This window comes from Trichomycterus rosablanca, chromosome 19 (assembly GCF_030014385.1).
Source record: "Trichomycterus rosablanca isolate fTriRos1 chromosome 19, fTriRos1.hap1, whole genome shotgun sequence".
Taxonomy (NCBI): Eukaryota; Metazoa; Chordata; class Actinopteri; order Siluriformes; family Trichomycteridae; genus Trichomycterus; species Trichomycterus rosablanca.
In genome coordinates, this window is record NC_086006.1 from 24,077,504 (window position 1) to 24,138,451 (window position 60,948).

At 39.1% G+C, this 60,948-nt stretch overlaps 2 protein-coding genes across 5 annotated transcripts; one reads left to right on the forward strand and one right to left on the reverse strand.

Annotated features, from left to right (window-relative positions):
• The first annotated feature begins 3,769 nt into the window (after positions 1–3,769).
• zmp:0000001174 (retinoic acid-induced protein 2) lies at positions 3,770–22,676 on the forward strand. 2 transcript variants are annotated; one of them, XM_063015933.1, is made up of 2 exons: positions 3,770–3,995; positions 20,737–22,676. In XM_063015933.1, the coding sequence occupies exon 2, from the start codon at positions 20,831–20,833 to the stop codon at positions 22,541–22,543; it is 1,713 nt and encodes a 570-aa protein (XP_062872003.1). In that variant the 5' UTR covers positions 3,770–3,995; positions 20,737–20,830; the 3' UTR covers positions 22,544–22,676. The 2 variants fall into 2 exon arrangements, with proteins under 2 accessions (XP_062872003.1, XP_062872004.1); XM_063015934.1 differs by lacking the exon at positions 3,770–3,995 and adding an exon at positions 16,604–16,674.
• A 3,871-nt stretch (positions 22,677–26,547) lies between these two features.
• On the reverse strand, positions 26,548–59,361 carry LOC134333098 (sex comb on midleg-like protein 2). 3 transcript variants are annotated; one of them, XM_063014935.1, is made up of 15 exons: positions 59,292–59,361; positions 52,825–52,916; positions 51,806–51,871; positions 51,585–51,661; positions 48,520–48,754; positions 48,270–48,358; positions 46,976–47,219; positions 40,008–40,339; positions 38,614–38,740; positions 37,246–37,449; positions 36,118–36,279; positions 35,848–35,973; positions 34,695–34,904; positions 32,592–32,755; positions 26,548–31,264 (listed from the first exon to the last, which is right to left on the reverse strand). In XM_063014935.1, exons 2-15 carry the CDS (start codon positions 52,853–52,855, stop codon positions 31,139–31,141), a joined length of 2,193 nt encoding a protein of 730 aa, XP_062871005.1. In that variant the 5' UTR covers positions 52,856–52,916; positions 59,292–59,361; the 3' UTR covers positions 26,548–31,138. The 3 variants fall into 3 exon arrangements, with proteins under 3 accessions (XP_062871005.1, XP_062871004.1, XP_062871003.1); XM_063014934.1 differs by having other exon boundaries at positions 32,592–32,758; XM_063014933.1 differs by having other exon boundaries at positions 32,592–32,761.
• Positions 59,362–60,948: the final 1,587 nt, after the last annotated feature.

Consider the following 60,948-nt stretch of genomic DNA (forward strand, 5'->3'; position numbering starts at 1 on the left):
TATTTTCCCCATCACATTAAATTGCATTAAATGCTTATTTTCTGCAAATGTTGTATGTTTTTGACACCACAATACACAAGCACATGTAATTAGATTCTCCTCTGCTGTATTCTAGTATTTTATTATTGTTTTAATTGTACAAAAATGCAAAAGCTCTATAACTTTTAGCTAATTTTATTTAAAGCTTTACACAGTGACCCACGTGTGCCAACCTGTTACAGCAGCAAAGCTATTTAAAGAATTTAATTCCCTACTGTCCTGAACAAAATGTAAATACCTGTACATTTTAAAATGTAGAATAAAACACATTTTCTGAACCAACTAAACAGCTTGTTGAAATCATTTTAACAATAAAATAGCCTTGCTAAAATAACAATTGACTTCCCAGGAAAAGACAGACTGTAGGGACTGAGATTACCCCAGATCAGAGTTTTTTTCTCACAGTAGATGGTAAAAGACCAAAATTATTTGCAATCTTGCATTGAGAAATGTTCTTTTTAACCGTTTATTATCATGGTGAACCACAACCCATCTTAGCTCACAAAAACCAAGCCTTTGGTGGATCCTCCTTCTATACCCATGCATTTGGGTTCTGTACTGATTTGGTGACCTCTGCTGGATCACAGTGTACTCACCATGATCAGTGTCTGAAAGAAACTTGAATCTAATCACAATATCGTCCAACAATAATAATGATTATAAGAAAGGTTATGTATAAATTACATGCTCATTAAAGTTTAATGTGTCGTTTTTAAACAAAAGTCAAACCTAAATGAAAATGATCTGTTCTCTCCGTTTAGACATTCTGCGTTCATTCTTCTCGGTGATTACATTTACAGGTCGGTATATTTACCGAAATGTCAATAAGCCATTAGCTTTAATTTACAAGCTACTGATGGTTAGAATCACTTCAACATTCATTATTTATCTGCCAATCACAAAAGCTGTGAACTAGAATAAACCAAAGTCCCAAAAAGCCTAATACTGAAATTAAAACCTAATAAAAAAGTGAAATAATAAAAGTAAAAACGAAATGATATGAAAATAGTCTATTAAACACTAATTAAAAACTAAAGTCTATTAAAACTGTATTTTGGACACGCAGCAGCACACAATCATTTCTACATGTGTACGTTTATCATCTACTAATTTCTCTAAATAATCAACCTGTGAGTTTATTATTATTATTACATTATTATTGTTATTATTATTATTATTATTATTACTATTGTTATTATTACTATTATTATTATTATTATTATTATTAATAGTAGTAGTAGGACAATTATTAAAGTTCTGTCTCTCGCTCTGTGTCTAAGAATTGCATTAAAACTTAATCATTTGTCGGCTTCAGTTTCAGAGACTATAATTGTTATTATTATTCTTATTATTATTGTTGTTGTTGTTGTTGTATTATTGCTGTTTAGATTTTTATTTATTCTCACTACGAAAGTTTTGGTATTTAAACTTATATAAGGCAACATTTCTAAATAAGTTCTAATCCCAATTTTTTGTTATTATATTAAATAATTCTAAAATGTGCATGTAAAATATCTCCTATAAAAAAATTTACTAAAATGTTATGTTAAATTGAGTTTTATTATGAAAAAGGTAAATTTATTACCTTTCATTTTTAATTAAAAACAAATTTACAGTCACTTCAATGTAAAAGTTTGTGTAATGTAACAATCAAAAAGCTTTGGTTAGAGATAATCAACTTTGACACAGGTAAATAAATATTAAGTTTTAATTAATATTAAGTTTAGCTAAAATGCTTAAAAAAAATAGATACGCAATATCAATACGAAATTCAAAGAAATAAAATGTAAAAAAAAAAAATTTTGCATATGCAAAACTGTGTTCCCTTCCTGTAGCAGATGGATTACCTACTGTTGTTATTACCAAATAGCTCCATATTTAAAGAGGAACATGTTGTCGCGATTAAAAAGTACGAAGGGGCACGAAAGCGTACGAAGAATCACGAAGGTCTACGAAGATGCACGAAGATACACGAAGGCTAGCGAGAAGACACGAATGTAAACGAAGATTCACAAACTTGCACGAAGGCACACAGAAGCGCACGAACAGATACAGCCAATCATGTGTGTAGACGCTCGGCCGGCAGATAGCACCACTGAGTTCCAAACCCAAGTCTCAGCAGACATTATTTTGATAACATCTATTCTTAATAAGCTAAATAGCACAGCAATAGATTTTGTAGTTGGGATTTAATCAGGTCAAAGTGAAGCTCCTTTTTTTATTTGCTATTTCTGATATTTTGTCCACCCATATACACAGACAAAATGCAAATGGCAGTGTGGTGCTAATACACAGGAGACCTGCTGTTCATTGTGATTCACTCAGTCTTCTGCCTCAGTGGAACTGAAGATGCTGCAGGTTCGGCCTTATAACAATAAATCTCTCGGGAACAGCCTTTTTATTCCCACAGCCTCAGACAAATGCATTTTTTTTTTCAAGTACTAGTGCAGGAAGAGATTTCTTAATCAGGTCTGAACACAGACATCATGATATGGTCTGACATCAGCTGCAGTTCTGTAGGATTGTTCATGAATAATTTCTTTTTTTAACTTTTTTATGTGATTAAGAAAATGCAAATAGACAATTAAAGTTAATAATTTAGCCACACTGTTTTTATAATGATTTGTGTTTAACTGAGTAATGCTGATATGTATAGAACTATTGATTACATGTAACTAGTGTCAACAGATTGTGTATTTTTGTTGTAAAATTACAAATCTAGAAAACAAAATACTGTTTATATGATAACCACTGCAGATCTGTAGTAAATATGATAATATATTGAAATAATTTATGGTTTCTAGGTAGAGAAAGGCCATATGAAGAATGATTTCATCCACTGCTTTAACTAGTGCTGCAAGCTTGCATTATGGAACGCCAAGAGAGTCATAGCTTCAAATTTGCTAATTTTATGCAAATGTATTCATTTTTTAACCATAAATATAGTTTCAAATATGGTATATATTGATGCCACATTAGAAAATCACTCTAGACTCAATCTAAACAATTTAACTGCTTAGTACAAAAAATGTGCTTTAAAATATTTTCAAATTGAATCTAAATAAATGCACACGTGTTTTAGTGGGAACAATAATTACCAAATAAGATCATTAAGATAAGACCATTAAACTATGTTTTTTTATAACTAGTTTTTATAACTAGTATGCTATTTTATGGCATCAGATTTGCACAAAAGCATCATATGGTGCACTTTGTCTTATTGGACTCATTTAAAATCTTGAGAAATATTTTTAAGGGAATTTAATGCTACAATTCATTTTATACAGAAACATGGTCTTACCATCTGCACCAGCAGTGATAACAACACACACACACACACACACACACACACATTGTGTCTTTTTGTTTTACATCCTTATATATCCATGTTGAATATTAAGGCCATACATACCAAGAGTTAAAACTGCTCATAAGTAACACTTTCAAGCCTTAATCAAACTATGATCCCACTGCTTAGCGATGTATGTGATTAAAACACCAAAACCTAAATAGTAGGGCTGCCAGTATGGCATAAGTCTGAGTCTGCTTTAAAATGTGAATCTGATGCAGAAATGAGCCGCTTGGCCTTCCATACGTGAGCACCCCAGAGCCAGAGCCGGTGGGGGAAGAGGGGGGAGGGGATCGGCTCTTCTGTCACACGGCTCCGTTCTTCTTCTGGAGGGGTGAATAAAGAGGAGAGAGAGGCTGTCAGCTCTTCTATAGGAGAACACAGAGACCCAGGAGCTCCTGACCATCTGCTGAGCTTTATTCTGGAATAACAACCCGCCATAGCTGCAAAGCTCGAAGATTTAATCATGTGTGTTTGTGTATCGACTCTGTTCTGCAAGGAAAACAGATCCAGCTCATCCATGTGAGGGGAAACATCCAGAAATAATGCGGGATTAAACCCAGACCAGGCTCGAACCCATCCCAATAATCTGTGGCTTTATACAAAGGTAAGATCTATTTTCAGCTTCTGTCTTTTGGATGAATTGTAACAGTCCTGGTATGAATATCGATTCACATACTGTCCTAATAAATATGATGCACAGTAATATTCCACACCAGGCTGCTATTATTAGGTGTTGAGCAGTAAAATACAGATGTTGGGTTTAGTACACATTTATTTATCAACCCCTATGTTGAATAGTGTCATACTTTAATAAATGTGTGTTAAACCCGACGGTATAATCGCTTAAACCGATATATTGTGCTGCTGCTGGTATTGGTGGTGGTACACAGGTGCGCACTTTTAAACTGGCAGTGAGAGATTTCTGTAATGACACTGAAACCAATCATGAAAGCCATGCCACCTACACTGAGGCCAAACTAATATTCAGTCTGGTTTGGTTTTATTAAATATACCTTCAGTGCGTAAATCCACTACAAAATTGCACACACAACGCTTTTGACTTTATACCTATCAATATGAACCAAACATTGCCTATATATTATATATTCAGGCATAAATAAATATACAGTAGTGGAAAGTGTATCCAGACTCCACAAACTATTGACATCTGTACTTTGTTTGCAATTACAGCTTCAAAACATCTATAGTTTAAAGAAGAAGCATGGTGGTATAATTTTGACCCATTTCTCTTGGTGCATTGTCTGTAATTTTCCAGCTTCACAAGGGTCCATGTGATGAATTTGCATTTTTGGAATTCTTTATGCACACTTAGTGGAGTTTAGGTTTTGTCTTAATGTGGCTTTATGGTTGTTTTATTTAAGTGTAATAGGTTCTTACATGTAATGTCTCAGTGCAGCCCCATCACACCCCCGTACTTCACTGTGGATTTGGTGTTTATTAAGTCATTTTTAGTAACCACTTCATACAGACCAGGTTTAATGTAGGTTTGATACCATTTAAAAACATTAAATGCAAGGCAGGACTAAACTCAAACCCTGAACAGTCGTTCCCAACACACAGGCAATGTAGAGATGCAGTTTGAAGCCAATTAACGTACAACATTATTTGTGAGGTGTTGTAAGAATGTATTCATATGACAGCCAGTCAAACAGCACATCCTACAAACAGACAAAATCTTACAAATTACAACCCGAAAACTTAAATTTGATTTACATTTAGTTTCTATCTTTCAACATTCATAAAAATAAAGGTGCCTGATAAAATACTATTTATGGTGATACCACGGGAGAATAAATTTGGCTCCCTAAAAGAAACTTTCGATGGATGGACCTTTAACATGTATTTAAAGGTGTCACAAGACATATACTGAGGACTTAACTGGGGACCCGAATATGGTTCTACATTTTTAAGAGGGGAAGCAGCTTACAAATGAGCTAAACTATTAAATAGGGGCCCAACAGAGCCTGGTTTTTCAGTGTAAACAAGGTCTAGGACTAACCTCCTGTTTTTGTTACAGCAGGTGCTTTTTCTTCCAATATATCACTGATAAATGGTTCTAAAGTAAACACATGACCTGAACTGCACTGAATGATTTCTTTTGGATGCTCTCATTGGGGGTCGCCACAGAGGATCATTTATCCATATATTTAATAGGCACAGTTGTTATGCTGAATGCTTTTCCTGAAGCAACCATACTGTTTATCCAGGCTTGGGACCAGCACTAAGGGTGCACTGATATGTGTCCCCACAATCTGTGTTTTTGTGAGCCCAGCCTGGGATTCAAGCCATGGAATGCAGGCACTGCTGTTAGTGGCAGTATGTCTCAAACCATTATGCCACACAAGCTCACGGGTTAAGGATACACTATGTGGCCAAAAGTATGTGGATATCCCTCTAAATTATTGAGTTCAGTTGTTTCAGTGACATCCAAAGCTAAACACAATTTATTGTCAAATAATAAATTAACCAAACTAGAAATCATGTTAAATAATATATATATATTCGTTATGCATATACTTATACTTCTTTTGTAAGACTTTTGTACTGTTCTGATTTCTGACCCTCTCAGCATATTGTGCCTATAATTATGGCTTATGTGTAAGGCTAAATCATTTGCATATGTGGTTCCTGTGTAGTTCCTCAGAAACTGAAGCGAGTGTGGATAAAGCGATGCTCTCTCTCAGCTCAGTTCCAGCAAAGTTTAAAAATAATCCCTGCAGGAAGGACAGCCCTTCAAAAGCCTGAATTTTAATGAAATAGTTTTGCAGTTTTGCAGAAATAGTTTTGGTAATTTTTTTATAGGGATTAGAGGAACCCTACTGTACTGCACCACTGCCAGTGGGGTCATGAAGGGGTTAAATGGTCTCCATAGTAATTGCTGTCCTGAGAGTTCATCAGAGGTCGATCTCTGCTTTATGGGCTCATTTGCACATTTTTGTAAAGCATTAGTTCTTGCTTCGTTAAACCGAGCAGAAAGACTTGTTGATATGAATCTCAGTGATGTGTTTTGTGTGTGATATTTTGATGGGATGCTCTTAACCTGTTGACTAATGACGTTATTAAACGAGGAGGCTTCTATGTGCTCATTTAATATTGTCCTAATGAAAAACTAGATCTTCACGGATTGAAAATTGTACCTGTTCTCAGCCCCCCACCCTCCACTAAGCCTCCTAATGACAGTTATAATTTTGGGAGCTTTTATGAAATGCACAGTACATCGAACCTGGAGGTGAATGAAGTACAACAGCCAAAAAAAACACTTCTCTCATGGTACAGTAGGCACAGGCTCACTTAACCTGGACAAGTGTCTGAACAGATAAATCTTAATTGCTTTTATGACACATCATGGTCTTGTCTGCCTGTGGTGACCCTCAGTGTGGCCGTCTACTGTCGTAGCTCATCTGCTTCAAGGTTCAGTGTGTTGTGCATTGTGAAATGCTTTTCTGCTCATCAGTGTTCTCCACGTTGTGGAAATCGAAGTGACTAGACAAGTGTCTGAAGAGATAAATGTTAACGGGAGTGGTACCACACGCCCTCAAATCAAACAAAGGCGTGTAGGCTCCAGACGAGCGGTGCCGATGATGCTGTAGCATGAAGGACTCAACACTGACATTTTCATCTGTGTGATAAACAATAAATACAGAGAATTGAAGAGTGTGATGAGAAAGCATAGTTAAGAAAACAAAAGCATCAAGATTTGAAGAACATCAAAGAACATTCTGTGTAGATACACTTCTGGTAGCTGGCATGGACACTATTTGATTGAGGATCTATGTGGCTAACATTTGGTACACACAGGCTTCATAACTCGAGAATTCATCACCAACAGCTACAACAGGCTATTCTGAAGCATGGATTTGTTTTAGTTTCCTCAGGCTCGGCTCTGCTGTTATGCTCCGTGGTATGTGTTGTGTTGTTTTGACGCTGTTTGGCGCGGCCTGTTTTAGAAAGGAGAAGTAAAATGTGGAAGCTATTACAGTGGAGATTGCAGGATGTGGAATGTTCACCCGTCTTCTAAGCTGGCACTTTTACATTCCATATGTGCCAACCATGTGCCAGGGCTATCCATCAAATAGCCACATGGGCACTGTGCTCAGAGGTGAGCTCATATACTAACATCGTCAGTTCTGCTTTGCAGCTTGTTATATTTCCATCCAGAAACTTGTGATTTTCCTGCCTGGTTCTTTTTTTTATTTTTGCCTGTTTGTCTCCAAGTTTCGTCATACTTGGTTGCAGCCCACTGGGCGAATCACTCAACGAGCTACCAGTCTGCTAGGGTGAGGAGTAGAACTTGCTTTTTTAAAGACACACAATTACACATGTTTACATAAAACATATGGGATGCCATCAATTCAACAACAGCAGGGCCAATTATGCTATCTTGAACTACAGAGTACAGATGCCTATGGCTGTGTGGGTTCCAAACTCATTATCTGCTAACAATAGGGGGAAATCTTAAAGAATTACGTTCTGCAGGGGCCCCTGTGTGAGGAAAAGTCTTTAATTAACTCTCTATGTGTAAGGTGAATGAATGAGTGAATGAGTGTGTAATAACCATGCTTTGAAAGCCGTGCTATCTATGATGTATACACATCTGGTGTGCCATGTTCCTGGTATATAGTCTGTGAGTATTTTACTGGCATGGTTTTAATCATTGATTACTTATTTCCCTAGAGGGAAGGTTTACTGTAAATCAATAGTAATGTCTTCAACTGATTAATTAATAGTATATTTTCGTTTTGATGTGTGGCCACATCCATGTTGACAATGTTGCTCAAGTCAGCGCAACTCATATTGCTGTATGGTTCATATGAATAATCTAAATTGATGATAAATTGAAATTAATCAAGTGATATAAATCATTATTCACACGCTATGGGCCTTACTGTCACCGGATATCCTCCCAATGCTGGACCGCGCTCTTTACCTTCACCATTTGTTTGTTTGTTTATTAGGATTTTAACGTCATATTTTACACTTTGGTTACATTCATGACAGGAACGGTAGTTACTCATTACACAAGATTCATCAGTTCACAAGGTTATATCGAACAGACAATTTAGTGTCTCCAATGCACCTCACTTGCACGTCTTTGGACTGTGGGAGGAAACCCAGAACACCCGGAGTAAACCCACGCAGACACAGGGAGAACATGCAAACTCCACACAAAAAGGACCCGGACTGCCCCACCTGGGGAGCGAACCCTGGACCTTCTTGCTGTGAGGCAGCAGTGCTACCCACTTAGCCACCGTGCCGCCCCCTTCAACATTTCACAGGGCCAGTGATAGCTCAGTGGTTAAGGTACTGGACTAGTAAACAGAAGATTGCCGGTTCAAGCCCTGTCACCACCAAGTTGCCACTGTTGGGTCCCTGAGCAAGGCCCTTAACCCTCAATTGCTCATTGTGTAAGTCGCTTTGGATAAAAGCATCTGCTAAATGCTGAAAATGTAAATGTAAATGTAAAACATTTAAACACCAACCCAGAAAAGATATGTTGGAAAATTGGTGTTTTATCCAACCTCCAGTTCCAGAAAGTTGTAATATGTACAGTGTATCACAAAAGTGAGTACACCCCTCACATTTCTGCAGATATTGAAGTATATCTTTTCATGGGACAACACTGACAAAATGACACTTTGACACAATGAAAAGTAGTCTGTGTGCAGCTTATATAACAGTGTAAATTTATTCTTCCCTCAAAATAACTAAATATACAGCCATTAATGTCTAAACCACCGGCAACAAAAGTGAGTACACCCCTAAGAGACTACACCCCTAAATGTCCAAATTGAGCACTGCTTGTCATTTTCCCTCCAAAATGTCATGTGATTTGTTAGTGTTACTAGGTCTCAGGTGTGCATAGGGAGCAGGTGTGTTCAATTTAGTAGTACAGCTCTCACACTCTCTCATACTGGTCACTGAAAGTTCCAACATGGCACCTCATGGCAAAGAACTCTCTGAGGATCTTAAAAGACGAATTGTTGCGCTACATGAAGATGGCCAAGGCTACAAGAAGATTGCCAACACCCTGAAACTGAGCTGCAGCACAGTGGCCAAGATCATCCAGCGTTTTAAAAGAGCAGAGTCCACTCAGAACAGACCTCGCGTTGGTCGTCCAAAGAAGCTGAGTGCACGTGCTCAGCGTCACATCCAACTGCTGTCTTTGAAAGATAGGCGCAGGAGTGCTGTCAGCATTGCTGCAGAGATTGAAAAGGTGGGGGGTCAGCCTGTCAGTGCTCAGACCATACGCCGCACACTACATCAAATTGGTCTGCATGGCTGTCACCCCAGAAGGAAGCCTCTTCTGAAGTCTCTACACAAGAAAGCCCGCAAACAGTTTGCTGAAGACATGTCAACAAAGGACATGGATTACTGGAACCATGTCCTATGGTCTGATGAGACCAAGATTAATTTGTTTGGTTCAGATGGTCTCAAGCATGTGTGGCGGCAATCAGGTGAGGAGTACAAAGATAAGTGTGTCATGCCTACAGTCAAGCATGGTGGTGGGAATGCCATGGTCTGGGGCTGCATGAGTGCAGCAGGTGTTGGGGAGTTACATTTCATTGAGGGACACATGAACTCCAATATGTACTGTGAAATACTGAAGCAGAGCATGATCCCCTCCCTCCGGAAACTGGGTCGCAGGGCAGTGTTCCAGCATGATAATGACCCCAAACACACCTCTAAGACAACCACTGCTTTATTGAAGAGGCTGAGGGTAAAGGTGATGGACTGGCCAAGCATGTCTCCAGACCTAAACCCAATAGAACATCTTTGGGGCATCCTCAAGCGGAAGGTGGAGGAGCGTAAAGTCTCGAATATCCGACAGCTCCGTGATGTCGTCATGGAGGAGTGGAAAAGCATTCCAGTGGCAACCTGTGAAGCTCTGGTAAACTTCATGCCCAGGAGAGTTAAGGCAGTTCTGGGAAATAATGGTGGCCACACAAAATATTGACACTTCAGGAACTTTCACTAAGGGGTGTACTCACTTTTGTTGCCGGTGGTTTAGACATTAATGGCTGTATATTGAGTTATTTTGAGGGAAGAATACATTTACACTGTTATATAAGCTGCACACAGACTACTTTTCATTGTGTCAAAGTGTCATTTTGTCAGTGTTGTCCCATGAAAAGATATACTTAAATATCTGCAGAAATGTGAGGGGTGTACTCACTTTTGTGATACACTGTATGTGAAATACATTGAAGATCATAGGTTCAGGTGGCCCAATACCTTAATGAAGATACATTATGTGATAGTGGTGGGGTCGTAATGTTAGAGTATTAGAGTATTAATAATGTTGAATTGTTTTGATGTTAACTATTCGTAGTGTACCATTTTTTTCTGTGTCCATTCCACTGTATTAATTCAGCTCTGGTGCTGCACTTTGACCTTGTTGTCATAACAATAGGGTAGAGTTTCGGTGCTTGAGGACCGTTTGCGGTGATGATAACTGATGTGCAGGGATGGTCCGTCCCACTGTCACACTGAGCAGATCCCAGATCACATTACCTCATATTTAATTAAAGGGTCCCTCCTTCGGGAGCGTATTTATAGGCCCTGCAGGCCTCATCAGGAATGGGGTGTGATCAGAGGAGGCTTTATCTAAATCAACTTGGGCAGGAAGGCAGGACACGGTCCAAGATGTTAGGGAGCCAACAGTAATAGTTTTAACCAGGCTGACTTAAACTATGTGTAAATATTTATTAGAGGAACAAGACCCACGATTAACCCTTGAAGCTACTTACTCAAAGAAGCCAAGCATTCCTATTTATACTGTGCATGAGGAGGAACGTAAGTCAGCAGAACAATTCAACAATTTATTCAACAGTTTGACTAGTAGTATAATACTATATGTATTAACAAAAGTATTGGGACACGCTTTCTAATTACTAAATTCTAATTATTGAATTATTGATTTAAGGAAACTCCAGCAACCTGTACAGATCTCTGACCTTAGCCCCACTGAACAGCTTTGGTATGAACTAGAAAATCAGTTAAGTCTTTCTTGACCACCATCAGTGCCCAGCCACACAAATGCTGTCATCTTTTGACTGAATAGGCACAAATTCCTACAGACTTCCTACTTCAAAGTCTTGTGAGAAGCCTTCTCTAAAGAGTGACTGTTGTTATAGCTGACAAGATCAGATCGAAGTCACTCTATTTTAATATTTTTTGTTTCTTAAATAGGTTGTCCAACAAGCTTACGGTCAGGTGTTCAAATACTTTGGCCATCTGGACATCCCTCCTACTAATCTAAAAGATCCCTCCGATTGACCAGCCTCACAGGAAATGCAATAAAGGCCATCATTTCCATTAAGAACATGGCCAACTATTCACCCCTGGACCTCTGGCCCTGGATGGCCGTGGCATCATTAGGATTACAACTCACAACCTGTCAGTTTAACCACTGAACAGCCCTAGCTCTGTTTTGATGTGCAATAGTTCAAATCAGGTGTAAATCTGACTCTAGATCATCCCTGCAGTGATGTAGGATCTGCAGTAGAAGTGCTGTCGGATCTGTTTTATCATTGTGATGTCGAGGACTGTAAAGATCGTTGCTCATTAGCATTCTGCTCAGGGAGGCAGAGGTTCATGCTGATGCATTTTTCATAAAGACTCTGAAACAGCCACCTCTGTATCTTCACTGTAATGATTAACTCTCTACATGCAACTGCATGTGACCAGATTCAGCCTTCACTGTCTAACTCTAATGTCTAATGTTTTGACTGCAAAAGTTATCCACACACTGACGTACATCCACCCATCCCTGACCTTCTTCATCTCACCACAAATTCATTCCTGCGTTTAACCCAAACACTTCTCTCCCAATGACGTGTGTCCCGCCAGTCCTCCCGGCTCTGTGTTCTTGATAGTGCTTCTGTTTATCTCGACCTCCGCTTTTGATTGGCTAAGCTGTACGCAGAGCCACTGCTGAGGCCTTGAGCTCCAGACAAACATGCTATTCACTGGCTAGATAAGATGCCAGCTTGTGCACCTCGTCCTGCTGTTCATGAGTCCTTGAAGTAAAGCAGTGTCACTGAAGCCAACACAGATCTATTCACATCAGCATGGGCTTTCAAACAGAAACAGTTTACTGTCCAAGAATGGTAGCAAGTCGCTGCGTAGCCCTACCATACAGGAAGTGAGATCAGGCTTCTGCCTAGTTTTGTGTTACTGGCCGCATTTGTAGACCAGTTTTATGCCTACTTATTCAAGAAACTTTAAAACATTTACATTTACGTTAAAGGCATTTAGCAGATGCTATTATCCAAAGACTTACAGTACTGTGACTGTATATTGTCTAAGCAATTGAGGGTTAAGGGCCTTGCTCAAGGGCCAAACAGTGGCAACCTGGCAGAGGTGGGGCTTGAACTAGGGCACTGAGAATGTCCTGATCCACTTCCAGCTTCCAATACTGGCCTTAAATTCCTGTATAATAGCAGAGTTGATATTTAGTTCATGGTACCTTTTTCAACAGCATTTCAGTCCAGCATTACAGTTACTCCTAAGTGCTTTTTTTTATCTCATGGTACAGTAAATAGAGACAGCAAAGAAGAACGAAGCACTTTAGCTTAGCAAATGGCAGAACAGCAGCTCTGTACTAGTGAGTGAGTTTAAGTTCTCATGTAAACCGCATATAAGAAATCTGATTACATTTACATGATTAGCATTTAGCAGAGGCTTTTATCCAAACCGACTTAAAGTATTGTGACAGTATACAGTCTGTGTAATTGAGGGTTAAGGGTCTTTCTCAGGGGCCCAACAGTGACAGCCTGGCAGTGGTGGGGCTTGAACAAGCAACCTTTTGATTACTATTCCTGTACTTAAATGCTAGGCTATAATTTATGGAGATCCAGATTTGGAGACCCTGAGCCTGTTAACATGCACACTTACAATTCGGTATACTCAGGTTTTAAAGCTAATCCGGCGGTCATAACAAAGGTACACTCCGATATTTGAAATTGATTTTAATTATTCCCAGTTCAAGTAGTCAGCTGGATCAGGTGTGTTTGAGAAGAAGAAAATCACAGACCTGTGCAGGGCAGTAGCTCTTCTCTGCAGTGAGACGTTTGTGGCCAGGAGCAGTGAGCACATTGGCACTGACTTCTGGATGGAAATGAGGACATTCCAGTCTCCATATTTAATCAAGCCATGCCAGATAGACTTGGGTGTCTGTAAGCTGTGTATACTCCAGGTTTCCTCAGTAAGGTCCTCTTCCAAATGCACTGGCTGATGAAATAGAACAGAAAAGCTTAGGGAATTTGTGAAGTAAAAAGTTACATTTTGGATTTTTTTTATGCTTCATGTTGGACAATTTGGAGTTAATTGTTGACTTTTGCTGATGGTTCAAAACAATGTTGTAAGGTGTACAAACAATTCCTCCTTGATTTCATGTAAATTGTTCAGAATATTGCACTGTTGTATACAAATATTAGCTTTTTTTGTTTGTTTACATTTTTCTTGGTTTAGCTGCACATTTTATACAGTAATAATTGTTTAAAGCTTTTCTACTTTTATTAAATTATTGAAGTTCTGTCTCACTGCACATGATGTCAGTTATGAAAACTAGTTGGGGGTGCCCAGGTGGCGCAGCAGGATATTCCACTAGCACACCAGCGCCGAAATTCTGAACTCCTTGGTTCGAAACTTGGTGTTGCCTCCGGTCGACTGGGTGCCATCTAGCGGGCATAATTGGCAGTGCCTGCAGCAAACACTGTTCTGCTGGGGCGGGATGACCGGACTATGTGGGTGGGGTCTTCAAACGCTGTGTAAGGACCCTGATTGGCAGATAGAGAGGTGCCTGTGCAGACTGCATGGGTGAAAAAGGGTTCTGCTAAGGGCTGCGGGCGGGTCGGAGGAGGCGTGAGCAGCAATATACCCACCTCGACTGCAATCAGGGATCCCCCAGCAGCGGAAGACAGATTGACTACACTAAATTGGGAGAAAATGCAGAAATAAAATAGAAAAAAAAATCTAGTTGGTACCACTGGCATGGACAGTGTGATTATGATGGGTTCCAGTGTGGCCTGCCCAGTGTATTTTTACATGCTTTTACAATCTGACTGGTCACGTCCACTCCACTAAGACAGAAAGAGGTGGCACAGTGGCGCAAGATGCTAAATGGGCATGCAGTCAGGCCACTTGGAGCTACTAAAATTGCCCTAAGTGTGAGTGTATGTCCTGTGATGGACTGGTGACCTGTCCAGGACAGTTTTTTACCCAGTGAATTAGACCCGCTACAACACTGACCAGGATAAAGTGGCCCCCGGAGGAAACCCACACAGACACAGGAAGAACATGCAACCTCATACAGAAAAGATCCTGATCGCCCAGCTGGAAAATCAAACACAGGCCTTCCTGGCCTGGTCACTGGCCACTGTGCCGCCCAAAATCAAGCAGTCACCTTGAAGTTCTTGAGGAACATTAAGCTACAAGCTAAGACCAAAAAAAGACAAGGGTGTGTTTAGTTGCAGTAATTTCTGCTAAAGGTGGAGCCTTTATTTATTTCATGGCTTTCAGGAGCTTAAATCTTTAATCGTGATGAATAAGCAATAACAGGCAATCAGAGGGAACGAAAACCAACAGCTTTGTTAGTCTCCAGTTTATACATGGAGATGCTGTATATGGATGTTTGACAGTCAGTGGAAGCGTCATTAATCACCGCACTGATGTCATCGCAGCAGGATTGTAAACTTTGTGTCAGTGATGAAACATTTGCTGTCAGCCATTTACAAATCACAGTTATTGCTGTGGAGGGAAACGTGCTGCATGTGATCACGTGCACTATTAGTAACAGAGTCATGTTCACAGACAGAAATACTCCGCTTCATCACCGCAGCAGCTGGGGGTTATGAATTGGCAATCCCAGCATGCAACACCGAAGATTGATTTCTAGGCCTGCCGTCGACATGGCAACGCTCTCGTGGACGGAGCAGAAAATTGTTACCAAATTGTGACTGTTCCATTTTCTCCGTCTGAAATGGACTCGGCCGTTAGTCTGAGAGACGAGCTTTTGAAACAGGATCTGTATGAACATTTCTGTTGTTTGTTTATCAGTTCTACTGAAGAGCGAGAGAGCTGTTATGGAAGCAACAGATGGCCAAAAATACTATTAAATGCTAAACACTGCATGGCTTTAAGTTTGACAAAATCAATCAATCCTTCTCTCGGACTGACACTATTTCAACTGACCCTCGACCCCCTAACACACTCGCCAGCTTCTCTCCACTCACCACTGATGAGGTTGCACAGCTTCTCTCATCCAGCAATCCCACTACATGCACACTTGACCCTATACCATCTACCATGCTCAAGAGACATCACACAGAACCTAATCCCCTTTATAACACCAGTTATTAACAACTCCCTGACATCAGATGTTGTCTCTAAAGCTTTAAAAAAAACACAGATCATCCCCCTTCTTAAGAAACCTACACTAGACACCACAAACATTAACAACTACACACCAATTTCCCTCTTTTCTATCCAAAATTTCTGAATACGCTGTCTATAACCAACTCTCTTTCACTAAGAATGACCTCCATGATCCATAGTTTTTAGAAAACGACTACAGGAACTTGCTTTCATCCAGCCACAAGAGTTAAAAAGGTCAGTCCATGTTCTGCATTCCAGTTTATTCCAAGCAGCCCGTGGTTAAGATCGTATCTTTTGAGTAGATTAGTGCAGTTCTTTCACATCAGACTTGGCAAACCTTTTCTTTAAAGGTCTGTTAAATCGGGAAAGCGCCTCCCCGAACTGTTGCCACAAATAAGAAGTTATCTAGAATATCATTGTATGCTTCTTAGGTTTTTTGGCTTCATAACTGCCAGATTTTAAACTGGACAAAACACTCTAAGCATTTTTTACTAGCACTTAACATCACGTCTATGTTTTATTTTTCTATGCCTCATCTTCCGAACACAAAGTAGTAAGAGTGGCATGGTGGCTCGGTGGGAAGGGCAGTTGTAGCCCAGTGGTTAGAGTACTGGACTAGTAATCGAAAGGTCGCTGGTTCATGCCCCACCACTGACAGGTTGCCACTGTTGGGCCCTTGAGCAAGGCCCTTAACCCTCAATTGCTTGAACAATGTAATGTCATAGTACTTTAAGTCGCTTTGGATAAATTAAATGCTGAAAATTTTAATGTAGGACTGTTGCCTCACAGTGAGAGGTCCTGGTTTTGATTTCCAGGTGGATCGGATGGGGATATGAGTGGAAGACATGACTGAAGCCCTGCAGTGGATTGGCATTCTGTCCATGGTATTCCCGCCTTTTGCCCAGTGTTTCCTGGTGAAACCGGACCTGCCCTAGATAAACTGGTTGATGAAAATTAAATGAAAATAAAAAAGACAAGTGTTCTACTGAAAGATGGGCATATCTAAAACAGTACATAAGCTTTTATTTTTGGGCAGTACTGTTCATTAAACATAAACCCTTAATGTAAAAACAAAAGTGTTTATGCAATTTCATTTTAGCTGAGCAAGCAGAAGCTTTGGGACAAACAAATTTAAAACCAAACAAAGTGGATTTAAGTTAGTATTTCCTTCCCAACTATTTGCATGTAGTTACTGCTCCAAGACTAATGGGGTGATCTGAGTTCACATCAGGAAAACATCATTAAGAGTTAGGTGGCTGCATAGGTTTCCTTCCACAACCAAGTAACATTCCAGCATTTGGATTGGACTGGATTTTCTAAATAAACTGAGTTTGTTTGTTTGTTTATTAGGATTTTAACATCACGTTTTACACTTTTGGTTACATTCATGACAGGAACGGTAGTTATTAATTACACTAGGTTCATCAGTTCACAAAGTTATATTGAGCACAGTCATGAACAATTTAGTATCTCCAATTTACCTCACTTGCATGTCTTTGGACTGTGGGAGGAAACCGGAGCACCCAGAGGAAACCCACACGGACACGAGGAGAACATGCAAACTCCACACACAAAGGACCCGGACCGCCCCACCTGGGGATCGAGCCCAGGACTTTCTTGCTGTGAGGTGACAGTGCTACCCACTTAGCCACAGTGCTGCCCAAATAAACTGAGTAAGAGTGTGAATCCTCAGCATGAACTAGCATCCCGGTCTGGTTGCGTGTTTGTCTTGCACGTAGTGTTTAGGCACAGGACCCACCTCAACCCTGATCTGGATTAACTTGTTGCTGAAGATGAATGAATGAATGAATGAATGAATGACAGGACTTTACAGCAGTTTAGTAAAGAAAGTCGTGTTTTGTAATGAAATGTTTCCTTGATAAGCAGCTGCTGCCCTGAGCTCGACCTTTCAGCCAGTGTGGTGGGGAAGTGTGTTCAGGGGAAGTGGGTTCATGGGAGGGGGGCTGGAAAACCACATACTGTATTTCCTACACAAAATAATCAGAAAACTGCAAGAAACCTGGGAGACGTATATGACACATCTACATTAGTCAGTTTATTTTTTGAATAAGTAGCATAGCTTCCAGTGGTGAAGCAGTTTATGTTCCAGTAGGTAGGATGTGGTTGGATTGCTTATTTTAAATCAAATAGTTTATGACTGAGTAGCGCTGATAAACAGTCTCATCATCTAGTATAAATGCATGACATGAAACTCAGTGATGTGTTTGGTATTTGAAGAATCATTATCAAACTCGACAGAAAACCAGCATCTAAAAATTTGGCACAGGTTGCACCCCTAGCAGTCAGACACAAGCGCTGAGGTGAACAGCTGTACACATTTAAAAAGTGTGTCAACATGCAGTGCTTTTGTATCTTTCCTGTCTCTACCTCTTTCTTCCTCTGTGCCTCTCCTCACCCCTCCACACGCTCTCATCATTTGCGCCTGCCAGCGAGAGGTCAGCTTGAGAGTACTGCCAGCATTCTGTGTAATAAACTCCACGCTGTCTGGCTCATAAACAAATAAAACGAGGCTCTCTTCCAGCTAATTTCATCAAATTCCTCCCTCTCTCCTCCCTCACACACAATTGAAGCCATTCCCCTCAGTGAGGCATTCCTGATCTGTTTAGACTCTCCCTTGGAGCCTCTCGTGCGTGCACCGTCTGTTTCCATGAGTCCTCTCTGTGCCATGAAATTATCACACATCCACACTCCGTTCCATACCTCAGGTCGACCTAATTAGAACCTGAGTAGTAGAACATCTGTATCAGAAAACTGGAATGGTGTTTTCTATTAATGGTCACAAACAGCACCAAATCTGCTTGCTTCAGTTTGTCAACAACAACAGAACCTAATTGTACTTTGGGGCAAGACTGAGGTCAGGAACAAAAGTACTACACAGCCTTACCCTCACACCATGGGGTTTCATTCAGACAGATGAAAAAAAAACAGAAAGTGTCATTCCACATAAGAAATGATGTATGGTACTAAACACATATACACACAGTCGAGTCACATTATTATGACCACCAGCTAATATCCAGAGTAACCGCCATGTGCAGCCTCAGGTCGGCTTAATTAGAACCTATAAGTAGTGTAACATCTCTATCAGAAAACTGGAATGGTGTTTTCTATTAAATGTCACAAACAGCACCAAATCTGCTTGCTTCAGTTTGGTAAAAACAACAGAACCTAATGTTACTCTGGGGCAAGTACTACATGGCCTTACCCCCACAGCCTGGGCTTATACTTAGACAGATGAAAAAAACCAGAAAGTGTCATTCCACATAAGAAATGATGTATGGTACTAAACACATACATACACAGTCGAGTCACATTATAATGACCACCGGCTAATATCCAGAGTAACCGCTGTGTGCAGCACGGGCTGGGAGTGACTCAATAAGGTCCTGGTAGGTTGTCACAGGTATCTGGAGCCATGCTGACTGCAGTGCATCCCACAGCTGCTGGAGGGCGCATGGGGGAGGATCCACAGAGCAAACACGACTATCGAATTGGTCCCACAGATGCTCAATTGAGTTCAAGTCTGGGGAATTAGGGGAATTTAGTCTTGGTCATTTTCTTTCAACCAATGTCGGACATTTCATAGCATGCTAACAGCAACATTCCCTCACTCTGGTCACTGCAACGCCGTGAGGTTGCCAAGGTGATGCTAGGCTCCTCCCACCAGAAGTACAGAAATCTCATCTGCAGCAGCGTTCAAACCCCCTCAAAACATCTTCTCCAGCTGACTCAGAACTGTGCCACATGTTTGGTGTTTCCTATCTTTGTAAATGTGTATTTTATTTATTTCTTGCTTAGTAAATGTGTATTTTATTTATTTCTTGCTTAGTAAATGTGTATTTTATTTATTTCTTGCCTAGTAAATGTGTATTTTATTTATTTATTGCTTAGTAAATGTGTATTTTATTTATTTCTTGCCTAGTAAATGTGTATTTTATTTATTTCTTGCTTAGTAAATGTGTATTTTATTTATTTATTGCTAAATGTGTATTTTATTTATTTCTTGCTTAGTAAATGTGTATTTTATTTATTTCTTGCTTAGTAAATGTGTATTTTATTTATTTATTGCTTAGTAAATGTGTATTTTATTTATTTATTGCCTAGTAAATGTGTATTTTATTTATTTCTTGCTTAGTAAATGTGTATTTTATTTATTTATTGCTAAATGTGTATTTTATTTTTTTTGCTTAGTAAATGTGTATTTTATTTATTTTGCTTAGATTTTCTATATTCTTATTGTACAGTGTCCTTGGGTGTCATGAAAGGCGCTTTTCAAATAAAATAAATTATTATTAAATTATTTCTAGCGGTGTGACATGTTGCATTGTCTTGCTGGAAGATTCCATCTACCCCAGGGAAGGCAATTTTACTCTTTGTGCTTTTACCCATGACCACAACGAGGGATATATGTGCAGACAGCCTATTGCACACCTTATATACCCACCAGGTCGAAAGTAGGATGTGATCATAATAATGTGACTCGACTGTATGTATACATCCATCCATCCATCCATTATCTTCCGCTTATCCGGGGTTCGGGTCGCGGGGGCAGCAACCTAAGTAGAGAAACCCAGACCTCTCTCTCCCCAGCCACCTCTTCCAGCTCAACTGGGGGGATTCCGAGGCGTTCCCAGGCCAGCTGGGAGATATGTATTTTTTTATCTGTGTATGTAAATACACATTTGTTCTAACAGAGTGGACTGTTATCCTTGGACTGTTGTTTTAAACTAGAGTAGGAAAATGTTTACTGTGGAAACACATCTGTAAGTCGCTCTGGATAAGAGCGTCTGCTAAATGCTGAAAACATGAATGTAAACATTATTAATCATTAGAGTTTCTTATAGTTTCTGTTGTTTACATCCAATTATATCTGTATGTTATTCTATAAACAGCTAATAGTTTTGTTTTATTGCTTTATCTTACAGGCTTGGTGCCTCTGGTCTTTACTGAAATATGAAAAAACACATATGAAGTCTGATGCCCACATCACCTGAAGCCGGCTAACAAATAAAAACTGTGATGGACCCCCCACACAAAGACTTAGCACCACAAGACATGGCAAACCCTCAGGAAGTCTGCAACAGCTCTGTAAGCGGAGGTGATGGCACTGGCAAAATCGAGAAGGACACCAGTACAGCAATCCCAGATGAGACGTGGACTGTCACTTCTCCCATCATGACCAAGAGGTCCGTCTCTCCACTTTTAACCATTCAAGCCACACCCATGGTGGCCCCGGCTACAGAAACTTCCGGAGGGGTTTCTCTTAAAGTGGCAACCACGGTCTTTCAGCCCATCTGTTTGGGTGAGAGTCCAGTTATGCTGCCCATCCTAACAGGCACAGCAGCTCCTCAGGTTGGGCAGGCTGGAACTACCCCATACCTGATGACCAGCCAGGGTCCACTGTCCCTACCCCTGGTTCTAGAACAGCAGGTGCTGCAACACCTGAGCCCACAGCTGCTTCAGCAGACTACCTGCCCAGCTCTTACACTGCAAAACAACATGTTGTGCCAGAACCAGTCAGTCACTCTTGGGCCTCTCCCTTCCCTGGACCAGAAAGGTGCTGGACCAGTCCTGGATGCCAGTCTGCTGACTCTTCTCCAGAACCCAAACTTTGCTGCTATGTTGCAGGATCTTTTTCCTGGCCAGGCTAATACCTCACCTAATTATCATCAAGTGACATCACCACAGGCAGATCCATTCTCAACTACTTTTCTCCCCCCTCCTCCACTTCTACAACAATATAGTTCTCCACTTGCCCCACTTGTGCCTCCAGCCACCCTGCTCGTCCCCTATCCAGTTGTCATTCCCCTGCCAGTTCCACTTCCTATTCCAATTCCCATTCCAGTCCCAGTGTCTGCTTGCAAGGATTCCAAGGTAGACACTGAACCATTAAAACCTGCCAGCTCTATCAGTAAGGGCACTCAAACAACTATGGATGGCTTCTCCTGTACTATAGCGATTCCCAGTAAGGACATGGCAACCCAACAACCACTCATTTCATACCATTCCTCACCAGTGGTGACAGATGGGGAAGTGCTAGACTTGTCACTTAAGGCACCCCAATCTCAGCAAGTGCACACTGGAAGTTCCCAGGAAGTACAACAGTTTCAGCAAGACAGTGTTCTTGACTTATCGGTTTCCAGTGAGAGGAAGCCATGCATCCAGTCTGGTAGTATCCATGGGTCTCCAGTATTTGACCGAGAAAGAGCTTGTATCACTAGACAAGATGTCTGTAATGGGGCTTTAACTCTAGGTGTCTTAAGACCAGTCAATTGCACTCCTCAATTGGACTCCAAACTACTAAGCGGTTTAGCATCTTTAGAGTTTAGCCGACAGCACAAGTGGGTGGTGGACAGCAACGGCGGTGGTTCAGTCACCAGTTCAGTACACGATGCTGCACTTGGAGGCAGTAGGAATATTGAGATTGTCAGCACTTCCCAGACAGCCAAGGTTATTGTAGCTGTAAAGGATGCAATGCCTGCCATCTTCTGTGGCAAACTTAAAGGTCTGTCCGGAGTCTCCACGAAGAACTTCTCTATTAAGTGTGATGCCAATCAGCGGGGGTATGCTGCACTTCCCAGGGCCCAAGGAGACCAGCGAGGGGACTCTAGTGACGCATTTAAAAAAGGTCCCAAAAACCGAGCGATTAAAGTAAAGAAGGTCAGCTCCCAGGAGATTCACATTCTGCCCTTAAAGAAGCAGCGTCTGGCAGCGTTTCTGCCAAGGAAGTAATAAAGACTCGGGTATGGATTGTTTAAGGGAGGGGATGCCTGTGGTAACACAGAGTGCAAAAGCATGAGGGATGACGTCGAACAGAGATACAGAGTGAGAAAGGGAATAGGGTTTTGTTGACACTCCTGGTGTTCCTGGCAGAAATAAGACCTCGACAATCTCTGTACTGTCGAGACAATTTAGATTGCTTCTGGTTGCTGGTTGGCATCTGATCCTTTCATTATGATGAGACCAGCAATTGATAAAACACAAATTCCCAGCACTCGATTGCATTTCAACAGTTCGTTTCCCTGAAAACTAGTTCACATGGATGCATTTCATGGATGCGTTTCCGGCACACGTCCTCATACATAATTCACAGGACATCTCCAATGTAAATGTCAATTAATATGCATAAGCCCAGTTCAGAGACCACGCCAGCTGCCAGGAACAGATCAGTTCTGGATTCCTCATGCGCTGGCAATTTTATCTCTGTTAGTTCAGTTCATACAAATACATTCGGCACAGGATTTTGATGAGAAATTTGACGAGAGCAGCCCTGCTTGGGTAGTGCGTGACCTCTGTGTTTTGCCCTCTTAGCAGGGAATCGCTTTATTAATCAGTGGATCAGCTAAGCGGAGCATCCGTTTTGATAGGGGGTGGGGCTGGCGGTTAACACAGCGGGCTAATAATGACTTGGCAAAGCGGACGTCTCCGTTTTATTAGCTTTGATGATGAGCAGAAATGGTTGCCAGTGGCAACGAAGCACAGTGTTCATCACTCTTCATTTTGGTGAATCTCATCCTAATCTCATCTGCTGCTATCTCAATTAAAACTAAGTAATCACCAGGCTAGTGCGGAGCGACAGCAAATGGGATTTAAATGGATTAGAAATGTTGTTTGTGGTCCAAACACAGACACAAATTTGCATATTTATTATTTCAGGTCCAAACACACACAGCATATGAAGTATTACCTACCGGTGGTTGTTATTGCACTATATCTGTTCCTGTATTTATGTGGTAGTTACTTCATCACTAGCTTCCAGTTTAATCACACACATGCTCTGTAAACAGAACCGGTAAATGAAGCTGTGTTTATATTGGCCCCAGTGCATTCAGCTGTGTACATGAAAAACACTTTCTACAGTTTAATAGTAAGAATGGGCATTTTATTTAATTACCTGCTTTATCCTGGTCAAGGTTGTGGAACCACTGGGCACAAGGCAGGAACAGACTGGACAGAGCACCAGTCCATCGCAGGGCTTCAGCCTCATACCCTTTTCAGACATAGAGAATGCCTTTATTTGTCATATATACATATACAGATATACATGTACAGTACAACGAAATTCTTACTTTGCATATCCCAGTTTGTTTAGAAGCTGGGGTCAGAGCGCAGGGTCAGCCACTGTACGGCGCCCCTAGAGCAGAGAGGGTTAAGAGCCCAACTGTGGCATGGCAGAGCTGGGATTCGACCTCTCAACCTTTCAATTGACAGCCCAAAGCTTTACCCACTAGCCTACCCAATCTGGTCTGGAGACATTTTTAGTATCCCTCCCCCCAAAATAAACAGAAATCAGGTACTGACAGTATTAAAATGAGAAATAATACATTGCAGAGGTGATGTATCTTAAATGATGCTATAAGCAAGCTGTTGTGTGCATGTATATTTACATAAACACCTGCACACATCACAGCATAGTGGTACAGCAAGAATTGTCGAAGCTGCAAAGGTCTAGGGACCTGGGTTCAAATCTCACCCCTGGTCACTGCCTGTAAAGAAATCCATCCAGACTGTTTTCCTGCCTTGTACAGTGTTTGGCTATTTAGTCCAGCTGTGACCCCACAAATTAAGCAAAATGAACTCGATACTGAGGCTTTTCTTTGTTCAATATAAAACTGCCTCTCTGCATTTTATGAAATTTGTACAACACACACTGGCCAGCTGAGAAATAATGGCGGTCGTCCTCGAGTTGCTACTCGTGTGTGTTTTAAAGAAGCATTTGGACGTAAATCATTGTTTAGAGTAGCGTGGTTACTTTTTTTAAAAAGGTAATGAGTAGTTATTCCATTGCATTTTTAAGAAAAGCAATCAATGCAGGCATCTATAATGAATGACTTCTCTCAGAAACAACCCAAACTCTGTTTATTATAGAGCCTGAATTGATCCACAGCCTAAATGCTAATTCAAAACTAAAATATGGTGCCAGTTCTTTTCAAGCACCAACCTCCCAGAGGCAAACTGCATGTTCTTATTAAGACCACAGCTGTAGAGATGTTTTCTGCCCTGTACAATGTGATACTTTGGTATTTATAACTTAATTGGTTTGCTCAGATCAGGCACATAAACACATTCCTGGTATTGATCAGTCCTGTATGTTTGCAGGATATGAAACAGAAAAAGAAAAGAAATAATCTATTTGCTCCTTTTTGAAGATGAAGGAAAAACGTGAAGCTTGGACACAGCAATCGATGACATGGTTTAAAACCTTATTTTCCTAAAAGCATTACAGGCTTGAAGGGCTTTTAGCAGATCTTTAGATTTTTGTGCTGCTCAGATTTACACAAAAGACTAATTTAGTTAAAACCACAGAAACGCCCAAGAGCAGGAAAAAAAGCTACTAACTAGAGGAAACATTAAAATGCAGACTTTCGGCCGCTCAGGTGGCGCAGCGGTAAAAACACACGCTGGAGTAAGAGCTGGGATCTTGAATACATCGTATCGAATCTCAGCTCTGCCTGCCGGCTAGGCTGAGCGGCCACATGAACAACGATTGGCCTGTTGTTCAGATATGGGCGGGACTAGGATGGGGTCTCTCTCATGACAGGTGCAATTACTACCTTTGCTGGCTTTGATGGCGCCTGCACAGAGATGAGAAAAGAGTGCTGTCAGGGTGTGTCTCTCCGTGCACAACGCTGAGCTGCACTGCACTGCACTCGTCAAAGTGTAGGTGATAAGATGCATACGGCATGCTGCCCACATGTCGAAGAGGGCGTGGGTTAGCTTTGTTCTCCTCAATCAGAGCAGGGATCGGCATTGGTGGAGAGGAAGCATGATGCAATCTGGCAATTGGATCCTGGTCCTGGACAGAGCTAGATCAAGTGTGTTGGTCCCAAGAAAACCATAAAGCTCTGCCGGCAGTGGGCCTTTAGGCCTTCACGACAGGAGATGGGAACCCATGCAGTAAACTATTTATAAAATTCCCAATCAGAATTGATTGTAGTTGATTGCTGCACAAGAAATATTCCAACTAGGATCATTTTTCTGCCTGAGCATTACAATACCAAATACACCGCATGACCAAAGGCCGAAGCCCCCAGTGCTGCACCCATCAGACCCATAGATGGTAAAGCATTATTAATAAGAGCAGATAACCTGTTTTCACTGCTACACAGTCCAGTGGCAGTGTGCTTTCGACCACTTCATCTTACACTTAACCTTTTTCAGATTGGTCTTAGACTGGTTTTAGAGGAGGTTTGAAAGGCCGACTGCTCTTGCTGACACGTTGTTGATCCATAAGATTTCCATCTGACAGTAAGAGCACTTAACATCAGGCTGTCGTTACAGGGCAGAATTCTGACATCCAAGGCATCGAGTGTAACTGAAATAACTGAATTCAAGTGAAGTCTATATTAGCTCATATGCTGTTTACAGACTTTTTTGGAACAACAGGATTAAAAAAGCATTAATAAGTATCCTCTGAAATATCCATTGTGATTCTTACATACATTAAGTAGTGCTAGATCTGTAATGTAATACCTGTGTAGTCTTTTGTTTGTTCGTTTATCTGAATGATTTCTGGGAGAAACTGCAACTGTTGCACCAGTCCTGAAATTACAGAGGAAATTGTGACTGTTGAATAACTGAATAACGAACCACTTCCTGTCTTAGAGAAGACTTGTTGAATTGTAGGTACTGGTAAATATTCAGGGGAATTTTCTACCAGAAGTGTTTGTTTTTGTAAATTAAGAATCTTTGTTACGATACACGACTGAAGACATGAAATGAAATATGAGAGCAGGTGATGTTTTTAAATTATTTATTTATTGTTATTTGTATCATTTAAAATGTGTGTGAAGGGTGCATTACTTTGAAAAATGTAACGATTAAAAATGTCTAAACGTCTGAACAAGTGTTCGAGCTTCTGTTGCTTTCTACCAACGTTGAGAAAGCATAAAGCAGGTAAGTATTAGTTAAGTATGGCAAAAGAATTTACAAAAAGAAGAAAAAGCACAAAAACGGAGAGCAAAAGTTAAAACTGTAAACTATGCAGAAATGCTACATTACAAAAACCTAATCTGAAGTCTTAATAAACCTGAGAAATGTCCAAAGCAAAGCAAGGCAAGTTCAATGCAGACATTAAGAACGGACAAATCATCATTTATAAGCGTAGTATAAAGTACAGGAAGGCAATGCGAGTACTTTCAGCAGCAGCCGGCCCTCCCGACCCTCCCGCTCCTGCACACACGCCTTTACATTTTCGTGATCATATACAATATGTGTAAAATTGTTCTTTTCTACAAAAAGATGTACATTCCTGCTGCTGCATTTCATGGTGAAACCCATAAAATACTGATGAACCATCTGAACTACAAAGACTACCAATTCTTCCACAACTTAAAGAGACGAGTCTGGACTGGATTGTTTCTCGCTGGTCCTAGCAGGACACCGTATGTCCACTGCAATGATACATCCATGACAAACGCGTTCATTGGCTGAAAAATGCTGTTTTCTTTGTGATGTGACTGGGAAGAATCAGACAATGTGGGCAGTATTGAAACTTAACAATCAGTCTACACAGTATAAGATATACAGTATGTAATATCCATGCAAATCTGTGAGAACAGTAAGATTTCACCAGTACAAATGACGAGGATTAACATCCTATAAACAATTACAAACCAAACATTATCAACATAACAGTAGGGCACTTACCCTCTTCACCCCATCTTGAAATATGTATAGTGTTGCCACACACTTCACCTCCAGCTACTTTTTAAAAACATATAGATCATAAATAAAATATAGGAAAGTATAGAAATCAAGAACTGGGCGAATACACTGTTGGGCAATCGTTTGGACACCACTGGTCAAAGTCTGTCATTTTAAAGTGAAAATAAGTAGAATATCACATCTTCTACAGGGAGCACATATCTGCACATTTAGTACACAGTTAAACTGCTGAATTTAGCTTATTTGAAAAAGAGAACTTGCTGTATAATGTATCTACTACATTTTATTTTGTTGTATTTATTTGAGTTTTACACCACTTAGTACACATTTAAAAGCTAAATGTTCAATTTTTCCCGAATTGCTGATTATAAATTTTGGTGATACAATTTGCTATAGAACATGTATTAACCCGTTCCTTACAAAAATAACAAAAACATAGATTTAATCAGTGTGGTTTAAACTTTAAAGCCTATACATAAGGAAACTAAGTCAGAAATAAAGGAATGAATTCAGGTACGGAAACACAAAAAGGAGTTTTTCTCCTTTAGAACAGCAGCTCTGAAGCTTGTAACACTAGAGGTGGAAATGTGACTTGGATCGAGCTTATAAAACTGATTTTTATGTCACAGAGGACCCAGACTCAACTCGATTAGAAATATATTTTGTATTTTACACTCATACATCTAATATACATCACAGTATAAAAGTGGTGTAGTCCAGGTCACAGGGGCATACACACTGTATACTCATTCATACATACTGGCTTCTAATGATTATAGGTTTGTCTGCTACCTGTTTCTTCAGTATTTAATCGCACTATTTAAAGAGAAGAAAAAGTAAACAACGTTGCCTAACTGGAGATGGTTCGTTATTTAACAGGTCATTTTTTATATGATACTTATTAAAAATATTGGATCAGATTTTTTTGGACACACAAAGGAACTGACGCATTTAATTTCAGATCAAAATAGATGTTGCATAAAAATTCATGCAAGAGTTAACATAAGCAGTATGTAATTAAAAGGCTACTGGAATTTTTCTTTTATTTAATTATAAATAATTAGAATATTGCCAATTGCACAGTGCTCTATTACACTAGCTCACTACAGCGGAGATTCAGGGGGGGTTGGGTGCGGGTCCCAAGCCCAAATAAAATAAGAACGGAGTTGCACCAGGAAGGGTGTCTGATGTAAAAACTGAACGAGTCTAAATGATTCAGACCAAAATGATTCACTGTGGCCACCCCTCATTTACAATATTATGTAAACACTTTATGTTATATTTTATACTGCAGTGCTGTTAAATCTTATGCTATAGATTAAATGCACTTGTTCAAGGGTAATAATTAATTGTTTCTATCACAACAGCTTATTCACCATGACTTCACCAGAACGTATTACTTCCTGCATTACCCAGACTGCCTTTGCCATCACAAACCAACCTCATGGTTTATGCTGCTGCATTTTATTTCCGAAATTAATTCGTTTTTGAAAATGATTATAAAAAGCTTAATGTAACAGTTTAATAAGATGTATATGTTATGTTTAAGACAACACTAAAAAGAAATAAACATAGATACAATTTATGACGTGTTGTAGTACAGTGAGAATTATTCCCATTAAACAAATTTGCAATAACATTGGACGTTATTTGTGTGCCAAGCCTTCTCGTCCAACTTTAGCGCCTGATCGCACAATCTAAACTAAACAGGCAATAAATTCCCACAAACTCTGAAATTTTGTGCAAAGCCATCCAAGTACTAACGAGGCTTTTATAGTCACAAGGTAAAGAAAGTAACTCTATATTAGTGCTTATAAGATTTAAAGAGGGATGTTCAACAACCTCAGGTGTCCAGTTTTGGCCTTACAGTGCATGTAAATCACTTATTCTGACTTTCTAGTATGAAAAATGTCCTACTAAGAGAAATGTTACTGTTTATAGCTGGAATAGTAGCAATAATACAAATCAAACAAGGATAATACACATTACTGAATGTGAATATTTGTGGATTTAAAACGATAGGGCTTGACATTCGTAAGCAATGAAAAATGTGTATTGGGTTTTAAGCTAATGCATAAAAACAGAATGTTCCAGACTGGGTAATTATGGGGAAATATTTTCCTGTAATTATTTTTATGAGCACTCGAGTAGCATAGCATTTTATATCTATTATGCTAGCCCATCACCACCAGATCCAGGTTCGAATCACAGAGGTGCTACCGGCTGACTGAGTATCTACAGAGACATGATTGGCTATATCTGAGGAAGGGGTAATGGTCAAAGCCCTGCAATAAGTTGGCGCCCTGCCTGGGGTACTCCTGTCCTGTTTCCCCGTAGAATCAGAAATGCCACAACCTTGACCAGGATAAAAATAAAAAAGGTGATGACAGTCACCATGTTATTGATAATGTATCTATAATGCCTGGCATTCTGTATTCCTTATTTATTCAACTGAAAAGTGTAGAAACAATATTCTACAAATATTATTGGGCAAACTACTACAAACTTAAGAGTTTCTAATCATTATTAGTAGCATTATTTTTTTAAATTTACAGCCGACCCCCCCTACACACACACACACACACACACACATACCTTGCTGAAAGTTCTAATAGTGATTGCTGTTAGCTAGATACCCATGATCGACTGGACTACACCACTGATATTTTTGTTCTCTGTGTAAGATTGGTACGATTTAAGTAGCTTCTTTAGGGATTGGTATGGTGTCAGTGTATAAATGTCACAGGAGGCTTTAAACTACAAACACAGCAATGTAATTATATCACAAAAAAACAACAACAAAAAACAAGATAAAACAATTTACAGCGCCGTGTGGTTTTCACAAACTCAACAGCAGTGATTCTGACAAACTGATGTATCTGCATTGCAAAGGAGGTAGGGAGATTTTGTTGTTAGAGTATATCACCAAATTCTCCAGCATCACCGACACAATGATCCCGGCAATCAGAAATCTTTGGGAGCGACTCTTTAAAAAAAAAAAAAGCGTCCGTAAAATTGATGCAAATCCTCTCAGCACTGAAACGTTTGAGGACCTTGTCATTACTTAGATTCTAAAACACTACCAAAGATCAGTGAAACAAAGATAACACTGGTCTAAAATAAGTGAAAAAGAAACAAGAGAAGAAGATTTACAGATATAATTAAGGGAGAGTCGATCCATTTCTGCATCCCATCCTCCTCTGCTAGGGTTGCTCTCTGTGGTGGGTAGTGTATGCAGGACGATTTTATTTATTGCTGCACGGATCCTTTCTCCTCGTGTTCTGCTCATTTAAGCCAGTGTGTTGGCTGTATATTTCCCGGAGTTTATTCCTTCTGAGCGAGCCTGCAGCTTTGTTTGGTGGTTGGACAAAAAGCAGCGCACGTCAGCGGCCGTGTGTTTAGCTTAGTGCTGCATCATTTATCGTTACTATAAATCAGCACGGTCCTGTGCTTCATCTAGAATTGTAAATCAATCACAGCACTGCGTGTATGATCAAGCACTGCCAGTTGCTCATCCGGTACTGTGTGTGTTTAGCTCACGCCAATACTGAGAATCGACTGCAGTATTGTAAATCTAATCAAGTCGTGTTCAGTATAGTCCTACACTCTGGAACGGATCCTGTACTGTGTGTACAATCCAGCACTGTGAGCAGTTCATCTTCATTGTTTGCCCTGTTTGAGTCTCTCGATGTGGTAGCAGAGTTTAAGGGCAGGGCCGAGCTTCAGACCCATGTACTTCATCACCATGTCACTCCTTAGCAGCATCAGCGCTTTGCCATCGATCTCCTACAAACACAGAAAAACAACATTAGTTGAAAGGATGAGTAAAGCCTATGACTAAGCCTTCTCATTCTCAGAGAATGCAATTCTTTAAATCAGCGCCCCCCTCCCATTTTGCATCCAATCTAGTCATCTCCAATTTCCCCCCACTGGAGGCCTGTCGCTAGTAGTGACCCCCACCCCCCCTCGACCTGGCCAAGTAGGGCTGAGACTATCATGGGTGTACAACATGCCCCTCTTCCCAGGACAGGTGCACAGTCACCAGACAAATCTTAAAGAATCTTACTGAGAGCTTCAACATGTACAGACAGACAAACCAAGAGCTTCTGACCATCCATTACCAGTTCAGACACCCACACTAGAAAACAGAGGCTACAATTGTACAGCGGCAATGAATTCAGCCTATTTCTGACACAAGATTTGAACCCAAGCGCACAAATCTTAGCTGTGCTGGACTAATGCATAAGATCGCTGTGCCACTTGTGCACATGCTGTTCCCTACAAACATTGTGAAGCTAGCTGTGGCAAGCTGCTCCTGCAAAATGTATTTATTATGGTTTTAACGCCATGTTTTACACACATTGGTTACATTCATGACAGAAACGGTAGTTACTCATTACACAAGAATCATCAGTTCATAAGTTTAATGTCAAACACAGTCATGGACAATTTTGTATCTCCAGTTCACCTCACTTGCACGTCTTCGGACTGTGGGAGAAAATCGGAGCTCCCAGAGAAAACCCAAACAGACACAAAAAGAACATGCGAGTCCACACAGAAAGGACCCGGACCACCGCACCTGGGAATCGAACCCAGGACCTGCTTGCTGTGAGGCAACAGTGCTACCCACCCAGTCACCGTGCCACCCCTGCTCCTGCAATAAAATCACCCAAGAGGAGGCAAAACTAAACTGTCGAACATACAATTTACTTTATAGATTAATTTAATACATCTGTTAGCAATAGGAGTGATTCAGCCTCATTAGCAGGAGTGTGCCAATTCATTTGGCCACTGAGTAAAGTTAGACACAGGACGAGGTGTCTGAGAGACACAGATAAAAAGTGTGTGTATGAAAATGTATGCAGTGATGATGTGCAGATACAGGCACTGTTTTGGAGGGAATGGCTATGAGGCTGCCAGGTGAAGTCTAAACACAGATGACGCATGTCCTCTCCTAGCAGCGCTGTCTTTCCTCTCTCAGCCTCTCTTTGTTTCTCTATTATGTCAGTAACTATGAGGAAGTCCGTTCCATGGAGGAAAAACAGAAAGTAGGGAAAACGAGATAAAGAGATGAAAGGTTCTGAGAAGGAGAAATAAGAATCCAGGAACTCACGTGCTTCCTGAACAGCTCAGCGTGAGGTGCTAGAGCCATGGGGTCTGCGTCTCGCACAAACTGCATTACTTCCTCTATGGACCATGAAGAAGGGTTTCTGCCGCTGGGTATCCTGGGAGATTCGCATTCCGCTGCTGAAGCATCCGGACCTGTAGTTGAGCTCGCTGCTGCTGGAAAGAATGAACGATAGTCGGCTGAATACTACAGGTGCTAACAACAATATATAGTCCTTTTTATTATGTTTATACATCTACAGATGCAGATTACAATTCTTTGTGGGGGATTCCACAGGGTGTTGGAAATAGGTTTTGATCCATTCTGCCATGATTACAGTAAATGACTGCTGCAGCTGTGTTACGCTGTTTGTCGTGTTTTACCACTTACCAAAAGTAAACAGTTATTTGATTCAGCTGTTATTAATTAAAGCTGTTACTGGATTCAGATCTGGTGACTTGAGAGGCAATGCAACTGTACAATCACTAACTAAAACTGTTGACAAAGGCAGGTTGGGTCAATTCATGCTGTTCATGCCAAATTCTGACCCTGCAATCTGTAGCCACAATCAATATTACTCAGTCCAGGGAACATTTACTGATCTTCACCTATCCTGTTTCAGTGAGCATGTGGTCATTTAAATCTCAGATTTCTGTTTTGACTGGAGTGGAACATAATGTGGTCCTCTAATGTAGCCCATCGTGGCTGTTCTCACAAATCAACAGGGCATTTATGGCCAGAGAAGAGTACACAAACTGGATGCTTTGGGTGGTGTTTTATTTTATTTTATTGAGTAAAAAAACCCTAGAGAATGGTGTGAGTAAAAATCCCAGCAGATTCTGACCATCTCAATCCAAAGTTATATTTTACTTGATTTATTTTCCTGATCTTACTTCCTGATGTTTAATATATACACTAACTACAGTACCACATGATTGGGTGAGTGAGTGGGTGTTTAGGTGTTCCAATAAAACGGCCAATGAGCTACGTAATGTTAAAACATCTTATTACATTTAAATATTAATGTAGTACATTGGAAATAAAAGCTCTTTTGTGCAAATTGACCTGAATTCATGCAAAAAAATATTTAATAGTTTTGTCCATAAGAACTTTTAAAAGTTTCTTCACATTTACCTTGATAGTTACTAACTGTGTGAAACTGTCCCAACCAGTGGCAGCAACAATAGAATAAAAATAATTACATAAAAGTTACTGTTATTAGACCCCTGAAAAGCAAGCCTGTGGTTTGGAAATTAATCAGCATATTCTATTTATTTACTCCTGTTTCCTTTCTGCTTCTGGTCTGTGTCCTGGACATCAGTGATGTTGCCAGATATAACAAATATAATTCTGGACAATTTAGTTTCATCAGCCTCAACTTTAAAACTCACGCAACGCACAGCAAAACTGCACCACATGCAGCCTGTACAGGAACATACAGCATACAGAAAGCGCACACAGCACACACAGTTATGTATGTGTGTGTGTGTGTGTGTGTGTGTGTGTGTGTGTGTGTGTGTGTGTGTGTGTGAGTGTGTGTGTGTGCAAGCACTAGACAGGAAAATCGTCCACCTCATGGTTGGATCTGGTGAATTCAGGTCCTTCGGGCCAGACAGAGAGAGGAGTGTTTGATTTGCAGCATAGCTAATAAGATTATTCTAATGCATTTGCACCACCCCTTCCCACACACACACACACACACACACACGCGCACACACACACAGTCTCTTTTTGTGTGTGTGTGTCGATCTGCCAGGACTTACAGTGGGCTTGTGAATCTAAAGCTACTTTATATTTTTACTAATATGCATATATTAATACAATCATATTCCATTTGTAAAGACCAATTTGTAAGAAAATCCCCCTTAAAAAACTTTAAAACTAAAGCACAGTTTATCTTTCATACTAGGATCCTCTCACCAACACTCTGTTAATGCAAATACTAGCAAATCCAACTGACTTTGACTGCCCTAGTGCTCTAAATTCTCAGGACTAAGATTAGAGATGTTAAGCATGAACAAATCATGATAGAAATGTAAGAACTTCTTGTAATATCAACTTAAATGCACAAGTAATGCAATACTGGATGTACTTAGACGGAACACAAACCCTCTACTCTTCTGTGTGTGCGCGTCGGGGGGTTGGAAGCATGGCGGCGTAGGGGAGGGCCACTGCCATGGTAATACGGACTGCTGGGCTGAGACTGGTATTCAGATGTACTTCGTAGGGTCTGTGGTCGGGGTGTCATAGAGTTGGAGGCAGAGTCCATGAAGCGCTGTTCCTTCAATAAACCGTTCTCTTCTGGAGGCAGGGTCTCAGCTACACACACATACACAAACACATCTATGTAAATCATTTTAACATATTTTAACTGATTGGTTATAAACACGTAGACTGAAAGAGACAGAAGGACTTAGTCTGCTTATTATTCTGTTGACATGGACTTTCACTCTTGGTCAGCTGTCTTCAGACAAACAGTGTGTCTTGTTCAACACAAGCTTACATCTTATTATCATTATCACCAATTATTATCATTTATTTATTTACTTATTCATTTAACAGTATTTTTTTCGTCGCATAACTATGAAACTCTACAGGTGGCACAGCAGTCCAACAGTCTAGCACACCACTGCAGGCTGTCTTTTAGCTTTAAATGCAGCAGATTGACTTTTTATTTGTATGGGAATTACATGCTACACTTCCTTTATTCCTGAATATTTACATTAATAAAAAGCTTTAAAACAAACTTTAATTGTACTCTCACAGCTGCTTTATGATTTAACAAATAAATGGGACCTAAAGTTTTCTGTATGCTAACCACGTTTTCTTCTTTTAGTTTATGGTAGACTAACCACTCAACCACTGCTCCTAGTGGTTCCAAGAACCACTGGACCTTGTTCACGCGTGTGAGACTGACAGTTTGGGCCAGTGGCAGCAGTTTTGCAGTCACTGTACCAGTCTGTGGTGGTTAAAGCAGAGCTTAGTCCTCAGAAAAAAACTCTTAGTTTACTGGTCAGTCTACATTTCTATCATCACCTATGGTCATTTTAGGTAATGACCACATAAGTAAGGTTGAGGGTACAAGCGGCAAAAACGAGGTTCCTACTCTGTAAGCGAGGAGCGTAGCAATTCAGAGGAACCTCAGAGTAGAGCTGCTGCTCCTTCAAATGGAAATGAGCCAGTTGAGCTGGTTTGGTCTACATTTTGAAGCAGACACATACAGACACAGGTACAGAAACGGACATTTTACACTGTGTACTACCTTCAGATGGGTGTGTATCTGTGTGGAGTAATTTGGGAGAGAGTGGGGCAGAGTAGGGTGGAGAGTCTCTGGAGATTCTTTTCACTCCTCTGTTGAGTGCCGGAGCCTCCGACATCTCCTCTTTCACTGCACATCACAAAGCAAATACACCGCAATAAGGCATAACGTGTGTGTGTGTTGGTGATTGTATAACCTCCTTTATACACTAAATACATATTAAGTGTGCATGTGTGTTTAAGCTCATCAGTGATCAGTACGTAGCACACACACCTGACTTGCTCCTGTCGTAGCTGCAGTAGGGGCTGAACGGCTGGCTGCTGAACAGATTATCACACTGCAGGTGCCGACAGACTTTCTCTAAAAAACGTAGAACGAAAGCTGCACTGGATGCCGACGGCAGCTTTACCATCCGCGTCCCTCCATCCGTCCGCACTGACGAGAAGTGAAACAGAAAAAGACCCTATTATCCGTGTTAAGTTCCAGTGATGTTTATATAAAACAGATGTTTTTGTCAGGGACCACGTACACAATACATGAATCTCAAAGAGAAATAATGCATTGCATCAGAGTTACAAGCCAATTACCATCTGCAGTCAATGGACAGGTAAACACAGTACTAATAGTAAAAAAAAAAAACCACCCATATTCAATAAAAATGTTAAACAAACCAAGTTAAGTTCGGAGGGGAGAAATAATCCATTAAACATATAGCCAACTCACTCATAACAGTCTATCTATGTTAATGCAAATATAATTGATTTCAATCCAATTTCAATCCAGTTCAATCTTAAGTCCACACAGGTTTTCTAAATCAGTGGGCAGTCCAACGTTTAATAGCTTTGTATGAGCCAATGGGGCACAACAAGTAGGCCGTATTAGAATACTACACTGCCACCTGGAGGGCTGCATAATGGCCTGTAAATTGTTTGTTTGTTTATTAGGATTTTAACGTCATGTTTTACACTTTTGGTTACATTCATGACAGAAACGGTAGTTACTCAGTTCATCACTTGGACAATTTAGTGTCTCCGATTCACCTCACTTGCATGTCTTTGGACTGTGGGAGGAAACCGGAGCACCTGGAAAAAACCCACGCAGACACAGGGAGAACATGCAAACCCACCTGGGGATCGAACCCAGGACCTTCTTGCTGTGAGGCGGGAGTGCTACCCACTTAGCCACCGTGCCGCCCTGGCCTGTAAACATTGGGGTTCTGTATTGTGGATAGTCGTATACATCAAATAGACATTCAAATACATGACTAGATGATCATGTTTAACATAATGTATTTAGACAGTATTTGACAGTAGTGATTTCCTGGCAAATATTCTGATAGCCTGTGACCACCAGGATATACAGTAAAAATGCATGTTTTTAGTAGTCAATAGTGGTCATTACCTCGCACCACTTCGCCCCCATCCGGCTGATTTTGCAGGCATCCCAGAAGTACTTTGGGCTGATATGCGCAATCCAAACATGCTTGTACTGTCTGCTGCAGAACCAGGTTCACTGCCTCAGGCCCGAAATGATCGGGAAGCCGCTGCACTTGCTTACGGTCCAGGTGTGGGCCGCAGTTCCCGTGCTTATTCACGTATACACACACTGAGTAAGTCAGAGAGAGAGAGAGAGAAAGAGGGGTGGAGAGGGGGTACGTTAAAAGGATATTTCAACTTTAATTAGAATTTCTTAATGAAAAGCAAATACTGAGAGTCTAGATTACTTTTTATAAGTGAACAAATATTGACTTTGATAACGCCTGCTTATTGCACTTGGATAAGCTAGTAGCTACTGTAGTAGTCGTAATTAGACAATTAAAAGACCAGACCGTGGAAACTAAAAGCAAATGTTAACCAGAAAAAGTGCAAAAATTATGTTGCATTTCAGATGCATTTCAAAATGTATTACTTTATTATCGGCTTAAACTGAGTGATTGAGTAAATACGTCAGTTTGGATGCTTAGCAATGGATTGTCTAGTAGTTTTACCTCAAACTGTTCACCTAAATCAAAATGTAGGGTCAGTTTAGAGAAGCCAGTTTAACTTCTGCATGTTTTCTAGAGGTGGGAGGAAATCAAAATACCCACAGAATGCAGACATGGGAACAAACCAAAGTGCTTACAAAAAGTCATCAGAGTCAAGGTTGAAACCCAGGTCTCCAGGGCACTGGTGCTGTATGTCACCCACAATTCATTCTGAGTCACTATTGATAGATGAGCTTCCCTTTTTATGCTCAGTTAGCTAGTATAAGTAAGCATTTCATATTTGACAGCTTGAGTACTTAGCAGAGAAAACAAAAACATACTCAAGAACTTAAATTCAGTTCTAGGGAAGGAGGAGGGTGCTGGTGTCCAAATAAGAGGTAATAACATGCTGTTTTACCCCTTTTGTATACTGCTGCAAACCAGCTGCTGCTTATAATCATGGGTGTATACATTCAAGTATTTATGGTAATTAGAAAGTGTTGACTAAAAGCTAACTAAAGCTTGTTTTATATTATTTAAAACTAACAAAAGTACTGCCGGTAATATAGTGTACTGTATATTGTACTTGAGAAATGTATTGGAATCAAATCATTCCACTATAAACGCAGCACACATAAACTAGAACGATGTTTTCCTGTTATATGGCATTTACATCACCTTGATGTAATCATGATCAATTATCAATTATACCCTGGCTCTGAGTATTTACACCCAATACCTAATAGCTAACTCTCGTGTTCTCAGCAAAAAGACACAGAAATTCAGTTAAGATCAAACCATTTTACCAGTAGAGACCACAGAACTGGGTGAGCTCATGGAGGAAAGACCGTCCCTGGACACCTGTGAAGGGGGCAGTCTGGAATCGGAACCTGTCGGAGCAGACATGGAGCTCTGGAGGAGCTTAGGCTTCCTCTGTAAAACACACATGTACACAAACATACATCTAGGATTACAGACCTAAACAGAGGTTTACATTTCAGAACAGGCAGAGGTGGATATTAATGATCTAAAAAATAAATGAATGGTAATAAGAGGTGATTAAAAAGACGAAACTGTTTACGTATTAACCGTCATTACGTCATTAAAAGAGAAAAATAAAATGAACATTGATTTCGTAATTATCAGGATTTGTTAACAAACTGTTGTTTTCAATATTAAACAGGTTCCTATTTAATTCACATATCATCTATCAGGCCTGATAGAACAGCATCTGAACGTAGGCCAACGTTAAGCAAACAAACTGCAGATGGAAACACCATTAAACTAAATACATCTGACTCAAATTCATCTGTGTATCCTATATAATCATCTGCACTGCACACTTTTTCTGTAGTTTTGTGGTTTCTGTAGTTACTCATCCTTTTATTATTGCAGTGGTCACGCATTCCCTCACAATCCAGAACAGTACATATACTATACTACTCAGTAATTACCTCACCTGTGTATCTGTTTAACTGCATACACAAACACATATTTATTCGATTTTATCAATGTTATTAGCTTACTTATTGTGTACTTATGTTTATGTGTTTGTTTATTTATTTATTAGGATTTTAACGTCACGTTTTACACTTTGGTTACATTCATGACAGGAACGGTAGTTACTCATTACACAAGATTCATCAGTTCACAAGTTTAATATCAAACACAGTCATGAATAATTTGGTTCTTCACTTCACCTCACTTGCATGTCTTTGGACTGTGGGAGGAAACCAGAGCTCCCGGAGGAAACCCACGCTGACACAGGGTGAACATGCAAACTCCAGACAGAAAGGACCCGGAACGCTCCACCTGGGGATCGAACCCAGGACCTTCTTGCTGTGAGGCGACAGTGCTAACCACCGAGCCACCGCGCCGCCCGTTTAATAAATGTAAAATTGACCAAATTGATTAAAAATCTGCAGTAAGCACGCTGCATGCTGGTCAAGGTGGGCCTGGACTAGACTGGGCACAAGGTCATTAATTTTTTACTTAAAAATCAAGGTTTTAACTGCTATATTGTTATGTATCATGCTCAATCTTTAGTTTTTCTTTAATTCATTCCTGACAACATAAGTCACATTTTGGGTATATCACATTTTTACTTCACATTGCTGATATTTAGAGTGTAATTTTTATTGGACAGCACACACTTTACTAGACAGTGAATATAGACGTATAAACATGTAGAAACCTTTACCTTGCTGCCTGGCTTGGGTCCTCTCTTCTTGTGAAGGCGGGGGGTAAGCTGGATATCGAGTTTAGCCGCGAGCTGGGACGCAGGGGTAGGTGATTTGCCATCCATCTGAGCATCTGTATTTGAAGTGCTGGTAGACGCTGCCAGTGCTTTGAGAAGAGCTATGGTCTCACTCTTCGGCCGGCGGCCCCTTATGCCCTTTCGTACCGGGAGCTGGGGCAAAGGAGTGGGCAGGCGATATGAAGCCGGCATGGTGCGACGTGTCTGCTTGGACGGTGAGGAAGAGGAAGAAGACGAGGAGGAGGAGTGGGTGGACAGTGGCTTTGAAAGAGTGACTGTAAGAAGAGGAAAACAGGGTTGGTCAGAAATTCACCCTAAAAAGGGGCATTAATCCATCACAGAGCAAGACACACTACTAGATCTACTCGATTATTCAAACCCATGAACAGTTCAAATCAGTTCATTCATCTTCTGTATGTATTTGTGGATACATAAAAACTCAGCTGATGTTTAGGACTTGGGACTGACTGACGGACTTGGTCGTTTTTGCTGTTTTCTATGCTGTCCTTCACAAGTGGAAAAAGTCTGCACAAATATTTAACCCTAATGTATGCAAATAAAGGTCACAATAAGCTAAATACAACATATATGGCAACTGCACAGACATACAAAAGAATATCAACTGGGACAGACCAAAGCAGGCTGGTGTAGCTTAGCATGTGCCGAGGCGCTGGGAGTGAGTGTGTCAAGTCAACCTTAAGCAACTCCTGGATGAGCAAATTAAAGGACAGTGTGAGCAAGAGATTAAAAAGAGGGGAAATGCCAGCAGAAGGCTGCCATACTCTTCTTGGTGCTGCCAGAACAGCATATGGGAAGAATCACAGCTCTGCTGCTTCATTTCCCTGTGACCCCATTCCCTTAGGGAGAGACGCTGTGTGAGCAGTACGAGGCATCTGGCCACAAAGCCCCTGTGTGTGTGTGTGTGTGAGCAAATTATGTGAGAAACAAAATCATTTAAAAACAATAAAGCAAGACTGGAAAAGAGGTAAGATGAAATTAAGCGGTTAGTTATTTGTATGCACAATTTAAAACAAACTATTTAAAAAAACAGACCAATGTTCAATCGGTTGAGGTCAAGCCTGGGCGATACACACTAAAGGCTTATTTTACATCAACATTAATGAACGTACATGGCCCATGGGGCTGGCATTTTACCATCATTGTGACCCATTACGGCCCAGCTCATAATAAACTCTAAGAACCATTCTCTCTACTAAACAGTGCATGCAAAATGTAAACTAGGTGAATGTGAGTGTGGTGCTCTGTGGTCCAGAGTGTATTTCTGCCAGGCATTTAGTGTTTACAGGATTACTACATCAAATTATAAAACAATTCATGTGTATAATTATATACATGAGTCCAAAAGTCTAAAACCCTTAGAGAAAATGTTACTCACTCACTCACTCACTTTCTTAACAGCTTATCCAATTAGGGTTAAGGGGGGAGGGGGTTGGAGCCTATCCCAGCTTTTCAATGGGCGCATGGCACACAGTAACACCCTGGACGGGGCACCTGTCCATCACAGGGCAGACACACACCCACACACCCACACCCAGTCAATTAGCCTAACTGCATGTCTTTGGACTGTGGGAGGAAACCGGAATGGGGAGAACATGTAAACACAGAAAGGACCCGGACTGCCCCGTCTGGGGATTGAACCCAGGACCTTCTTGCTATGAGGCAACAGTGCTACCCAGCGAGCCACCGTGCCGCCCTGAAAATGTTTCTGTATTGCATTTTTTATTTAATACACAGCTTCCCATCAGAAGTTATATTCAAATATATAAAACCAATGAAGGTACCATTGACTCTGAAGCATATATTGGGATTTTAGAGAGTTAAATGCTGCCATCACAAATGTATGGTGCATCATCAAGAGGAGAATTAGACAATGATGAGCACAGACTTGGCAGCTTCAGTCTTGTATTAAGCAACTATTAGAATCCTCAGTTCCAAAACTAAGTCAAACTCCACACAGCATCGCTGATCAAATTAGACCAATTTTCCTTTAAATATAAATGTTGTTTTTAAGTGTTTTATTTTCTATTTCATGGCCAATGTTTTCCAGTGCAGTATTCATGTCAAGGCCAAACAGCACAGCTAAACGCTTCAGTCTTTTCCCTCTTTGTTTGTGTAAGAGTTGCAGTCCTGGTAAAACGATGCTTAATGTGAGTTACGGCTGCAGCGAGGTGCTTCAGCTCCATCTGCGCACACACTTACAAAACTCTGTAAATATCCCGTCCAACACAAATCCTCTACACGCCACTTCTTGTCATACCGTAGCTCTGTTGATTTTTCTTAACATGCTTTATACTAACACACACTCCTCTTTAATGGCCTCTCTGCTAAACCACTCGACTGGCTTCAGTTCCTTCAAAATTCAGCAGCCAGTGTCCTTACTTGTACTAAGGGTTCTGCTCACAACACCCCTATCATCCATCAGCTTCACTGATTACCAATATTCTCCTGTATCAAGTACAAGCTTCATGCTCTCACCTCTATATAGCTAAGTAAGCTCCTCTATCCTTACTGGCCCTTTCGTTCTCTCGAATGTCTGGCAGTCTCATGTACATGACTCGCGTCAGTGAGTGGCAGATCATTCGGTTCTACTGCTCTCTAACTTTGGATCTCTCTTCCACAATGTCTTTGTGACTGCTCTATCATTTCTTCCTTCACTTGAATCTCAATTTAAACTTTTCACTTTACTGCTCACTGTTCTTCATTCTCCATGTCTTAGTTTTGTTCTCCTCTCACCCAGTGTTGTTTTGCCTCCTAACGTAAAGCAGCCTTGGGTATGCGATAGGCACTACATATCTTTACTGATCATAACCTAGCTTTATAACCTCATTCCATGAGCAACTGAGCCTGTTCTGACAGTAACACTGGACCTACACAGTTTTGAGTATGTTCTTAATTAAGTGGCTAATGATTTTAAAATGGATCTGGTGGAACACAGGCACGTCTTCACTCTGCTAAACTACCCAACATCCATGTGGAAAGCCCTGCACACAATCGGCTAAAGTGGGCCAAGCACATTACTTTCAATTTTTGGCAAAAGCCTGGCTGGATCTCTGGCAAAAACAAAAAGCCTTTTTCAGACCAATACAAAACTCCATTCCCTCAGTAACCACAATGACCTCAGTAACAACAATCAATCATAATGATAGTCGTATGAAGCTAAGCCCTTATAATGAAATATTCTCCCTCTAACTGAAGAGGAAAGGTCACTGGCCGTGTTGCTATGACTAAACCAGTAACAGGCAGCTGAGAGCACTGAGGCTCCTTTATCCTTTATGTTACATAATCGTATCTCAAGTTCTGTTCAGCCGAGGGCAGTCATTAAAACCATCATAATCATCATTTCCAAGGTAAAATTAAACCTCAAGATACTGCTGTCATATGTGTTGCCATAGCAACTTCACCTTTTTTGTTCATTAGTTAGTAATGTGAGTAAGAGCAGAGTGGAATGTTTTTCATCCATGCAAATACAAGCTGCGAGATTAGAGAAACAATGATAAAAAAAAACATCCATTTCTATACAGATGTTAGTTTAATAAATTAATAAGGGGTCACATGACATCAGCAATTGTTTTTTTTGTGTGTGTGTGTGTGTGTGTGTGTGTGTGTGGACTGCCCTCTAGTGGTTTTAACATCAACAGACTACACAAATGTGTGAAAGAAACAAACACACAAAACAAATTATAATAAATAATACACACACCGACCACTGACAGGTGAAGTGAATAACACAGATTATCTCTTCATCACGGCACCTGTTAGTAGGTGGGATATATTATTCAGCAGATGAACATTTTATCCACAAACTTGATGTGTTAGAAGCAGGAAAAATGGGCGAGCGTGAGGATTTGAGCGAGTTTGACGAGGGCCAAATTGTGATGGCTAGACCACTGGGTCAGAGCATTTCCAAAACTGCAGCTCTTGTGAGGTGTTCCCGGTCTGCAGTGGTCAGTATCTATCAAAAGTGGTCCAAGGAAGGAACAGTGGTGAACCGGCGACAGGGTCATGGGCGGCCAAGGCTCATTGATGTATGTGGGGAGCGAAGGCTGGCTACTGTAGCTCAAACTGCTGAAGAAGTTAATGCTGGTTCTGACAGAAAGGTGTCAGAATACACAGTGCATCACAGTTAGTTGCGTATGGGGCTGAATTTAATTCATATACATACATACATACATACATACAGTACATACATACATACAGTACATACATACATACATACATACATACATACATACATACAGTACATACATACATACATACATACAGTACAGGCCAAAAGTTTGGACACACCAGCCAAAAGTTTGGACACACCTTCTCTTCAATGTTTTTTCTTGATTATTTTTATTTTCTACATTGTAGATTAATACTGAAGACATCCAAACTATGAAGAATTATGTAGTGAACCAAAAAGTGTTAAACAAACCAGAATATGTTTTATATTTTACCAACTCTACCTCTGCACAACCCAACTGATGGTCTCAAACACATTAAAAAAGCAACAAATTCCAAAAATACACTCTAGACAAGGCACAAACATTCATTGAAAACCGTTCCAGGTGGAAACCTAATAAAGCTGGTTGAGAAAATTTCAAAGAGTGTGCAAATCTGTCATTAAAGCAAAAGGTGGCTACTTTGAAGAATCTAAAATATAAAACATATTCTGGTTTGTTTAACACTTTTTTGTTTACTGCATAATTCCATATGTGTTCCTTCATAGTTTGGACGTCTTCAGTATTAATCTACAATGTAGAAAATTTAAAAAAATTAAGAAAAACCACAGGAATGAGAAAGCGTGTCCAAACTTTTGGCCTGTACTGTACATACATACAGTACATACAGGGGTTGGACAAAATAACTGAAACACCTGGTTTTAGACCACAATAATTTATTAGTATGGTGTAGGGCCTCCTTTTGCGGCCAATACAGCGTCAATTCGTCTTGGAAATGACATATACAAGTCCTGCACAGTGGTCAGAGGGCTTTTAAGCCATTCTTCTTGCAGGATAGTGGCCAGGTCACTACGTGATGCTGGTGGAGGAAAACGTGTCCTGACTCGCTTCTCCAAAACACCCCAAAGTGGCTCAATAATATTTAGATCTGGTGACTGTGCAGGCCATGGGAGATGTTCAACTTCACTTTCATGTTCATCAAACCAATCTTTCACCAGTCTTGCTGTGTGTATTGGTGCATTGCCATCCTGATACACGGCACCGCCATTGGATGCACATGGTCCTCCAGAATGGTTCGGTAGTCCTTGGCAGTGACGCGCCCATCTAGCACAAGTATTGGGCCAAGGGAATGCCATGATATGGCAGCCCAAACCATCACTGATCCACCCCCATGCTTCACTCTGGGCATGCAACAGTCTGGGTAGTACGCTTCTTTGGGGCTTCTCCACACCGTAACTCTCCCGGATGTGGGGAAAACAGTAAAGGTGGACTCATCAGAGAACAATACATGTTTCACATTGTCCACAGCCCAAGATTTGCGCTCCTTGCACCATTGAAACCGACGTTTGGCATTGGCACGAGTGACCAAAGATTTGGCTATAGCAGCCCGGCCGTGTATATTGACCCTGTGGAGCTCCCGACGGACAGTTCTGGTGGAAACAGGAGAGTTGAGGTGCACATTTAATTCTGCCGTGATTTGGGCAGCCGTGGTTTTATGTTTTTTGGATACAATCCGGGTTAGCACCCGAACATCCCTTTCAGACAGCTTCCTCTTGCGTCCACAGTTAATCCTGTTGGATGTGGTTTGTCCTTCTTGGTGGTATGCTGACATTACCCTGGATACCGTGGCTCTTGATACATCACAAAGACTTGCTGTCTTGGTCACAGATGCGCCAGCAAGACGTGCACCAACAATTTGTCCTCTTTTGAACTCTGGTATGTCACCCATAATGTTGTGTGCATTGCAATATTTTGAGCAAAACTGTGCTCTTACCCTGCTAATTGAACCTTCACACTCTGCTCTTACTGGTGCAATGTGCAATTAATGAAGATTGGCCACCAGACTGGTCCAATTTAGCCATGAAACCTACCACACTAAAATGACAGGTGTTTCAGTTATTTTGTCCAACCCCTGTACATACATACATACATACATACATACATACATACATACATACATACAGTACATACATACATACATATATATATGAATTAAATTCACCTGTAGTTTCCATTATGCACTAGAAAGGTTTTTTATATTTCTATATAAAATAAAATTCAGGTGTGTTTGTTCATTATTGACAATGTTAATGACAGTATCACGACAGCACTGTTAGTGTTAACAAGCACCTAATACAATGCTGCTTGCTACAATGCGGTTCAGCAACATTTAAGCTGTACTAATTTAAACAGGGACAAATGATGATCCAGAATCCCAATGCCAAGTGTACACATAGGGTAACTGTGTCAAAGTGTGTGTGGTCCATGTGTTCCTAAATTGCACACTTTTTACACACACAATAATGTTTACTGCAGTATATTGTGCTCTTGCACAGCTATTCTGCATTTTTACACCTGTCCAAAATAATTTTACTGCTAATTCCTGTAGTCCTGTCATTTGCTTCTCAATAGGTGCTATCAGTTACTGCTACTTTCATGTATGTTTATAGAACAATGTTAGCTTAGTGGTTATGGAACTGGATCATGGATCTGAAGGACACTGGTTCAAGCCCTAACCCTACCAAATTGCTACTGTTTACACCTGAGCAAGGTTCTTAACCCTCGATCACTTGCGTTGTATTCAGTCACAACTATAAGCTGCTTCCTTTTTTAAATGATCTTATAAAATAGTGAGCATACTTTTGTGAGCTGATTATTTATAAATCTACAAAGCTGTATTAGCACAATGTCGATCCTAACAGGGATGGTCGGAGCGGTACTTACTGCTGTTCCCAGGTGGCTGCAGACTGTGTTTGGTCACGGAGCACCAGCCCACAGGAAAGATGTCTCTGGAGTCATAACGGCACCAGTAATCAAACGCCCCTCTCCAGCCATCAAACATTACGAACACCTCCTCGCCTCGGACCTCTCCGATGGTCGCGGGGCAGATGAGGTATGGATTCTTCTTGTCCACTGCTTCTAGCTTCATTCTTGGCTTAAATCCATTCTGAGAAGGTCTCGGAGGTTCCTAATGGGGGGGAAGAAGTGGATTAATAAAGAGAACAGACTAGTAGGATCAGAATATCTAATATCTAACATTGTAGTTATAAAGTAGACCATGGTTGTTTGGTAAACAAACTTTAATAAAGTTTTTGTGGACAAAGAAATACACTGATGAGCCAAAACTTTATGACTACTCCCCAAAACGCATGTTTTGTAACACTTGTGCACGTGAGGGTCAGGAAAATAAAATGCTGGATTGATGGTAGCTACTCGTAGTTTAAGAGCTGAAAGCAGCACATCTAATAAAGACCCGAGTAATTTTAATAAGGCCCAAATTATTATGGCCGGACGACTGGGCTGAAGTATCTCTGAAACAGCAAGGGATGCTCACAGGCAGGCATGGTGAATACCCACCCATAGTGGTCCGAGGAAACTGCCAGTAGGTTGTTGGGCAGCCAATACTCTCAGAACTACACTGGTACAGACCAACAGAAGATCTACTGTGACTCAAACTGCAGATCATTTTAATCCTGGCGATGGGGTGAATGTGCCATAACATGCAGCGAGTCAAACCCTTCTGTGTATGAGGCTGCGGAGTTGCAGATCAGTCAAAGTGCCCATGCTAACTCCTGCCCACCATCAAAAGCATCCATAATGTGCATGAATGCATTTGAACTGGACATCAGAGCAATGAAAGAAGGACACGTGCATCATTTATCTGTGGATCAGATCCACCAGGATGCACTGTAGAATGACCTGTTGGTTATGTCTTGATACCAGATACCACAGGGCCTCTTCAGATGTTTTGTGGACTCCATGTTTTAGTGTTTGAGAGCAGTTTTGACAACATATTGGTTAGGCCAAGCAGTCCTAATGTTTTGGCTCGTTGGTGTATTTGTAACAATCATTCGGTCAAAGACATCATGATGTACATCTATGATTTGATCACTCACTGTGACCCTGACCCTTAAACTAAAGTTGTTAGTGAAAAAACATGAATAAATATCATTCATAGAAAGGAACATATATTTAAAATATGTCCTAAAAAAAAGAAAAACAGATGTAAATATCTGACCTTTTTAAATGCTGATGACGGAGCCATTTCTGCTCCATTCAGTGTCCTCAACAAGAACATGGGCCATGATGAGGCGTTCATCCTAAATCCTACAGAAAGTAAAAAAGAACAGAAATGGAAATCCTCATACATTTATATATAGTACTATCATATCTTCTAACAGCTTCATCATGTAGCGACCGTTTTTTTTTTTTTTTTTTTTTAAGCATCAGCAAAGATGAGACTGGTCTGACTGGTGGTTTATCTTTACCCAGTGGAGGCTGCAGCATGTCTCCGTTCTTTTCACAGGTTCCTATCGGCTGAATGTCCGAAGAGTCCACCAATCTCCAGAAGTCGTTGGTGTTGTCGCTGCCATCTAGGCGTAGGCGGAGCCTAATGCCCGTCATGCCCATCACTGTGGCGATGCAAACTGAGGTGGAGTTACGAGGGTCGCGAGCCTCCAGCTTCATTCCGGCCTTGAAGTCGTTCGAAGGAGGAATGCGAGACTGGAAAAAAATAAACATTCACATTTCCAGCTGTTTCTGAACAAGCTTCTATGTATTTAATGCGTGATTATACAAAGTTGAGCAAAAGTTTGGACACCCCTGGTCAAATTCTATAGCTTCGTTTTTTAACCAGCTTTAGAAAATATATAACTACTAGTATCTAGACAACTTCAAAACAGGTGAAATATATTATATGCTTGCAACTTTGTGACAAGAAATTGGGGAAGGCCTTATTCTGTTCCAGTTTAACTTTCTCTTGTGCAAAAAGCATGATGTGAGCATGAAGTCTACACACATGTGAAAGACCTCCCCAAAATGAGTGGATGCTGTTATAGTTTGGGGTTGGGGGAGAGGTAACAATACACAGTAACAATAAATAAAAGTTAAAGTCAAAAGTTGCAAACACTTTTAGAAGACTGTTTTCTAATGTCATTAGGGCAGGGGCACCAAAATTCTTACAAACCTTTTATTACACCTGTAATAAACAATACTCTCATTAATTCTCATTAATCCTCACTTATCATAACCTCTAAAGTACTAAATAGAATTTATGTTAATGGTGGGACTGGCCCAATATATAAAAATAATAATTTATTTATTATTTTACCGGCACCCAAAAACTGGGTGCAAAACACAAAGACGTGCTGGACAGGCAGAGATTTGTTGCAGCTATGTAAAACTAATAAACGGAAACAGGTGGTAAATTTTCTCAGATGGCAGCCTGGTGATCTGTTAGCACTGTCTTTCTGCTCAGATCTCATTTATTATAATTCTTAGTATCTGTTTAAATATTGTTATTAATGACGAAGAAGAACGGTTCTCAAATCCATCTATCAGGAGCTGACTTGCTCATTTAGTTCTCAACAAAAATGAAAATATTTATTCTTTTAGTCAGTGCACAAAAGCCAGAACAGATGTGTAAATAAAGATCTGGTAAACACGTCACTGGTGAATTTATTGTCGCTCCGTTCTGTGAACAAATTTATTCACAATGTTTAACTCAAACCTTATTTCCTCAAGTTCAATGCTTGGCCACTATGTATCTGGATTCAGGTCATCAGATGGATGCTGAGATGAATCTGTATTCTCTTACTAACAAGTGGTGCCTAGTGAAGCGGTTCCCAAACTTTCCACAGTCCTGTGAGGCTTGAAGGGTGTTTTTATGCTTGGATTTTGTTCTGGACATGAGTTGATTTGGATCCAAGGTTTGGTACATCTGAGCATGTGTGAAAACAGTTTGTGAGCCAGCTTTTACACTGATCTCTGGGCCGCTTAGGTGTGGACAGAGCTTTGAGAAAAAGCAATCTACCCTGGACAGTAGAAATAGAGTAATGTCATGTGATTAGAGTAATAGATGTGTTTAGTCGAGCATGTTATGTTATTTTGTATTTATTAGTACTGTAATGTAATGTTTTAAACTTTGACTCCATTCATGACAGGACAGGTAGTTACAGGTTACACATGATTCATCAGCTGAATGTCAAACATCACAGACAATTTTGTATTTCCTATTCACCTCACTTGCATGTCTCTGGACTGTGGAAGGAAACTGGAGCTCCTGGATGAAACCCAGACAGACATGGGAGAACATGCAAACTACACACAGAAAGGACCCGGACCACTTCACATGGGAATTGAACCCAGGACCTTCTTGCTGTGATGTGACAGAAATACCCACCAAGCCACTGTGCCGCCCCGAACAAGTGCATGTCATCTATAGCATAGATAAAGCATAGAAGGTGCTGCAATATTAAATGTAAAGTAAAATGCTCATGTTCACATTCCTGCAAAAATTTTTGCAGCAGTGCTGTATAAGCTTGTAAACATTACAAAGGAGAAACATCAAGAAAATAAATAAAGTGAAAATCTCTTCTATCTGAGTATGATTTGAGATGTTTTAAGGACTGTCTTAAAGTCTGGTTTTATGGACCAAACTCATCTGTTGACAGATTGTAAAACATGCTGTAAACACTGTGATGTTTCCATGCAGTTCCTTTTAAAAATGGAGCTCAGTTAACATAATTGTTTCCATTCGCTAAGAGTAAAATAAAATAAACAAAAACCATGATGTCCTCACAGCAGCTCATTTTCATTTCATTTCAAAGAGAAAAAAACTCCATTGGTACTTAAAGCTCTAAGAATGTTATTAATTACTTTAAGACATGGACTTGGCACGTCTATATTTTTTCTTAAGCTATTTCTGTATAGACATTATAGAGCCAAAAGTATTTGGACACCTGAACATGAGCTTGTTGGGCATCCCATTTCAAAATTAAATGACATCTTTGTGATCTTTTCAGACAGAACAGCCGCCACTCTTCTAAGAAGGAATCTCACAAGACTTTGAAATATGTCTGCTGTAATTTGTGCCTGTATTTGTATGGCTGGGCACTGATGTTGGTCAAGAAAGCCTCATTTAATTTTCCAATTGATTTGATGTTCCAGTTCTTTACACCTGTTAGCAATTATTGAGGCAGAAACACATGACAGTATTACACTTCTGATCATCTGAGTTGTGCTTATTTTATCACTGGTCTCTTTACAGTGTCCCCCTGAATAAGTTCTGTACTAGACCAATGGTCTATTGCTGCATGATTTCTAATGTGACATTATGTTTCTCGAACAATGTGACTGTGAGCAGATCAGTAACTTATGTAACTGACAATCAGTTTGAGGTTGATTACACAATAAAGCTGCGCTAGGCTTAGAAGCGACATAGCTGTCAGTTTAGCATTATGGAGACCACAACCAGGCCTCACATCTCCTGATGGTTTGGGAAAGTCGTCAAGAATTGGTTGATCGGCTGTTGATTTCAGATTTATTTTCTCACCTGTCTGAAGCAGCTGGGAGGGGCAGGAGTAGCCGACGTCTCCTTCAGGTACTCTTCCCATGTGAACGAGTCAGGTGCTACAAAGGAAAAAGGCCACAGGTCACAACCACAATTTTGGTTTTGCAATGCTGTTTGTTACTGGTGTTGCTGACAGCAGGATTGATTACAGCATTTAACTATAAAATCAGGATGAGTACTGGTGTGAAGCTGAGCTGTATTACCTTTAACTGGTGCAGGAACTGTACTGACAGAATTACTCCTGCCTGCCTTTTTACTGTCCTTCTGATCTAAAGAGAAAAAACAAGACACATTTAATCTTTAATAATGAACAGGAATCCCACAGCTCCATAACCCCAGACCTGACATCCCACCGGCATCACAAAATTACATGTTGTTTTTCTATGACCTGGTTCTGTGATGCCCTACTAAGCTTAACAATTTGACAGTGGATAGCTCAGTGTTTGAGACACTGGACTATTAATCAGAAGGTCACTGGTTCAAGCCCTATCACTTCCTGAATATGCAACTGTTGGACTCTTGAGCTTTAATTACTTGTATAGTATTTGTAATAGAATAGAATGCCTTTACTTGTCATCTGTACATATACAGATGTACAGTACAACAACATTCTGTCTTCGTGTATCCCAGCTTAAATGGAAGCTGGGGTCAGAGCACAGGGTCAGCCATTGTACGGCACCCCTGGAGCAGAGAGGGTTAAGGGCCTTGCTCAAGGTCCCAACAGCAGCTGCATGGCGGAGCTGGTATTCGAACTCTCAACCTTTCAGTTAATAATCCAACGCTCTACCCGCTATGCTACCACATGTCCCATTTGGTCCCAATGATAAGTTGCTTTGGATAAAAGCATCAAAACAATGTTAAAATAATAATGTTGTGTGCTGTATCCAAGCAAAGTGTCTGCCAAAATGTTCAACTTAATGTCATCTAACCACAGAAAATGGTCTGTGAAGTATTTACGTGGTCTCCTGCAGCCTTCGGTCATACAGCATTGTTTTTTTTTTATTGAACAAATTTTTTTAACTTCATTAATAATCCATTCACTGAAGAGCAGTAAAGTAGTAGTTTATTAAATGCTTTTATAACTTATATCAGATGACACAAGATCACACCAAATTCACCTGAATTAAACCTCAGAACCCCAATCTCAGGATATGTCGAAACAGTGCGGTACGAAAAAAGGCGCTTAAAGAGCACAGTATGTGTTAAAGGTTTGTGGTATTACCCTTCAGCGCGGTCTTGCCCATGCTGTTCATCAGCTGCTACCGTTTCACAACACTCATACACTACAGCACGACACTCACTGAGACTCCAGACCTGTTAGAGAGACAAAAACCTGATCAAAAAACACACACTGAACCAGCAGATTCCTATTAGTTACAGATAATCTGGGGTCGAGTGGTCGAACAGCCTAATCACGGTGATGTGCACTTGTCATAGCGCACTCAGTGTCGGTCCCAGACCTGGATAACAATAAGGAAGGTTTTAAACGTATTTACTGAAAATTTTTAGAGCAAATATGAAGGGTTTTGTGTCTCATATACAGTGTAAGCACCCAAGCCATAAAGTGACAGTTGGACTGAACAGCGTGGACATATAGTTTGTACGATCTGGCTGCAAAAAGCAGGCAATTCAAATGTATAGTTAAAGTTTTTAAACACGTCTGTATATTTTTAACATTTCTGTAATGTAGACCTGTTTCTTTTCTTTTCTAATATAGTATCTTGCATACTATCGCACCTTCAACGTGTTTGCAGCTACTTGCTTTGGTACTGTGTATGAAGAGACACACTATGACCAGAACATAATCACTAAAACATGATCTGATCAGGTTGCCATTGATGACGATTCATTTCGGTAATTCATCTGCATAATTGATTTGACACAGTTTTTTACGCTGCATGCCCTTCCTGATGCCACCCCTTTTATTTATCCTGGCTTGGGACCGGCTCTATGGGTATGTGCTGATATGTGCCACCTGAGTGTGTTGCAGGAGTTAAATTCAAATTTGTTTATAGTTTACTGTTTATACAAAATACAGCAACGTTGCTCAGTGAAAACACTGGAAATCTTTTCTTTGTACATTCAATAGTGAAATAAAGAATCACAGATTCATCTTTTAAACATTTCCAACATTTCTACCAGCTGCTCACTACATTTAATCACAAACCCCATTTTTGGAAACGTTAAGATTCAGTCATTAACTTCAGTGTGACTAAATGGAATCAATTAAAAATTCACAAAGATTAGAACATCACACATTTATTACATTTTGCTTGACACACATTCAAGAATTTGGTTTAAATTTGGCATCTAAAATAGGCCATTCAACATTCTGCCTAAACCTGTCCTGCACTCGCTGTCTGACTCTGGTCACGAAAAGGTTTATTATATGATACCTAATTTTACACCATAACACTCGTAAGTCCTTGATTCTGATTGGTCTGAAGGTGACTAATTTTCTTAAACAGCATGCTTTTTAAAAGTAATGTAAATCACAGATGCAGATTTGTGTCAAATAAAAGAAAAAAAACAGTGGAGAAACCTAAAGAGAAGGAAGAGTCTCTCCGTCTCATTTATCCACTAGGACTTGCTTAATTGTGGGTTGAGCTCCTGACCAATGGGTGTCATAAATAGATTACTTTTTTGTAGGTACACATGCCCAAAACTACTAAAGTTCAGCCTGTTTCTTTAATTTGGAACAAACCTGCATAATTTGCAGGAAAAAGTAATTGCAATTCCACCAACTTGTTACTGACAGAACATCTATTTGTGTGTTACTGTTATTGTAAATTTTGTGAATGCAAATTTTTGGTAATCTTTGTCAATTCGAGTCTTTTAAATGTATTGTTTGTAACACTGTAGAGTACTGCACCTTAATTTCGTTATACTTGGTACATTGACAATAAAGATATTCTGATTCTGATTAAACGAGTGCCGTCTTCTATTAATTCAATGTACAATTCTTTCAAACATAACCGTCTTTGGTTCTTCTCATAAAGTGCCCAAAATTAGAGAGCTTCAGTCTGGTTATCTAGGCTTAAAGTGGGAAGTTGTGTTTGGTTTGGTTGAGTATTGTTTGTCTTCTCTGTCGTTTAAGGTTCTCTGAAAAATCTTCACCAGCACCAAAGTTCAAAGGCATCGATATTCTTCCTGCCCAAGTTTTTAATTTTCTAGCTTTTACAACCATAACAGACCACATTCTGTACAGGAGGTAAAGAGTTTCCACTTCAGACCTGCTGTCAGTTTTACCACCTACCTAGAGTTTATGAGGAACTCGCAGTGCACTGCGTCTCCTCCACATATGGGGAGAGTAGCCCACATTCGGGACTTCCCTTACACAAGCCCTTTGTAATAGCATTAAGCCTACGTGCACACTGCCTCCAGAGCCAAGCTTCTGCTGGAGGTGTGTGTGTGTGTGTGTGTGTGTGTGTGTACCACATGCCTGGGGGCAATGCATTCCTAAGAATCAGTACACACACAATTAACCTGTCTCTCTGTACAACACTCATTTCTTTTTACTGAAAAACCCAATAGCTAGTCCAATCTGTTATGAATGTATAATTACATTTTTGTGAAATGCTAAACATTGAAAAAGGTCATTGCTGTTATTGATAGTACATAATTATTAGGGTTGTAACGATACACTCTACCCACGATGCAATGCGATTCACGATACTGGGTTCACAATACAATTTTTTCCCCGATTTTTTAAACTGAAATTGAAGACAAATGATGACAAAGTTTCCTTTTATTATTTCTCTTAAAAAAAGAAAAGAAAACTGTATTTGTGATTATCTTTTATTTATCTATATAATGAATGGCAACCAGGCATATAGTGCCAGTGACGTCAACCAGGTGAGGTTTATAGCGCCAGTGCCCTCTGCTGTTTAAAGTGAATATCGGTTCATTTTACATGTCAAATCAATTTGAATCGTGGAATGTTTGAATCGGTTATTAACTGTCTTGTGGTGCATCGTTACATCCCTAGTAATTAGAGCTCCAAATAACACTTTTTTGAATCTCTATTAATAAACAAGTCGTAAGCATCATATTACTTTAATCCTTAATCATTTTAATTTTATCCTATGTTCCAGTGAAACCACAGCATGGGTCCGTTCAAACACAGTGTGGGTTTACTTGCCCGGTGTTTTATAATTTGTCCACCCGAGGTATCGGTATAATCACCGCTCAGCGCAGGTTAAATTAGCATTAATGTGCATAAATGAATGTTTAATGTGATCTTTGTGTTCCATTATAATCATTCTCTTCATGTGTCTATGTCAGAGAACACAGAGCACTGCGAAATGTAAATCAGTCATCTAACCATTACTGAATATTGTATTGTGGGCAATGAACGTCCTGTCCAGTCTCTCACTCCAGATGGGTGTTTCCTCCGTTTGGATGAATCACAGCATTCACAAGATCCAACTAACAGAAACATGACAAATGCCAATCTGGAACCCTGTTCATTTTTATTATTACAGAACCAACCAGAACCAAGCATACATCCTGCAGTCTCTCAATATTTACTCGTGCCTAATGAACCCATCATTCAATACAACACACCTGTTGTGTTCACACTTCTGATTAGACATTACTGAATGACTTCCACGAGCCTAAAGGTTCAATAATAATAAAATATGCATCATTACTTAATGCATCATCTATCTTGGCACAGATCAATGAGAACGGGTGGCTAATTAGCTCAATTTCACAATGAAAGCATTAAAAACATCACAGCTTTAATTAAAGTAAATGCATTCATTAAAATAAAATAAAAACATTTTTAACAGAATTTTGTGTCCTAATTATTGACACCAGTAAAAATGTATGTAAACAATATGTAAAGTAAAGTGGACTGATATTTACACTCTCTAAGTTACTGTTTCAGAATATTGAACTAAAAATAAAGTTACAGGAGGTATTTAAACATGCACGTTTTTTAAATGCTGGTGATTTTTTTTTTTTTGGTGGTTTGACATGTTCATCAGTAGTATTTATTGTTAATCTTAATCATTTTGTGTAATGACAGTATTTATTATTGTTATTATAATGGTTATTGTTGTTGTTGTAAGTAATGGTTGTACTTTTTATTATTATCATTATTATAATTATCATTGTTATTGGAAGTAATGGTAGAATTATCCTTATTATTATTTTAGTTTATTTTAGAGTTGTAGTAGTATTTATTATAATGTTTTTCTTCTTTTTATTTGAAGTAATGGTAGTAATTATAATAATAAATATTGTTATTATTATTATTATTATTAGGAGTAATGGTAGTATTTATTATTATTATTATTATTATTATTATTATTATTATTGTGAACAATGGTAATATGTATTATTATTATTATAATTACCACAATTATTATCATTGGAAGTAATTATCGTATTTATTATTATTATTATTATTTTGTTATTATTGTGAGTAATTGTAATATTTATTATTATGAGTGGGAGTAATGGTAATATTTAGTATTGTGATTGGGAGTAATGGTAGTATTTATTATTGTTAGTATTATGAGTGGGAGTAATGGTAATATTTATTATTGTTAGTATTATGATTGGGAGTAATGGTAATATTTAATTTTAATGTTATTATTGGGAGTAATTGTAATATTTATTATTATTGAGAGTAATGGGAGTATTTATTTTTATTATTTTGTTATTATTGGGAGTAATGGTAGTATTTATTATTGTTATTATTTTGATTGGGAGTAATGGTAGTATTTATTATTACTGAGAGCAATGGTAATATTAATATTAATGTTATGACTGGGAGTCATTGTAATATTTATGATTATGATTATTATTAGTATTAGTAGTAGTAGTAGTAGTAGTAGTATGACTGGGAGTAATGGTAGTATTTATTATTACTGAGAGCAATGGTAATATTAATATTAATGTTATGACTGGGAGTCATTGTAATATTTATGATTATGATTATTATTATTAGTAGTAGTAGTAGTAGTAGTAGTATGACTGGGAGTAATGGTAGTATTTATTATTGTTATTATTATTACTGGGAGCAATGGTAATATTTATTATTAATGTTATGTTTGGGAGTAATGGTAGTATTTATTAATATTATTATTATTATTGGGAGTAATGGTAGTATGTATTATTGTTATTATTATGATTGGGAGTAATGGTAGTACGTATTAGTGTTATTATTATGATTGGGAGTAATGGTAGTATTTATTAATATTATTATTATTATTGGGAGTAATGGTAGTACGTATTAGTGTTATTATTATGATTGGGAGTAATGGTAGTATTTATTATTGTTATTATTATGATTGGGAGTAATGGTAATATTTAATATTAATGTTATGATTGGGAGTAATTGTAATATGTATTAATATTATTATTATTATTATTATTACTGAGAGTAATGGTAGTATTTATCATTCCTTGGAGTAATGGTAATATTTAATATTAATGTTATGATTGGGAGTAATTGTAATATGTATTAATATTATTATTATTATTATTATTATTATTACTGGGAGTAATGGTAGTATTTATCATTCCTTGGAGTAATGGTAATATTTAATATTAATGTTTTGATTGGGAGTAATTGTAATATGTATTAATATTATTATTATTATTATTACTGAGAGTAATGGTAGTATTTATCATTCCTTGGAGTAATGGTAATATTTAATATTAATGTTATGATTGGGAGTAATTGTAATATGTATTAATATTATTATTATTATTATTATTATTATTACTGAGAGTAATGGTAGTATTTATCATTCCTTGGAGTAATGGTAATATTTAATATTAATGTTATGATTGGGAGTAATTGTAATATGTATTAATATTATTATTATTATTATTATTATTATTACTGGGAGTAATGGTAGTATTTATCATTCCTTGGAGTAATGGTAATATTTAATATTAATGTTTTGATTGAGAGTAATTGTAATATTTATTATTATTATTACTGTTATTACTGGGAGTAATGTAGTATTTAATATTAATATTATTATTGGCAGTATTTAATATTAGTATTGGTAGTATTTAATATTAATATAATTATTGGTAATATTTAATATTAATATTATTGTTGGTAGTATTTAATATTAAAATTATTGTTGTTAGTATTTAATATTAATGTTGGCAGTATATAATATTAATATTATTATTGGTAGTATTTAATAATAATAATAATACATTTTATTTATATAGCGCTTAAATATTAATATTATTATTGGCAGTATTGAATATGAATATTGGTATTATTTAGTAGTTATATTTAGTATTATAAAGGTGTTGAGGACAGTTAAGGACTCTGCTGATGGTAAAAGCGAAACGTCATCAGGTCAGCCTTTACACATCAACAACAAAATGTGCTGTTAGTTAGAACCCGATTAAAACTGTGTAATTAAAGAACTAATTAAGACTCAGTAAAGTGTAGAGAAGATAAATAAGAGAGGATTAAGTGTTTAATAACGATTAATGAAGATTAATTAGAGGTAAACGCCCATCAACGGAACAGCAGTTCTGAAATAACATCACAAATCCAGAGCGACGGAGAGGAGAAAGTGTTTACACTGAAGCTAACGATTAAAGCCTCCTAACCTGAACAGCAGCACTCATTCTCTACTCTAACCGACAGAATAACGCTTAATACAGCAAGAGGAACCGTAATACTGAATAAAAACACAGACCTACCTGCGCCAAATTGTCGAAATGTTAGCAGATCTTAGTAGTTTTCACCAAAGCTAGCCGCCATATTTCGATAACCTCTGTACGCATGCGCAACTCCAAGCCGCGTTACGTGTTGTACTTTTCTTTAAAACCACCTCTATTGCGTAACATTTCTTACCCGTTTTCGGACAGATACCGCCTCCTGCTCTGTGATTGGCTGGCTTTCTATTACCGGCTATTACATTATTAATTCATTCATTCCTCTTCAGCCACCGCTTCTCCTGATCATGATCGCGGTGTGTCCGTTTTACACTTAACTGTTTTTGTATGTAGCCTACACACAATTAAATAAAAAGCTTAACAACGTAAAGGAATCATCATTTTATTTTTTTTATTATTCTTAAATGTTTATCATCACAATCTTAAGTTTTACTAAAAACATTTTAATGATTTAGCGAAAGATTATTACGGTTTTATATTAGTAGTCTGTGTTTGAAGTAGTTGCTATGAATATGTTTACCTAATTTTTATTTTTTATTCCAACTTTTATCCTTTACTTTTTCATTTTTATATTAAATTTATATAAAATATTTTATATTATATAATATTATATGTTAATGAATTTACTTACTTCAAATGTGTCTCTTAAAGAGTAAAAGTAGGTGTAGATGACTGCAGTTTTAACATGGTGCGTTTTAATTTTTTTAAAAATTATTTTATGTTTATATATTTTTTTCAATATTACTTATTTACTAAACAAAATATGTTTATAATGTACCAAAATTATACTTATATAATTACATTATTTTTGTTTGTATGTAAAATTTGTACATTTTTTATTATTTTTTATTTTTTCTGTTTTCTTTTATTTCTCACTGCCTTTTCCTTTTTTTTCAGTATACCATGCATTTTCTATACTTTTATATTATTAAATTAAATGATAGTATATAATTAAATATAAATATATAATAAAATTATAATTATTTTATGTATACGAAAAATGCAATTTACTTATTGTTTATTATTATTATTATTATTATTAATATTATTATTACCACTACTACTACTACTACTACTACTACTACTACTACTAATAATAATAATAATAATAATAATAACATTAATAATAATTTAAAATTAGTTTTTTTTTCTTTTCACACTTTCTCATTCTTTTTCTAAATTATTTAGGCCTACTTAACAAGTTGACAAGCTATCATAACACTTTTATAGTTATTGTTTTAACTTTTTTTTAAACCAATATTTGTCTTTTTTTTTTTTTGGTCTAGGTTTGTGGGATGAAACCGGAGCACCCGAAGGAAAACCCACACAGACACGGGAAGAACATCCTGTCCGGCCGCCCAGACCCCTCTTACTGTGAGGCGACAGCGCTATACTGCACCACCCTGCCGCCCTACTAATTAATCATTACTATTAATTCAGCGTAAAATCTTACAAAAATAAAGGTGCAAATAAAAATATATTTATCCTGAGAACATTAAAACTACCTGGAGGATTAAATGTTTTGCACGAAACACGATCCAGCCACCAGAAACCAAGTTAAACTTTACTAGTGTTAAACACTGAGGGCTCCGTCCCAAACCGCGTATACTGTACTAACAAGTAGCCTGTAGTAATGATACGTTGTAGATAATACTGTATTATATATTTGGGACGCTGTATC

Excerpts from the sequence above, each read along its gene's own strand:
- LOC134333098 (XM_063014933.1), bottom strand. The coding sequence starts at position 52,855 with ATGAACAGCATGGGCAAGACCGCGCTGAAGG. Across the intron at positions 35,974-36,117 it reads CTACGACAGGAGCAAGTCAG|TGAAAGAGGAGATGTCGGAG; the intron begins GTGTGTGTGCTA and ends TGTGATGTGCAG. Across the intron at positions 32,762-34,694 it reads CACACACAGAAGAGTAGAGG|CAGCAGCGAGCTCAACTACA; the intron begins GTTTGTGTTCCG and ends CATTCTTTCCAG.
- zmp:0000001174 (XM_063015933.1), top strand. The coding sequence starts at position 20,831 with ATGGACCCCCCACACAAAGACTTAGCACCACAAGACATGGCAAACCCT.